We start from the raw sequence: 65,884 nt of genomic DNA on the forward strand, positions 1-65,884 counted from the left end.
ATATAAAAGTTTGTATTATTACTGTACAACACAGGCATGCGCAATAGAAATGGAGTGTTGCTCAAATTAAAGCGAGTTAAGAGTTGATGTAGATTAATTTGCCATTGAAGACAAGTCCCACTACACCTAGCTGTATGCAAGCAAGATATGCAACATCTCACTCATGTTATCTGAGAGCTGACGGAGACTGATTGATTGTGTTGCTCAAATTAAAGCGAGTTAAGAGTTGATGTAGATTAATTTGCCATTGAAGACAAGTCCCACTACACCTAGCTGTATGCAAGCAAGATATGCAACATCTCACTCATGTTATCTGAGAGCTGACAGAGACTGATTGATTATCCTATCTCACTGACTGACATTCTTTTCAGTGACCTTTATACAATGGACAACTGATTTTTGGTGAATCTGATTGATCATTGTAATGACTGTCACTATGCAATACAGATTCCTATACTTATAAACCATAGACACAGATAACATGATCCCTCCCACAACCTGGAATTAACCCCATTGACTGAGACCTGGCAAGATAAAAATGGTGCAGTTGTACTTAATGTAACTTCACCTACTAAATCAAGTTCATCCATATCACTACACCTGACAATATCTGTTGGATTCCTGTTGTCTCTTTTTAATATCTTGCTATATAATTACACTGTGACAATGTGGCTTTTTAAATACTTTCTGAGTTACTGTCAAGGGTTTCCAATGTGAATGTTTTGTTTCATTATTTTTTATATTCATGTTGACAGTCAAACAGACCATGTAAGAGCAGCATGTCATCTATAAAGAAGCAAAACACACTCATTTGTCTGTTATTCTACGCACGAAAAGTTTATTATTCCGCCGACTTATTTTGCCGCGCTTCTTCTCCCGCATTGAACATCGCAGAAACTCCGTTCAAACATCAAAACATTCAGCTCGGTCGGGAATCGATGGCTATTACTTTTATCATTCATAACTTTCATAATTCCAGAGATACATCCCATATCACATTTTTAACCATTGAAGTCAATGGAGAAAATCTTCAACAAATCTTCATGCGAATTCAACTGCTAACTGTTCATTCATACTTTCACTCAGAAACCTCATCCCAACTTTAAAATGTTACACATCTTTCTGACATTATTCGTGTAAAACTACTTTTAAATCTGATTCTTACTTTTAGAGATATTAAACATTGTTCTACTGAGGGTAGAAAATCTTGAGATTTGCCTTCATATTTTTTTTTTTAAAACTGCCATAATTCCCAAACCCTACATTCTTGAGACATAATTTTTTATGACAAACGTAGGGAAACATCTCGTAACTTGACAAATGACAAATAATTAAACAAAATGCCTCTTGAGGGCATGAAGTGACAACAACTTTCACCATGCCTCCATTAAAGCCCATTGTAATTTCAGGTTGATATTTCCTCACGGCAGCAGCCGCTAAAGCAAACAGATATTGTTCTGAACGGTATTAAAGTAAACAGGTATTATCTTGAACTGTATTGAAGTGAACATGTATTATTTGGGACTGTTTTTAAGTAATCCTATATATATATAAACCTTCTTACATACACTTTCCCAGACACCCTGACACACATACACTCCCTGACCAAGATACCAACACACACACACACACACATACACTTTCCCTGACATCCTGACACACATACACTCCCTGACCAAGGTACCAACACACACACACACATACACTTCCCCAGATACCCTGACACACATACACTCCCTGTCCAAGATATCAACACACACACACATACACTTCCTCTTTACCAAACACACCCACATGTCCTTTTCAAGGTTATTTTTGGGGCCAATGTTTGATACTAATATATCTGTGTACAATGTTTGATTGTTTGAGAAAGAATAGTTTGTGTGAAACCTTCCCTGGGAAATTAAAGGAGTGAAGTCCGGTGGAAGATAAGCAGTGACTCTCCGCCCAAAAAGGTCCATATATACTGTTGTGTATTCATGCACGGTGCCCCCTGTTGCTGACTGGCCGGTCCTGATACCTGTATCGCACGGCAGTAGAGCGGGGAGCCCGGAGTGCTCTGTTACAGGGCACTCTGTATTTTCGTATTGTGTCTTTTTACCATTAAAATCAGATTATTGTTATAACTTTTATGCCGGTTTTTTGAACTCCTTTTCGTATTAATCTGACCAGGCTCATCTAAACGGACGGCGCGGAGCAGAGCTGGGCTTTAAGCCACCACAACTGTGTCTGCTCCTACACCGCACACCTTTAGTTAAACTGCCAAAAAGGCCACATTATTAACCCAAAAGTACACAGAAAGCACGCTTCAGATACTCAACTTCCTTGACATGCTTCACATTTTGAAATTTCACAGATATCTGTTACGGTTCTTCCACAAAACGTTCACATGTAAGAGGTTCATCTCTCATTCAGAACAATGGAAACCTGTGATCTCTACAGAGCTCGTTAGCTCAACTATAAACACCTGTGTAATGGAACACGATGATGTCATCACTCCAACTAACATACTCTGGGGCCTCATTTATAAAGGGATATACGCTCAAAAGATGGCGTACGCCAGTTTCTATGCAATGTTTGCGATTTATAAAATACTAACTTGGCGGGAAAATGTGCGGCCCTCCACGCAAACTCTAACCCATGCGTACGCACTAAGCACAAAAACGGGAGAGACGAGAAACTGCGACACCGTTGGCAGAAGGAAGAATGGAGAGAAATATGTGGAAATAATACCATAAATAAAATGTTACCTCTCATTTATCATATATGAAGTATTCATTTTCGAACATTGATTAAAGCCAATCTTAAAATTATTTAACAAACGCCTGTTTGAGACTCCTTAGTGCACACAAAAACATAACTTGGAGAAATAAATAAATACGGATATGTTATTGAAAACCACCTCGAATATGTTGTGTTAATGTTATGAAATGTTTTCTCATAAATGACGCGGTAAGCAGGAGGACAGAATTACGTCTAAACTGACGCCGTTTTGCATTTCTATAGTTTGTAGATACGAGCATGGATTTATATACTATCACGTTTTATGCCGTTTGCCAAGACTTGATAAGTCATTCGTAAAACACAGGAGGTATGGAAACTAAGAACACCATATGTGGTCAATTGTACAGCTAATATAACACAATACATTAGTTGTATTTCCTTTAACTGGTGAATATAGGGCAAATATGGGCGTTACGTGAAGCCCGCAAAAGCTGCACCGCATTTCGAGTCGGTTGTGATTTATAAAGGGAAACCGGCGTAGGAAGTGCTGTACGCACTTTCCTCGCCGGTGCGCAATGTTTGGTGAATCGGAAAATGTCGGAACATTTCTGTTCCTATTTTTTGGATTTCTACTACGTAAGCAACCTTCCCACGTGAACCCTACGCATGGCGTTATAAATGAGGCCCCAGAGCAGCAGACTTCAGATAAAGGTTAATGGTCCTGCCCTCAACAGCTCTACGTCAATTATGGGGTGTCATCATCATATGCCGAAGAGAGAGATAGAGAAGAGAGAGAGGGCGATCAAGAGAAGAGAGAGAGTAATGTAATAAAACACGGTTTTCTCATAACTTCAGTGAAAATACTCCAAACAGCCCAAAACTTCACAGGTTTGGTAACGATGCAGCCATCAACGCATCCAAGCATATTATGGGGTGTCATCAAATGTCGTTGCCATGGCGACGAAACACGATGTGGCTGTAAATCCAATCTACACGGTCCAATCGTCCCCCAATCTTCACTTGTATATCACCGGTCCATGCCTCAACCACTCTACGCCAAATCTGAGATCTCACCATATGCCGTTTCCATGGAAACGCATCCCTCACCATAAAACATGATGTCGCTATAACTCCTATTAAAATGTTCAAAAAGTGCTCAAACTTCACATGTGTGCTAACAGTCCAGCCGTGAAGACATCTACGGGACAGTTTTGAGATTTCTTCAAATGCCGTTGCCATGGCAACACAATGCTCGCCATGAAACACGGCTTTCTCATAACTTCAGTGAAACTGCTCCAAACGCCCCAAAACTTCACAGGTTTGGTAACAATTGTTATGCTGTATTCGTTATTCTCGCGTCCAGGTAAGAAGCTTAAAAAGGAGACTAAATGGAGTCTCTGAGAAGGTTCAAAATTGGTACTTTAATTAATAAAAAGCGCAGTAATGTTACAAACAGGTATTGTTCAGTCAGGAGAGAAAGTCTGCAGCTTCCTCTCCCCTGGTGCTGGCCGTGCAGAAGAGAGCTTACAAGCATTCGTCCTTCCCGCTTGCTGGCTGTTCGCTCCTCCTCTCTGGGAGCTGTAGTGACGTAGGGGACTTCCCCCCTCATTCGTCTGTGTCCGATATCGCGTTAAACAGAGGATTTCGACATTTTACATTCATTGCTTACTTCCACATGCCTTTTCTCCTCCTTATCTCTTTCATAACTTTATAAGTAATACATGTTAACGGCGTCAATAGCCACTTTAATGATACTAATGGGCGGTAGTCCCGGATGTCGTCATGAAGGACTTTCAGAATAAAAGCTTGGTATTGAGAACTTCCGGTTTTTTCCAGAATAAAATAGCATTTAAACTGACGGTATGTTTAAGGTACATTATGCCATAAAACATTGATTTTAATTTCTAACACAATGCAGCCCTCAACGCATCTAAGCGTATTATGGGGTGTCATCAAATGCCGTTGCCATGGCGACAGACAGTGGTGTAGTGGGGATTTATTTACTGGGGGGGGCGCTATTTTAATTAGGTAATCCCAAACAATGCCACACAAGTGCGCACGCGCACAGTGCACTCACAAAACGGGCAGACAGGTCCACAGAAACTACCGGTATGCTTAGTCCTACTTTAGTTACTGTACTGCAAAAAGCAGACGGCACAGACAGACTCAAAACCATGGACACACTGGCACATAAGTTACATAAACAATTTATAGGCCTAAATTGCATAAACTACAGTATTGCAACTAAGCAGACCTCTCTCTCAATCTATTGTAACGATCACAAAGGGAGTCGGAAACAGGCTTCTAGTTATTAGGCTTTAATAACTATTCTTATTCACAGATGATCACAGGTTCATGTACAGCTTGTGGGTTCAATCTCACACTAACTCTAACTCCTACACATACCCAGGGTTGGGAGGGTTACTTTGTAAATGTAATCAGTTACTGATTACTGATTACATGGCTCTGAAAGTAATCCGAATACAGTTACAGTTACGTGTCTTTAAAAAGTCACGTAATCAGATTACTTTTAGATTACTTTCTTTTTCCATAACAGATGTTTTGGTGAACAGGAGACACAAAAAAGCAAAAGGAAACTGAATGTGTTTTTTACTGTTTTAATGGCGTATCACAACTGAAACATCACGTCTGAAACGATGTAACAACATAATAAACTTGTTGGGGATGCAGCTTGGGATGTGAGGAGAGTGAGGGACACGGCTTGGAACGGGCGTGTCGCCTTCTGTCCTGCCAGTGTTGGCAGGACATGAATTAAAATATTGAACTCGGACTTCATTTGAAGGACATTTCGGCCAGGGGTGTAGAGCTATATTTGTTTAAGCACCGGATTGGCAAAACAGGAGACTCTGTGCACCAGTCTGCCTTGATCTATGAATTCATGTCCGTGACACTCACAGTATCTGCTGCCCACAGCTGTTTTATAGAAGGAAAACCTCCTTCACTTCATGAAATCTCTGCAGCACCAGGAGGCAGCGGGAGGGTTAACTCAGCCTCTGAGAAGCCGAGCGCGCAGTGCCTTTCACGCACCGCCTTTCACTGTGTTTACCTTCAATCATAAGGCTAAAGAGAGACCGCAGGCTGATGTGTTTTAACCACACACACCTCTACACGTACACGACTTAAACGCAGACTTTTGTTCCTCCATGTTTCGTTGTTATTGTTTCACTGAGCGGACCCGCCCCTTTTTTTCAAACGCTCCCTTTTTTGGCCCATCTGCGGCGGTAAAGGTTTTTGTGCGCTGTGATGATTCGGCTGTACCTTTAGTAATGAATATTAAATGTTGTGAGCAAATCTTTCCACCAATAATTCCAATAAGTAATCCAAAATGTATTCACTTCAGGTTTACGAAAGTAACTGTAATCAGATTACTCGTTTTTCAAATGTAACGCGAGCTGAATACAGTTACTTGATTTTTGTATTCTGATTACGTAACGCCGTTACATGTATTCCGTTACAACCCAACCCTGCACATACCCATATATATAACAGTGTCTACGTTACAACTTCCCGCTCTCCCCCGTCTGCTCCCCCAACCACAGGCCCGCACCTCAACCAGCATCACTATGCAGCTCTATGATTGGCAGAGAGACGGGGGATGCCTGAGTGACACCCTCAGCATCATATACAGGGTCGCTACACTATTTAAAACTCATAACAAACAAACACAATTCCCAAAGTTGTCCTAAAATTAACTTATAAATGATATAAAAAATGATATAAATGATAAATGATATAAACATGATATAAACAAAACGAAAAATATAGCCTACTTATGCAAACAACACTGAATCTGGACTTGAAATTATTCTGATTAGGCCTAGCCTACATTGCAAATAAGCAGACAGCGCTGCTTTTCACACACACACACACACACACACACACACACACACACACACACACACACACACACACACACACACACACACACACACACACACACACACACACACACACACACACACACATTGCGTTTTGAACACTAATAAATCCGAAATGGATGAACAAACTTCGCAGCCCAGTTTCCCAGCTTTGCAGTCTATCCACGGCCTCTTGTTTCCTCCGCCACATCTCCTCCGTCCACACCTCTGGGAAAGGTGAGCTTGAGCTAGCCAGGGGAACGTTGCTAGCGCAGCTACTGTAACATTGACGTTAGTGCTAGCATTATCCACATCTTTAGGCGGCTCTTGATGATGTAGTGCTAGTAGCAGCTTCACTTGTAGCTTCGGTGCTGCTAGCCTCTTTCTTCTTGTGAATTATATTCTTTTTAGAAAATAAGTCAAGTAAAAAATGTTTGCCTGCCATTATAGAGCCGCGGGGTCCCGAGCCTGATGACGAATCATAATTCATAAGGAAATCTTTTTTATTTCGTATTATAATTACTGTGAAATGTATTATGTTTTTGTCATTATTACAACAAATACACTCTTGCAACTGATAACACTGGCAATTATTTTATATTTATTAGACTATTAAAAAAAAGATCATGCTCCCAATAAGTGGGGGTACGGCGTACCCCCGCGTCCAACGTACCCCCGCGTCCAACGCCCACTACACCACTGGCGACAGATCATTCGCCATCAAGTTAGTTCAGAAGTTTGCAGTTTGAATATTCTGCTGGTTTTCCAAGCCTTTTTACTTTCTTTTCAAATCTCATCACACATTCAAGCCCCCAGTGTTCATGTATCATTTCAATCTAAATTCTTCACTTTCTTCTTACACATTACATTTCAGCGTTAGCTTTTCAGGATAAAGTATTCCCACTAGCAATTTCTTCAAGAATTGCATTCTCTAGTTATATATAACGTTATAATTTCCTATTTCTGAAAAGTTCCTAAAATGTACTTTTCTTTCACCGGACAAACAATTGGTGGACTGTTGTTTTTTTTGTACAATTAGGATATGTCTGAAGCATTGAAGAGTGATCAAAAGGTAACTTTTATTTTTGTATTGGTCTTTCTTTGTTTAGTTGTTCTTTTTTTTGTTTTTTGTGTGTGCAATGCTGACTGTTTTTGTGTGTGTGTGTGTGTGTGTGTGTGTGTGTGTGTGTGTGTGTGTGTGTGTGTGTGTGTGTGTGTGTGTGTGTTGTTATCTTTGCCTGGATAGACAGCATAGTGGCAAAGGTCACAGGTTATCTCTTGCAGCTATTGTGCATCATTCACTGTGACCCCTGCATGTGCATGTATTGTGAGGGCCCACAATCAAGGGAGTCAGCTAAAATGCCAACAGTCTGCTGGGGCCGGAGACATCTGGAGACGCAGTCATAACACAGCGGAGCCTGCCATTGTTTTTTCTTCCAAAACGGAACTGGTCAGCGGGGGAAAGACAAAGAACCCATAGCTGCAACTAAACATGGTTTCCGTCTTTAGTTTGTGTCCCAAACAGGATGCATGAGCATTAATGTTAGTCTCAGACCCTCACCACTTGTTTTTGGCTACGAATGGACCACCACATATGTGTCGCATTTCCCCAGAAAAGCTCCCCGGGACCTTCTGAATGTTACAGCTAATTTGTTTATCTGTATGGGGAGGATGTTCTGGATTTTTCTCCTGCAGCTCATCGGCAGCTTGGCTGGGCTTTCTGAAGCTGAACATGAGACGCTGTGCACCTCCAACGCCTGCTTCACCCTGCACATGAACGAGGTACTCTTTGACAAGGCCGTTCAGAACTGTGACCACAATGGAGGTTACGTGATGACAGTGAGAGACCGGGAAGAAGAGGATGTGCTCCGTTTGCTTCTCTCACGGATCCAAAGAAAAAGTCAGGACAGGGCATCTACATTTTGGATTGGATTAAAACTGCACAAAAAGGACTGCGTGCTGCCTGACAAGACTCTGAAGGGGTTTAAGTGGGTGTCTGGGGAGGAAGATTCCAACTACTCCAACTGGGTAAGAGAACCTGTCAAAACATGCAAAGAGAGATGCGTAAAAATTCCTTACACCGAATCAGGTCAGAACCAACTGAAATGGGTTGACGGAACATGCAAAAGCCCTGCTTTTTATGCGTGTAAGTTTTATTTCAAGGGGATGTGCAAACCGTTGGATTTGTTGGGGCCTGGAGAAATAACCTACACAGCTCCTTTCTCAGAAAAGCCACAAAGAAGTGAAATGGAATCATTTCCACTTGGAACATATGCTGTTTTTTCATGTAGTGAGCAACAGTCCCAATACTCTGTGTGCATGGGGACGGACGACACCTATAGTTGGACTGTTCCTGGTCCATTTTGCAAAACAGGAAAGGAACAGTGCGAAATAAACAACGGCGGATGTGAACATTTGTGCCACCAGGAAGCAGATGAGGTTAAATGCTTGTGCAAAGAAGGTTACGACCTGGATGACGATGGATTCACTTGCAGGCTGAAGGATGTGTGCGGCGTTGGCACCTGTGAGCATCAGTGCGTGACGACGGAGTCTGGGTATTTTTGCAAGTGTCCAGATGGGTTCAGATTGGATGCAAACCAGCGGAACTGCTCTGACGTAGATGAGTGCCAGTCACAGACCTGTGAAGATCATGTGTGCGTAAACACACACGGAAGTTACACTTGTACATGTCAAAGCGGCTACAAAATGGTTGTCGGTACTTGCGTTGATATGGATGAGTGTGTGCAAGGAAGATGCGAACACAGCTGCTTGAACAGTATTGGATCCTTCTTGTGTTACTGCAACGAAGGCTTCAGTTTATCCCAGGATGACCATTCGTGTGAGGACATTGATGAATGCGACAGTAGTCTCTGTCAGTTTGAATGCTTCAATACCATCGGAAGTTTCCGGTGCACCTGCCCGAAAGGCTTCTACCTGGAGATTGACGGATCAACCTGCGCTCAGGAAGTGACAGCAACATCAGCATCTTCAACAGAGGAGCCTAATGATGAGGAAACACAAGAAAACTTTACAGAGTCTTTAACCAGGACAACAGTGGAGCTCCAACACCAGTCTCTTCATACCAACGCGCCAATTCTGGACTTGGTGAACCTGCCGCCGGACGATCAGCAGAACAACGCATCATCAGTGACAGGTTTGGCTGAGTCTGTCAATTCCAGGGTGATCGTCTGCGTCCTTGGTTCAGTCCTTCCTCTGCTGCTTTTGGTCGTAGTGACAATGGCTATTGCAATTATTCGCTGCAATCGGTCCAAAAAAGAAGCCAAGAAAAATACAACTACCGATGGCTACTGTTGGGTGTCCTCCGGTTTGGATCCGCGTTTAGAGAAACTCTACGATTCGATCTCGACTGATGACCTATAGCATGATAGTGATGGAGAACACTGACTACATGGATTACCATGTTTGTTTATGTAATTTATGTTCTTGCAACCTCTCTTGGTTAGGCTAATGGTTGGAAAAGGTTACATATCAGATAACAGATCAGTAAAAACATAATTGCCCGCCAGAAGTTTTTCAATGTAGCTAATAGAGTAAAAATAGAGCAAAAATGTGGTGAATTTGGCAAGAAGTAGCAAAGTGTAAACATGTGTAGGTGTTGTTGATACAAAAAGGCTGTTCCAGTATGGAGGGGGGTTAGGGGCTGTATCTAAGAAGGACAACTGTGTGTAAAACTGATAGTTGGGTGGGTGCCAGATGTTCCCAGAAAGATTTGAGGGAATAAGTTGTAGCAGGATGTAGATTTAACTGGCTACATTTTATGCTTTATTACCATCGTATGTGTTTGAGTCATATGTCTACCACTGCCTGTTCAATTACTGATTTGTCATTTTACTAGCTGAATATAGTTTACACATACAGTTTGATGCTGGTGTAGATATACTGTACTGATGAAAACATGTACATCTGAGTATGTACTCAATAGGATTAGGCTATGAGACAAGAGAACAGTTCATTCTGAATTATGAGTAGGGTTTGTTTCCTGTTTTTGGCCTTCACCAACATTGGAGAGAAGCCAGTAGTCCAACTTTATCTCACTTCCTTCCTGTCGTTAACTCTCTCATTGTCCTGAGGGGTGTTGCTTCCCGAGTAGGAAGCCCCATGCTCTAAATTCTTCAGAATATTCAGCCAACATTACAAGATGATCTTCTGCAGAACATCATTGCCTGCTCACAAATGACTGCTTGTGTGCCAGTGAGGGTAGTGGCAATGTCTTTTTTGATGTCAGTGATTTTTATATTGTCTGTTAAGACAGGATTTAGCATTGATCAGGCTGGTTTCTGTAGACCTTTTTGTACAGGGAATGACTGCATAACTGTAAATCAAGACAGAGTGGATTTCCAGACAGCTGAGAAAACATGCCGCGACAGGAACGGGGCATTAATGACATTTCAGTCAGAGGCAGATGAGAGCATACTTGACATTTTCAGAGATGAACTGTACGGAGACTTCTGGATTGGACTGCATTTACCCGCTGCCGCCTGCAGCAACCTCTCAGCTCCACTGAGAGGCTATGAGTGGACCTCTGGTAGCATGCAAAGGACCTTTCTTCCATCCTTCAGCAGCTGGAAAGAGAGTGTTACAGTCTGCTCTCTGCACTGTGTGTCACTTTCAAAGGATGGGAAGTTGACAGAGAGGCTTTGCTCGGACAAAGCGGATGGGTTTCTGTGCCGAACAAAGCACAAAGATGCATGCCAGGCGGGACGACTGTCAGATCCGAATGTTATCCTGAGCTCTAATGGCTGTTCAGTTGGTCCTTGTGAGCATACATGCAAAGATGTAAAGGGAGGTTATATATGTTCCTGTTTTGTTGGATATATCCGAGACGACAAAGACCCCGGGCGGTGCAAAATGCACTGCGGGCAACAGAAATGCACCCCGATATGTGAGAGAGGACCTGATAGCGGGTGCTTCTGTCCTGAAGGCTTTGTACTAAGTGACCAACTGTGCGAGGACATCGATGAATGTGTTAATGCATGTGACCAAAAGTGTGTCAACAGTTTTGGGAGTTTTGTGTGTTCCTGCAAAGAAGGATATAAACTGAAAGATCACGGTCAATGTGTCAAAGCAGAAGGCGGGGAAAGTGTTGTTGTCACAAGTCCTGTCGTCATCGGTGTTGTGAAACCAGCCACCAATAATCACACACAGCAGGGTGCCGCTGCACCTGCTGGGGGTCTGGTCTGGATATGGATCACTGTTATCGTGGCCCTGGCAGTTTTTATCATTGTGATAAGGTTTTATGTTGTGAAGCGTCAGAAGCGCAGAGAAGAACACTCCATTCAGCAGTCCACTGTTCCTGTGGACAATATTGACTGTTAAATCCCAAAACGTAATAAATAAAGAACATTAACTCCATTGTCCCATCAGCATTATAATGAGACTCAATTGCATTTTTTCAGATGGTTGCAGTCGGTAAATTATCACAATAACCGTTTCTTTAGTCTTTAATCTTTGAATATGCATTTTAAAATAGAAACAATATTAATTAAAATGAATGTATTAACTATTCAAGGTCGTTTTGTCAGAAGGGGAAGGAATAGGCCATTCATTTCCTCATATACAAAAATAAAAGCTAATATTAGGTGAAAACAACTAGTTAAAAACCTCATTAGAAAAAGGAATTCAAAGTTTTACTTAAAGTACATTCATGTGTATAAATTCAAGCAGTATTGAAGTACCATATAGGACATATCTTCATGTTGTGATTGTAAGTGCTGGGAAGTCATATTGATAGGTGGAAACTCATTCTAGTTTAGCATATAGTGTTGATAAGAACAAATATTAGACTATGTAAGACATAAGAAATATTGCAGCCAACGTTGAAGTACAATGGAGTTGAACAGAGAAAAGCATGACAAAATAAATCCTCAAGAAAAGTTATTCTTAAAATGTAAAAGAGATGTAGTGTTCTTTTTAAACCCTGACTGAGAGTAAACATAAATGTGTGCATTTGCATTTACCTGTGAATTCATGTGTCACTGTGTTCATTTACATATCATGGAATTAAAATCTGAATTACTTTCTAACTTCCCTTGCTGTCGTCGTTCTTGTTGCCAGAGTGCCATCTACTGTTCGTTTGTACACATTGCTGGAAGGAGGGTGGAGGGTCACATGTGGCTAAGGTTTCTTACTTTAAGATCAGCTGCTGCTTTAATTACATTTGACTCGAGTGTTTCGGCAACTTAATGTGTTGCTTAAAATAATACTTCTGCAAAATGTGACACTAAGTGTTGCACGGCCAGATACGGGTCAGCTGACTCAGATAAGGAAATAAATGATACATTATGATGTGATATGAATGATAATGGTAGTGTACAGTTCTATAGGTTTGTTTTTTTGTATGTAAATGGTCTGCAAAGGCTCAAATCCCTGTGTTCCCCCCACACTCCCCCCCACCTGAAAAGCCTCCATTGGACTCCTTTGTTTACTTCCGGAACATAGGTTTCCTTTTTTTTCGTTTTCACTTACATTTTTATTGACATTTTTATAAACATACAAAACCACATATAGTTCAGTATACAATTGAATTAGAGACCCATTGAAGAACAAATAAAAAAAAAGAAAATACAAATAATAATAAAAACAAGCAAACAACAACAGTGACATGGAAACTTTCTATCCTATTTTAATGCAACATCATGGTCTGGTTCCAACTCTCAATTTGTGGTGTCGTTCATTTTTCTTTTATATTCAACCCATTTTTCCCATTTGGACTCAAATTTCCTTCCTGGACCCTCAATATGTGTGTGAATCTCTCCATATCAAATATTTCCTGTACTACTCCCAGCCATTGCTCCTTTGTAGGTGGATCTGCTCTGTACCATGCTCTGGTAATTGTTTTCTTGCTGGCAGCCAGCAGCACCTTAATCAGGTATCTGTCCCCACCCTGTGTGTTTTCCTGCACCAGATTCCCCAAGTATAACATCAGGCCGGTCTTAGGAACCTCATAGCCTAATATCCCCTTCAATACTCCCCACACTTCCTCCCAGTATCCCTTCATCTTTTGACATTTAAAAAAAATGTGTGTGTGGTCTGCCCCCACCTCGCCGCATTGCCTCCAACATGCGTTCTGTTCCGGGGCATACCTCCCTTTTATCTTTGGGGCTATGAAGTATCTGAATATGTTTTTCCACCCAAATTCCCTCCATACCCTTGACCCCGTAGTTGAGTGCTGCACTCTACATACATTATACCATTCTTCCTCTGTCATATCAATCCCGAGTTCTTTCTCCCACTTTTCTTTTATAGATAGAGTTGAATTCCCCCTACTCTCCAACAGAGCCTGATATAGAGCTGAAGTCACCCTGCCTTTCTTCCCTTCATATGCTTCAATCATGACCTTAATTACCCCATTTTGTTTAGTGTTTTTATCCATTTTTATTTCTTTTATATAATAGTCTCTCACCTGTAAGTATCTAAAATGGTCACCCCTTTCCAGATCGAACTTATCTCTTAGATATTGAAAACTCTGCATTTCCCCTTTTTCCACCATCCTCATTGCTGTGATGCCCCCTCGGGCCCATCGCTTAAAACCTGAATCTTCTTTTCCCGGCTGGAATTCATTATCATTTGTTATCCATCTCAAAATCTTTGTCTGTTTTCCTATTTTGTATCTCTTTATTACCATGTTTCAAGTGTTGAAAGTGAATTTTGTGATTGGGTCTAATACGTTTTCCTGTGTCCTGAATAATTCTTTATCCCCGAGTAGTTTTTGAATCTGGTAGTTTTCCCCATTTGTTTCAATGTCCTTCCATTTAGCTACGTATTCCATATTACACCAGCATGCCACTGTTCTGATTTGTGCTGCATAATAATAATCCTGGAAACTCGGCACTGCCAATCCTCCTCTCCCTTTGGGTAGCTGCAGTGTCGCAAGCCTAATCCTGGGCCCCCCCCCCCCCCCCAAATAAACCTTGAAATCCATTTATCCCATTCCATAAATTGACTTTGTGGAATAGATATAGGCAGTGATTGGTAGAGGTTCATCAGCCTAGGCAGTATACTCATTTTAACTATTTAAATCCTTGAACTAAGGTCTAAGGTCTGTATTGTCCACCTACATAAATCCCTCTTGATATTCTGATTGATCTGCGTATAATTTGCATTGTATAATTTGTCTAACCCTTTTGTGATGTTAACCCCTAAATATGTAATTGTATCCATGTCCCATCTAATTCTGTATTTCTCTTCTCCACCTCTATTAATAATATATGTTCTATCTTCCCTCTAATGTCCTTAACCTTCCTAAGTGTCTCTGGGTCATTTGTATTTTTGTGTTGTCTCTCTAATTCTTTTAGTTGCCCAGTTACATTTTGATAGAGTTCCAGTTTGGTTCTTTTAAGGTGTGCTGTTTGTGCTATTAGTTTCCCCCTTAATACTGCCTTTAGTGCATCCCACAGAATAGTTGGGTCTCCTTCCCCGTTATCATTTTCCTCCTTATATCTGATTATCTCTCTCTTTAGTTCTTCCACTAACCCCTTATGGTTTAATAGACCCACATTCAACCTCCAGACTGTGTTCTTCCTCCTACCATTTAGATTCAATGTTAGATATATTGCACTATGGTCAGACAGGTCTGTAACACCTATTCTACAGTCTTCTACCCTATATTTATCCCCCTTTGACATAAAAAAGTAATCTATCCTAGAATAGACTGCGTGTGGGTGTGAATAGTGTTGTGTAGTCTCTATCTAGTGTGTGCAGTGGCGGCCCAGAGTATTGTGTTGGGTAATCTATGGTAGGGGCTAACCCATACAGTGGTGGGGCTCAAGTCAGTATTTGCAATGTAATTACATACACGCTCCCCCTTGACAGTGAAACGCCACGCGTGAGGTTTAGATTATTTCCCTGTCTCAATCAAAATTGAACTGTATGAAATAAAAAGGCACATTTTCTTGTAGTAAATAAAAAGGGCCACCCACAAGTGAAAGAGTTGACATGCTGAAACCCAACCCCTGCAGGGAGGGTCTGGGGGATTCTCCCCAGGAGATTTTTTTTTAAATACTAACATAAAATACACATTCTGGTCCTCTCTTGGAAGAAAAATAAATACATATATTGCTACACATTTAAAAAAATGAATGCCATTTTAGTTTTTGGTTACTTTGTTCTGAAAGCTGAACCTGCTGCTCCTCACAGAGAGAAGAGGGAAGAGGCTGTGAATTACTTTACATTGTGGATAAGGGTGGATAGCCCCCATTGTTCTGTGTGTCAAAATGAAAGACAGCCCACACACCTATTAATCATCAAACCGTGGGGTCTTATTTCATTACGTGTTGATTTCTATCAACACGTAATGTTGTATCGATGTATATAGGCAAGGCAAGGCAAGTTTATTTATATATCACTTTTCAACACAAGGCAATTCAAAGTGCTTTACAAAAAATGAAAGACATTAAGAAAATGGCATTTAAAATCCGTCATTAAAAAGAAAAGCTAATAAAATAAACATTAAAAGAACAAATACATGGATAAAAGTTACAGTGCAGTCTAAGATATGAATAGTTCAATTAAAACCAGCGACAAAAAGAAAAGTCTTCAGCCTGGATTTAAAAGTAGTAAGAGTTGCAGCGGACCTGCAGGTTTCTGGGACTTTGTTCCAGATATTTGGAGCATACTGTACTCTGGGGACAGAAAGCTGACCAGTCCCTGAAGACCTGAGAGATCTGGATGGTTCATAATTTAGCAGGAGGTCAGAAAAGTATTTTGGGCCTAAACCATTCAGTGCTTTATAAACCAGCAGCAGTATTTTGAAATCTATTCTTTGACACACAGGAAGCCAGTGTAAAGACTTCAGAACAGGAGTGATGTGATCCACTTTCTTAGTGTTAGTGAGGACTCGAGCAGCGGCGTTCTGAATCAGCTGCAGCTTTCTAATAGATTTTTTAGTGAGACCTGTGAAGACACCATTGCAGTAGTCGAGTCTACTGAAGATAAAGGCATGGACAAGTTTTTCCAAATCCTGCTGTGACATTAGTCTTTTAATCCTAGATATATCTTTAGGTGATAGTAGGCTGATTTAGTAACTGTTTTAATGTGACTGTTGAAACTCAGGTCAGAGTCCATGACTACACCTAGATTTCTGGTTTTATCTGTTGTTTTGAACATTGCACACTGAAGCTCAGCGCTAACTTTTATACGTTCTGACTTGGCTCCAAAAACCATTACCTCAGTTTTATCTTTGTTTAATTGGAGAAAGTTCCGACACATCCAGTGTCTCAGTGTTTGAATTGGAGCATAGTCTCCTGGTGAAATTGTTACGTAAATGTGTGTGTCATCCGCATAGCTATGGTAACTTGTTCTTCATTATCTGAGCCAGTGGTAGCATGTAGATGTTAAAGAGAAGAGGCCCCAAGATGGAGCCTTGAGGTACCCCACATGTCATATTTGTCAACTCAGATGTGTATTTACTAGGGCTGTCAGTCGATTAAAATATTTAATCACGATTAATCGCATGATTGTCCATAGTTAATCGCGATTAATCGCCAATTTATCGCACATTTTTTATCTGTTCTAAATGTACCTTAGAGGAATATTTTCAAGTTTTTAATACTCTTATCAACATATGAGTGGACAAATATGCTTTATGCTAATGTTTATTATCATTTGAACAATGACAAATATTCTATGAATATTAAACACAACAACCTCTGAACATTACAAATATTCGCCTCAATTCAACCTGGAACCTCTCATACAATACAAATGGGGTGTGGTGTGTGTGTGTGTGTGTGTGTGTGTGTGTGTGTGTGTGTGTGTGTGTGTGGGTGTGTGTGGTGGTGTGTGTGTGTGTGTGTGTGTGTGTGTGGTGTGTGTGTGTGTGTGTGTGTGTGTTGTGGTGTGTTGTGTGTGTGTGTGTGTGTTGGTCGTTGGAGCTATGTGCAACTCAAGGCATATGCTCGAACGGGAGCTGCCTGGACGCTGCAATCATGTTGCTGCAATCATGAGTGTGCTGACTTCTCCTACAATGTCCCGCTGTCTGGCTTCCTGCATCAAGTCAAGTGCTCGGCGCAGTTGTGGCGAAATGTCGCTCCTCTGTTTTCATTTAAACAGCTCCTTATATCCGTTAGCGCAGCTAGCTAGCACCAGATGCTAACAACAACAATGCACGTAAGGTCTCTCTCTCTCGCTCGGGCCACACACACACACACACACACACACACACACCACACACACACACACACACACACCACACACACACACACACACACACCCACACACACACACACACACACACACACCCTCCCTCCTCCCGATGCCAGTCGGTGCCTGCCGGTGAGCGTGGAAGTGTGGTCTGCCACAAGCGGGCGGCAGGAGCGGCTGTCAGATGGTATTTTAAACTCGATGCGCTCTGAAACTACGGGGCGGCCGAGGAAAAAAAATACACATGCGTTAATCGCGTTAAAATAATTAGTGGCGTTAATTTTTTTTTGCGTTAACGCGTTAATAACTTGACAGCCCTAGTATTTACCTATAGAAACAAAGTTGTTTCTGTCCTTTAAGTAGGATTCAAACCAATTTAGAACTGTTTCCGAAAGTTGCCCGTGAATTGAATGTTCATTTCTCTACCATAAGCCGTCTCCAAAGGCGTTTCAGAGAATTTGGCAGTACATCCAACCGGCCTCACAACCGCAGACCACGTGTAACCACACCAGCCCAGGACCTCCACGTCCAGCATGTTCACCTCCAAGATCGTCTGAGACCAGCCACTCGGACAGCTGCTGCAACAATCGGTTTGCAAAACCAAATAATCTCTGCACAAACTGTCAGAACCGTCTCAGGGAAGCTCATCTGCATGCTCGTCGTCCTCATCGGGGTCTCGACCTGACTCCGGTTTGTCGTCGTAACCGACTTGAGTGGGCAAATGCTCACATTCTATGGTGTCTGGCACGTTGGAGAGGTGTTCTCTTCACGGATGAATCCCGGTTTTCACTGTTCAGGGCAGATGGCAGACAGCGTGTGTGGCGTCGTGTGGGTGAGCGGTTTTCTGATGTCAATGTTGTGAATCGAGTGGCCCATGATGGTGGTGGGGTTATGGTATGGGCAGGCGTATGTTATGGACGACGAACACAGGTGCATTTTATTGATGGCATTGTGAATGCACAGAGATACCGTGACGAGATCCTGAGGCCCATTGTTGTGCCATTCATCCACGACCATCACCTCATGTTGCAGCATGATAATGCACGGCCCCATGTTGCAAGGATCTGTACACAATTCCTGGAGGCTGCAAACAGCCCAGTTCTTGCATGGCCAGCATACTCACCGGACATGTCACCCATTGAGCATGTTTGGGATGCTCTGGATCGGCGTATACGACAGCGTGTTCCAATTCCTGCCAATATCCAGCAACTTCGCACAGCCATTGAAGAGGAGTGGACCAACATTCCACAGGCCACAATCAACAACCTGATCAACTCTATGCGAAGGAGATGTGTTGCACTGCGTGAGGCAAATGGTGGTCACACCAGATACTGACTGGTTTTCGGACCCCCCCAATAAAGCAAGACTGCACGTTTCAGAGTGGCCTTTTATTGTGGCCAGCCTAAGGCACACCTGTGCAATAATCATGCTGTCTAATCAGCATCTTGATATGCCACACCTGTGAGGTGGGATGGATTATCTCGGCAAAGGAGAAGTGCTCACTATCACAGATTTTTTCAGATTTGTGAACAATATTTGAGAGAAATGGTTATTTTGTGTATATAGAAAATGTTTTAGATCTTTGAGTTCATCTCATGAAAAATGGGAGCAAAAACAAAAGTGTTGCATTTCTATTTTTGTTCAGTGTATTTGGAGTACAAAAACAATCCTGATATCATTAGAAAGTTAGGAATCTCCTCGTTCCAACAGTATACAACTCAAAATGTGTCTTCGGGTCAATGCGACTGATTTCGATGGAGCAGGTCATATGTAGTAGTTTTTGTATACTTATTTAAGTTATATATGAGGAGAAATAAGAACTTTTTAAATAACCTTGATTGATTGAGTTAATTTTTACATTTATTTGATGAATTAAAAAGAGCACATAGAACAATAAGTTGCAGTCATTACATTATATTTATATATAATGTAATGACTGCAACTTATAGTTCTATGTGCTCTAATGGTCCTGCATTTTCCTGTACATCACTCACCATTATTCATAGTTGGGGCCTATTATATAAAAGTTTGTATTATTACTGTACAACACAGGCATGCGCAATAGAAATGGAGTGTTGCTCAAATTAAAGCGAGTTAAGAGTTGATGTAGATTAATTTGCCATTGAAGACAAGTCCCACTACACCTAGCTGTATGCAAGCAAGATATGCAACATCTCACTCATGTTATCTGAGAGCTGACGGAGACTGATTGATTGTGTTGCTCAAATTAAAGCGAGTTAAGAGTTGATGTAGATTAATTTGCCATTGAAGACAAGTCCCACTACACCTAGCTGTATGCAAGCAAGATATGCAACATCTCACTCATGTTATCTGAGAGCTGACAGAGACTGATTGATTATCCTATCTCACTGACTGACATTCTTTTCAGTGACCTTTATACAATGGACAACTGATTTTTGGTGAATCTGATTCATCATTGTAATGACTGTCACTATGCAATACAGATTCCTATACTTATAAACCATAGACACAGATAACATGATCCCTCCCACAACCTGGAATTAACCCCATTGACTGAGACCTGGCAAGATAAAAATGGTGCAGTTGTACTTAATGTAACTTCACCTACTAAATCAAGTTCATCCATATCACTACACCTGACAATATCTGTTGGATTCCTGTTGTCTCTTTTTAATATCTTGCTATATAATTACACTGTGACAGAGAATCTTAATCTATCGAAATGTCAATGTGGCTTTTTAAATACTTTCTGAGTTACTGTCAAGGGTTTCCAATGTGAATGTTTTGTTTCATTATTTTTTATATTCATGTTGACAGTCAAACAGACCATGTAAGAGCAGCATGTCATCTATAAAGAAGCAAAACACACTCATTTGTCTGTTATTCTACGCACGAAAAGTTTATTATTCCGCCGACTTATTTTGCCGCGCTTCTTCTCCCGCATTGAACATCGCAGAAACTCCGTTCAAACATCAAAACATTCAGCTCGGTCGGGAATCGATGGCTATTACTTTTATCATTCATAACTTTCATAATTCCAGAGATACATCCCATATCACATTTTTAACCATTGAAGTCAATGGAGAAAATCTTCAACAAATCTTCATGCGAATTCAACTGCTAACTGTTCATTCATACTTTCACTCAGAAACCTCATCCCAACTTTAAAATGTTACACATCTTTCTGACATTATTCGTGTAAAACTACTTTTAAATCTGATTCTTACTTTAGAGATATTAAACATTGTTCTACTGAGGGTAGAAAATCTTGAGATTTGCCTTCATATTTTTTTTTTAAAACTGCCATAATTCCCAAACCCTACATTCTTGAGACATAATTTTTTATGACAAACGTAGGGAAACATCTCGTAACTTGACAAATGACAAATAATTAAACAAAATGCCTCTTGAGGGCATGAAGTGACAACAACTTTCACCATGCCTCCATTAAAGCCCATTGTAATTTCAGGTTGATATTTCCTCACGGCAGCAGCCGCTAAAGCAAACAGATATTGTTCTGAACGGTATTAAAGTAAACAGGTATTATCTTGAACTGTATTGAAGTGAACATGTATTATTTGGGACTGTTTTTAAGTAATCCTATATATATATAAACCTTCTTACATACACTTTCCCAGACACCCTGACACACATACACTCCCTGACCAAGATACCAACACACACACACACATACACTTTCCCTGACATCCTGACACACATACACTCCCTGACCAAGGTACCACACACACACACATACACTTCCCCAGATACCCTGACACACATACACTCCCTGTCCAAGATATCAACACCACACACATACACTTCCTCTTTACCAAACACACCCACATGTCCTTTTCAAGGTTATTTTTGGGGCCAATGTTTGATACTAATATATCTGTGTACAATGTTTGATTGTTTGAGAAAGAATAGTTTGTGTGAAACCTTCCCTGGGAAATTAAAGGAGTGAAGTCCGGTGGAAGATAAGCAGTGACTCTCCGCCCAAAAAGGTCCATATATACTGTTGTGTATTCATGCACGGTGCCCCCTGTTGCTGACTGGCCGGTCCCTGATACCTGTATCGCACGGCAGTAGAGCGGGGAGCCGGAGTGCTCTGTTACAGGGCACTCTGTATTTTCGTATTGTGTCTTTTTACCATTAAAATCAGATATTGTTATAACTTTTATGCCGGTTTTTTGAACTCCTTTTCGTATTAATCTGACCAGGCTCATCTAAACGGACGGCGCGGAGCAGAGCTGGGCTTTAAGCCACCACAACTGTGTCTGCTCCTACACCGCACACCTTTAGTTAAACTGCCAAAAAGGCCACATTATTAACCCAAAAGTACACAGAAAGCACGCTTCAGATACTCAACTTCCTTGACATGCTTCACATTTTGAAATTTCACAGATATCTGTTACGGTTCTTCCACAAAACGTTCACATGTAAGAGGTTCATCTCTCATTCAGAACAATGGAAACCTGTGATCTCTACAGAGCTCGTTAGCTCAACTATAAACACCTGTGTAATGGAACACGATGATGTCATCACTCCAACTAACATACTCTGGGGCCTCATTATAAAGGGATATACGCTCAAAAGATGGCGTACGCCAGTTTCTACGCAATGTTTGCGATTTATAAAATACTAACTTGGCGGGAAATGTGCGGCCCTCCACGCAAACTCTAACCCATGCGTACGCACTAAGCACAAAAACGGAGAGACGAGAAACTGCGACACCGTTGGCAGAAGGAAGAATGGAGAGAAATATGTGGAAATAATACCATAATAAAATGTTACCTCTCATTTATCATATATGAAGTATTCATTTTCGAACATTGATTAAAGCCAATCTTAAAATTATTTAACAAACGCCTGTTTGAGACTCCTTAGTGCACACAAAACATAACTTGGAGAAATAAATAAATACGGATATGTTATTGAAAACCACCTCGAATATGTTGTGTTAATGTTATGAAATGTTTTCTCATAAATGATGCGGTAAGCAGGAGGACAGAATTACGTCTAAACTGACGCCGTTTTGCATTTCTATAGTTTGTAGATACGAGCATGGATTATATACTATCACGTTTTATGCCGTTTGCCAAGACTTGATAAGTCATTCGTAAAACACAGGAGGTATGGAAACTAAGAACACCATATGTGGTCAATTGTACAGCTAATATAACACAATACATTAGTTGTATTTCCTTTAACTGGTGAATATAGGGCAAATATGGGCGTTACGTGAAGCCCGCAAAAGCTGCACCGCATTTCGAGTCGGTTGTGATTTATAAAGGGAAACCGGCGTAGGAAGTGCTGTACGCACTTTCCTCGCCGGTGCGCAATGTTTGGTGAATCGGAAAATGTCGGAACATTTCTGTTCCTATTTTTTGGATTTCTACTACGTAAGCAACCTTCCCACGTGAACCCTACGCATGGCGTTATAAATGAGGCCCCAGAGCAGCAGACTTCAGATAAAGGTTAATGGTCCTGCCCTCAACAGCTCTACGTCAATTATGGGGTGTCATCATCATATGCCGAAGAGAGAGATAGAGAAGAGAGAGAGGGCGATCAAGAGAAGAGAGAGAGTAATGTAATAAAACACCGGTTTTCTCATAACTTCAGTGAAAATACTCCAAACAGCCCAAAACTTCACAGGTTTGGTAACGATGCAGCCATCAACGCATCCAAGCATATTATGGGGTGTCATCAAATGTCGTTGCCATGGCGACGAAACACGATGTGGCTGTAAATCCAATCTACACGGTCCAATCGTCCCCCAATCTTCACTTGTATATCACCGGTCCATGCCTCAACCACTCTACGCCAAATCTGAGATCTCACCATATGCCGTTTCCATGGAAACGCATCCCTCACCATAAAACATGATGTCGCTATAAACTCCTATTAAAATGTTCAAAAAGTGCTCAAACTTCACATGTGTGCTAACAGTCCAGCCGTGAAGACATCTACGGGACAGTTTTGAGATTTCTTCAAATGCCGTTGCCATGGCAACACAATGCTCGCCATGAAACACGGCTTTCTCATAACTTCAGTGAAACTGCTCCAAACGCCCCAAAACTTCACAGGTTTGGTAACAATTGTTATGCTGTATTCGTTATTCTCGCGTCCAGGTAAGAAGCTTAAAAAGGAGACTAAATGGAGTCTCTGAGAAGGTTCAAAATTGGTACTTTAATTAATAAAAAGCGCAGTAATGTTACAAACAGGTATTGTTCAGTCAGGAGAGAAAGTCTGCAGCTTCCTCTCCCCTGGTGCTGGCCGTGCAGAAGAGAGCTTACAAGCATTCGTCCTTCCCGCTTGCTGGCTGTTCGCTCCTCCTCTCTGGGAGCTGTAGTGACGTAGGGGACTTCCCCCCTCATTCGTCTGTGTCCGATATCGCGTTAAACAGAGGATTTCGACATTTTACATTCATTGCTTACTTCCACATGCCTTTTCTCCTCCTTATCTCTTTCATAACTTTATAAGTAATACATGTTAACGGCGTCAATAGCCACTTTAATGATACTAATGGGCGGTAGTCCCGGATGTCGTCATGAAGGACTTTCAGAATAAAAGCTTGGTATTGAGAACTTCCGGTTTTTTCCAGAATAAAATAGCATTTAAACTGACGGTATGTTTAAGGTACATTATGCCATAAAACATTGATTTTAATTTCTAACACAATGCAGCCCTCAACGCATCTAAGCGTATTATGGGGTGTCATCAAATGCCGTTGCCATGGCGACAGACAGTGGTGTAGTGGGGATTTATTTACTGGGGGGGGCGCTATTTTAATTAGGTAATCCCAAACAATGCCACACAAGTGCGCACGCGCACAGTGCACTCACAAAACGGGCAGACAGGTCCACAGAAACTACCGGTATGCTTAGTCCTACTTTAGTTACTGTACTGCAAAAAGCAGACGGCACAGACAGACTCAAAACCATGGACACACTGGCACATAAGTTACATAAACAATTTATAGGCCTAAATTGCATAAACTACAGTATTGCAACTAAGCAGACCTCTCTCTCAATCTATTGTAACGATCACAAAGGGAGTCGGAAACAGGCTTCTAGTTATTAGGCTTTAATAACTATTCTTATTCACAGATGATCACAGGTTCATGTACAGCTTGTGGGTTCAATCTCACACTAACTCTAACTCCTACACATACCCAGGGTTGGGAGGGTTACTTTGTAAATGTAATCAGTTACTGATTACTGATTACATGGCTCTGAAAGTAATCCGAATACAGTTACAGTTACGTGTCTTTAAAAAGTCACGTAATCAGATTACTTTTAGATTACTTTCTTTTTCCATAACAGATGTTTTGGTGAACAGGAGACACAAAAAAGCAAAAGGAAACTGAATGTGTTTTTACTGTTTTAATGGCGTATCACAACTGAAACATCACGTCTGAAACGATGTAACAACATAATAAACTTGTTGGGGATGCAGCTTGGGATGTGAGGAGAGTGAGGGACACGGCTTGGAACGGGCGTGTCGCCTTCTGTCCTGCCAGTGTTGGCAGGACATGAATTAAAATATTGAACTCGGACTTCATTTGAAGGACATTTCGGCCAGGGGTGTAGAGCTATATTTGTTTAAGCACCGGATTGGCAAAACAGGAGACTCTGTGCACCAGTCTGCCTTGATCTATGAATTCATGTCCGTGACACTCACAGTATCTGCTGCCCACAGCTGTTTTATAGAAGGAAAACCTCCTTCACTTCATGAAATCTCTGCAGCCCAGGAGGCAGCGGGAGGGTTAACTCAGCCTCTGAGAAGCCGAGCGCGCAGTGCCTTTCACGCACCGCCTTTCACTGTGTTTACCTTCAATCATAAGGCTAAAGAGAGACCGCAGGCTGATGTGTTTTAACCACACACACCTCTACACGTACACGACTTAAACGCAGACTTTTGTTCCTCCATGTTTCGTTGTTATTGTTTCACTGAGCGGACCCGCCCCTTTTTTTCAAACGCTCCCTTTTTTGGCCCATCTGCGGCGGTAAACGTTTTTGTGCGCTGTGATGATTCGGCTGTACCTTTAGTAATGAATATTAAATGTTGTGAGCAAATCTTTCCACCAATAATTCCAATAAGTAATCCAAAATGTATTCACTTCAGGTTTACGAAAGTAACTGTAATCAGATACTCGTTTTTCAAATGTAACGCGAGCTGAATACAGTTACTTGATTTTTGTATTCTGATTACGTAACGCCGTTACATGTATTCCGTTACAACCCAACCCTGCACATACCCATATATATAACAGTGTCTACGTTACAACTTCCCGCTCTCCCCCGTCTGCTCCCCCAACCACAGGCCCGCACCTCAACCAGCATCACTATGCAGCTCTATGATTGGCAGAGAGACGGGGGATGCCTGAGTGACACCCTCAGCATCATATACAGGGTCGCTACACTATTTAAAACTCATAACAAACAAACACAATTCCCAAAGTTGTCCTAAAATTAACTTATAAATGATATAAAAATGATATAAATGATAAATGATATAAACATGATATAAACAAAACGAAAAATATAGCCTACTTATGCAAACAACACTGAATCTGGACTTGAAATTATTCTGATTAGGCCTAGCCTACATTGCAAATAAGCAGACAGCGCTGCTTTTCACACACACACACACACACACACACACACCACACACACACACACACACACACACACACACACACACACACACACACACACACACACACACACATTGCGTTTTGAACACTAATAAATCCGAAATGGATGAACAAACTTCGCAGCCCAGTTTCCCAGCTTTGCAGTCTATCCACGGCCTCTTGTTTCCTCTGCCACATCTCCTCCGTCCACACCTCTGGGAAAGGTGAGCTTGAGCTAGCCAGGGGAACGTTGCTAGCGCAGCTACTGTAACATTGACGTTAGTGCTAGCATTATCCACATCTTTAGGCGGCTCTTGATGATGTAGTGCTAGTAGCAGCTTCACTTGTAGCTTCGGTGCTGCTAGCCTCTTTCTTCTTGTGAATTATATTCTTTTAGAAAATAAGTCAAGTAAAAAATGTTTGCCTGCCATTATAGAGCCGCGGGGTCCCGAGCCTGATGACGAATCATAATTCATAAGGAAATCTTTTTATTTCGTATTATAATTACTGTGAAATGTATTATGTTTTTGTCATTATTACAACAAATACACTCTTGCAACTGATAACACTGGCAATTATTTTATATTTATTAGACTATTAAAAAAAAGATCATGCTCCCAATAAGTGGGGGTACGGCGTACCCCCGCGTCCAACGTACCCCCGCGTCCAACGCCCACTACACCACTGGCGACAGATCATTCGCCATCAAGTTAGTTCAGAAGTTTGCAGTTTGAATATTCTGCTGGTTTTCCAAGCCTTTTTACTTTCTTTTCAAATCTCATCACACATTCAAGCCCCCAGTGTTCATGTATCATTTCAATCTAAATTCTTCACTTTCTTCTTACACATTACATTTCAGCGTTAGCTTTTCAGGATAAAGTATTCCCACTAGCAATTTCTTCAAGAATTGCATTCTCTAGTTATATATAACGTTATAATTTCCTATTTCTGAAAAGTTCCTAAAATGTACTTTTCTTTCACCGGACAAACAATTGGTGGACTGTTGGTTTTTTTGTACAATTAGGATATGTCTGAAGCATTGAAGAGTGATCAAAAGGTAACTTTTATTTTTGTATTGGTCTTTCTTTGTTTAGTTGTTCTTTTTTTTGTTTTTTGTGTGTGCAATGCTGACTGTTTTTGTGTGTGTGTGTGTGTGTGTGTGTGTGTGTGTGTGTGTGTGTGTGTGTGTGTGTGTGTGTGTGTGTGTGTGTGTGTGTGTGTGTGTGTGTTGTTATCTTTGCCTGGATAGACAGCATAGTGGCAAAGGTCACAGGTTATCTCTTGCAGCTATTGTGCATCATTCACTGTGACCCCTGCATGTGCATGTATTGTGAGGGCCCACAATCAAGGGAGTCAGCTAAAATGCCAACAGTCTGCTGGGGCCGGAGACATCTGGAGACGCAGTCATAACACAGCGGAGCCTGCCATTGTTTTTTCTTCCAAAACGGAACTGGTCAGCGGGGGAAAGACAAAGAACCCATAGCTGCAACTAAACATGGTTTCCGTCTTTAGTTTGTGTCCCAAACAGGATGCATGAGCATTAATGTTAGTCTCAGACCCTCACCACTTGTTTTTGGCTACGAATGGACCACCACATATGTGTCGCATTTCCCCAGAAAAGCTCCCCGGGACCTTCTGAATGTTACAGCTAATTTGTTTATCTGTATGGGGAGGATGTTCTGGATTTTTCTCCTGCAGCTCATCGGCAGCTTGGCTGGGCTTTCTGAAGCTGAACATGAGACGCTGTGCACCTCCAACGCCTGCTTCACCCTGCACATGAACGAGGTACTCTTTGACAAGGCCGTTCAGAACTGTGACCACAATGGAGGTTACGTGATGACAGTGAGAGACCGGGAAGAAGAGGATGTGCTCCGTTTGCTTCTCTCACGGATCCAAAGAAAAAGTCAGGACAGGGCATCTACATTTTGGATTGGATTAAAACTGCACAAAAAGGACTGCGTGCTGCCTGACAAGACTCTGAAGGGGTTTAAGTGGGTGTCTGGGGAGGAAGATTCCAACTACTCCAACTGGGTAAGAGAACCTGTCAAAACATGCAAAGAGAGATGCGTAAAAATTCCTTACACCGAATCAGGTCAGAACCAACTGAAATGGGTTGACGGAACATGCAAAAGCCCTGCTTTTTATGCGTGTAAGTTTTATTTCAAGGGGATGTGCAAACCGTTGGATTTGTTGGGGCCTGGAGAAATAACCTACACAGCTCCTTTCTCAGAAAAGCCACAAAGAAGTGAAATGGAATCATTTCCACTTGGAACATATGCTGTTTTTTCATGTAGTGAGCAACAGTCCCAATACTCTGTGTGCATGGGGACGGACGACACCTATAGTTGGACTGTTCCTGGTCCATTTTGCAAAACAGGAAAGGAACAGTGCGAAATAAACAACGGCGGATGTGAACATTTGTGCCACCAGGAAGCAGATGAGGTTAAATGCTTGTGCAAAGAAGGTTACGACCTGGATGACGATGGATTCACTTGCAGGCTGAAGGATGTGTGCGGCGTTGGCACCTGTGAGCATCAGTGCGTGACGACGGAGTCTGGGTATTTTTGCAAGTGTCCAGATGGGTTCAGATTGGATGCAAACCAGCGGAACTGCTCTGACGTAGATGAGTGCCAGTCACAGACCTGTGAAGATCATGTGTGCGTAAACACACACGGAAGTTACACTTGTACATGTCAAAGCGGCTACAAAATGGTTGTCGGTACTTGCGTTGATATGGATGAGTGTGTGCAAGGAAGATGCGAACACAGCTGCTTGAACAGTATTGGATCCTTCTTGTGTTACTGCAACGAAGGCTTCAGTTTATCCCAGGATGACCATTCGTGTGAGGACATTGATGAATGCGACAGTAGTCTCTGTCAGTTTGAATGCTTCAATACCATCGGAAGTTTCCGGTGCACCTGCCCGAAAGGCTTCTACCTGGAGATTGACGGATCAACCTGCGCTCAGGAAGTGACAGCAACATCAGCATCTTCAACAGAGGAGCCTAATGATGAGGAAACACAAGAAAACTTTACAGAGTCTTTAACCAGGACAACAGTGGAGCTCCAACACCAGTCTCTTCATACCAACGCGCCAATTCTGGACTTGGTGAACCTGCCGCCGGACGATCAGCAGAACAACGCATCATCAGTGACAGGTTTGGCTGAGTCTGTCAATTCCAGGGTGATCGTCTGCGTCCTTGGTTCAGTCCTTCCTCTGCTGCTTTTGGTCGTAGTGACAATGGCTATTGCAATTATTCGCTGCAATCGGTCCAAAAAAGAAGCCAAGAAAAATACAACTACCGATGGCTACTGTTGGGTGTCCTCCGGTTTGGATCCGCGTTTAGAGAAACTCTACGATTCGATCTCGACTGATGACCTATAGCATGATAGTGATGGAGAACACTGACTACATGGATTACCATGTTTGTTTATGTAATTTATGTTCTTGCAACCTCTCTTGGTTAGGCTAATGGTTGGAAAAGGTTACATATCAGATAACAGATCAGTAAAAACATAATTGCCCGCCAGAAGTTTTTCAATGTAGCTAATAGAGTAAAAATAGAGCAAAAATGTGGTGAATTTGGCAAGAAGTAGCAAAGTGTAAACATGTGTAGGTGTTGTTGATACAAAAAGGCTGTTCCAGTATGGAGGGGGGTTAGGGGCTGTATCTAAGAAGGACAACTGTGTGTAAAACTGATAGTTGGGTGGGTGCCAGATGTTCCCAGAAAGATTTGAGGGAATAAGTTGTAGCAGGATGTAGTTTTAACTGGCTACATTTTATGCTTTATTACCATCGTATGTGTTTGAGTCATATGTCTACCACTGCCTGTTCAATTACTGATTTGTCATTTTAACTAGCTGAATATAGTTTACACATACAGTTTGATGCTGGTGTAGATATACTGTACTGATGAAACATGTACATCTGAGTATGTACTCAATAGGATTAGGCTATGAGACAAGAGAGAACAGTTCATTCTGAATTATGAGTAGGGTTTGTTTCCTGTTTTTGGCCTTCACCAACATTGGAGAGAAGCCAGTAGTCCAACTTTATCTCACTTCCTTCCTGTCGTTAACTCTCTCATTGTCCTGAGGGGTGTTGCTTCCCGAGTAGGAAGCCCCATGCTCTAAATTCTTCAGAATATTCAGCCAACATTACAAGATGATCTTCTGCAGAACATCATTGCCTGCTCACAAATGACTGCTTGTGTGCCAGTGAGGGTAGTGGCAATGTCTTTTTTGATGTCAGTGATTTTTATATTGTCTGTTAGACAGGATTTAGCATTGATCAGGCTGGTTTCTGTAGACCTTTTTGTACAGGGAATGACTGCATAACTGTAAATCAAGACAGAGTGGATTTCCAGACAGCTGAGAAAACATGCCGCGACAGGAACGGGGCATTAATGACATTTCAGTCAGAGGCAGATGAGAGCATACTTGACATTTTCAGAGATGAACTGTACGGAGACTTCTGGATTGGACTGCATTTACCCGCTGCCGCCTGCAGCAACCTCTCAGCTCCACTGAGAGGCTATGAGTGGACCTCTGGTAGCATGCAAAGGACCTTTCTTCCATCCTTCAGCAGCTGGAAGAGAGTGTTACAGTCTGCTCTCTGCACTGTGTGTCATTTTCAAAGGATGGGAAGTTGACAGAGAGGCTTTGCTCGGACAAAGCGGATGGGTTTCTGTGCCGAACAAAGCACAAAGATGCATGCCAGGCGGGACGACTGTCAGATCCGAATGTTATCCTGAGCTCTAATGGCTGTTCAGTTGGTCCTTGTGAGCATACATGCAAAGATGTAAAGGGAGGTTATATATGTTCCTGTTTTGTTGGATATATCCGAGACGACAAAGAACCCGGGCGGTGCAAAATGCACTGCGGGCAACAGAAATGCACCCCGATATGTGAGAGAGGACCTGATAGCGGGTGCTTCTGTCCTGAAGGCTTTGTACTAAGTGACCAACTGTGCGAGGACATCGATGAATGTGTTAATGCATGTGACCAAAAGTGTGTCAACAGTTTTGGGAGTTTTGTGTGTTCCTGCAAAGAAGGATATAAACTGAAAGATCACGGTCAATGTGTCAAAGCAGAAGGCGGGGAAAGTGTTGTTGTCACAAGTCCTGTCGTCATCGGTGTTGTGAAACCAGCCACCAATAATCACACACAGCAGGGTGCCGCTGCACCTGCTGGGGGTCTGGTCTGGATATGGATCACTGTTATCGTGGCCCTGGCAGTTTTTATCATTGTGATAAGGTTTTATGTTGTGAAGCGTCAGAAGCGCAGAGAAGAACACTCCATTCAGCAGTCCACTGTTCCTGTGGACAATATGACTGTTAAATCCCAAACGTAATAAATAAAGAACATTAACTCCATTGTCCCATCAGCATTATAATGAGACTCAATTGCATTTTTTCAGATGGTTGCAGTCGGTAAATTATCACAATAACCGTTTCTTTAGTCTTTAATCTTTGAATATGCATTTTAAAATAGAAACAATATTAATTAAAATGAATGTATTAACTATTCAAGGTCGTTTGTCAGAAGGGGAAGGAATAGGCCATTCATTTCCTCATATACAAAAATAAAGCTAATATTAGGTGAAAACAACTAGTTAAAAACCTCATTAGAAAAAAGGAATTCAAAGTTTTACTTAAAGTACATTCATGTGTATAAATTCAAGCAGTATTGAAGTACCATATAGGACATATCTTCATGTTGTGATTGTAAGTGCTGGGAAGTCATATTGATAGGTGGAAACTCATTCTAGTTTAGCATATAGTGTTGATAAGAACAAATATTAGACTATGTAAGACATAAGAAATTTGCAGCCAACGTTGAAGTACAATGGAGTTGAACAGAGAAAAGCATGACAAAATAAATCCTCAAGAAAAGTTATTCTTAAATGTAAAAGAGATGTAGTGTTCTTTTTAAACCCTGACTGAGAGTAAACATAAATGTGTGCATTTGCATTTACCTGTGAATTCATGTGTCACTGTGTTCATTTACATATCATGGAATTAAAATCTGAATTACTTTCTAACTTCCCTTGCTGTCGTCGTTCTTGTTGCCAGAGTGCCATCTACTGTTCGTTTGTACATTGCTGGAAGGAGGGTGGAGGGTCACATGTGGCTAAGGTTTCTTACTTTAAGATCAGCTGCTGCTTTAATTACATTTGACTCGAGTGTTTCGGCAACTTAATGTGTTGCTTAAAATAATACTTCTGCAAAATGTGACACTAAGTGTTGCACGGCCAGATACGGGTCAGCTGACTCAGATAAGGAAATAAATGATACATTATGATGTGATATGAATGATAATGGTAGTGTACAGTTCTATAGGTTTGTTTTTTTGTATGTAAATGGTCTGCAAAGGCTCAAATCCCTGTGTTCCCCCCACACTCCCCCCCACCTGAAAAGCCTCCATTGGACTCCTTTGTTTACTTCCGGAACATAGGTTTCCTTTTTTTTTTTTCACTTACATTTTTATTGACATTTTTATAAACATACAAAACACATATAGTTCAGTATACACTTGAATTAGAGACCCATTGAAGAAGAAAAAAAAAAATACAAATAATAATAAAAACAAGCAAACAGTGACATGGAAGCTTTCTATCCTATTTTAATGCAACATCATGGTCTGGTTCCAACTCTCAATTTGTGGTGTCATTCATTTTTCTTTTATATTCAACCCATTTTTCCCATTTGACTCAAATTTCCCTTCCTGGATCCTCAATATGTGTGTGAATCTCTCCATATCAAATATTTCCTGTACTACTCCCAGCCATTGCTCCTTTGTAGGTGGATCTGCTTGTACCATGCTCTGGTAATTGTTTTCTTGCTGGCAGCCAGCAGCACCTTAATCAGGTATCTGTCCCCACCCTGTGAGTTTTCCTGCACCAGATTCCCCAAGTATAATCAGGCCGGTCTTAGGAACCTCATAACCTAAGATCCCCTTCAATACTCCCCACACTTCCTCCCAGTATCCCTTCATCTTTTGGCATTTAAAAAAAATGTGTGTGTGGTCTGCCCCCACCTCGCCGCATTGCCTCGAACATGCGTTCTGTTCCGGGGCATACCTCCCTTTTATCTTTGGGGTTATGAAGTATCTGATTATGTTTTTCCACCCAAATTCCCTCCATACCCTTGACCCAGTAGTTGAATGCTGCACTCTACATATATTATACCATTCTTCCTCTGTCATATCAATCCCGAGTTCTTTCTCCCCACTTTTCTTTTATATATAGAGTTCCCCCTACTCTCCAACAGAGCCTGATATAGAGCTGAAGTCACCCTGCCTTTCTTCCCTTCATATGCTTCAATCATGACCTTAATTACCCCATTTTGTTTAGTGTTTTTATCCATTTTTATTTCTTTTATATAATAGTCTCTCACTTGTAAGTATCTAAAATGGTCACCCCTTTCCAGATCAACTTATCTCTTAGATATTGAAAACTCTGCATTTCCCCTTTTTCCACCATCCTCATTGCTGTGATGCCCCCTCGGGCCCATCGCTTAAAACCTGAATCTTCTTTTCCCGGCTGGAATTCATTATCATTTGTTATCCATCTCAAAATCTTTGTCTGTTTTCCTATTTGTATCTCTTTATTACCATGTTTCAAGTGTTGAAAGTGAATTTTGTGATTGGGTCTAATACGTTTTCCTGTGTCCTGAATAATTCTTTATCCCCGAGTAGTTTTTGAATCTGGTAGTTTTCCCCATTTGTTTCAATGTCCTTCCATTTAGCTACGTATTCCATATTACACCAGCATGCCACTGTTCTGATTTGTGCTGCATAATAATAATCCTGGAAACTCGGCACTGCCAATCCTCCTCTCCCTTTGGGTAGCTGCAGTGTCGCAAGCCTAATCCTGGGCCCCCCCCCCCCCCCAAATAAACCTTGAAATCCATTTATCCCATTCCATAAATTGACTTTGTGGAATAGATATAGGCAGTGATTGGTAGAGGTTCATCAGCCTAGGCAGTATACTCATTTTAACTATTTAAATCCTTGAACTAAGGTCTAAGGTCTGTATTGTCCACCTACATAAATCCCTCTTGATATTCTGATTGATCTGCGTATAATTTGCATTGTATAATTTGTCTAACCCTTTTGTGATGTTAACCCCTAAATATGTAATTGTATCCATGTCCCATCTAATTCTGTATTTCTCTTCTCCACCTCTATTAATAATATATGTTCTATCTTCCCTCTAATGTCCTTAACCTTCCTAAGTGTCTCTGGGTCATTTGTATTTTTGTGTTTGTCTCTCTAATTCTTTTAGTTGCCCAGTTACATTTTGATAGAGTTCCAGTTTGGTTCTTTTAAGGTGTGCTGTTTGTGCTATTAGTTTCCCCCTTAATACTGCCTTTAGTGCATCCCACAGAATAGTTGGGTCTCCTTCCCCGTTATCATTTTCCTCCTTATATCTGATTATCTCTCTCTTTAGTTCTTCCACTAACCCCTTATGGTTTAATAGACCCACATTCAACCTCCAGACTGTGTTCTTCCTCCTACCATTTAGATTCAATGTTAGATATATTGCACTATGGTCAGACAGGTCTGTAACACCTATTCTACAGTCTTCTACCCTATATTTATCCCCCTTTGACATAAAAAAGTAATCTATCCTAGAATAGACTGCGTGTGGGTGTGAATAGTGTTGTGTAGTCTCTATCTAGTGTGTGCAGTGGCGGCCCCAGAGTATTTGTGTTGGGTAATCTATGGTAGGGCTAACCCATACAGTGGTGGGGCTCAAGTCAGTATTTGCAATGTAATTACATACACGCTCCCCTTGACAGTGAAACGCCACGCGTGAGGTTTAGATTATTTCCCTGTCTCAATCAAAATTGAACTGTATGAAATAAAAAGGCACATTTTCTTGTAGTAAATAAAAAGGGCCACCCACAAGTGAAAGAGTTGACATGCTGAAAACCCAACCCCTGCAGGAGGGTCTGGGGGGATTCTCCCCCAGGAGATTTTTTTTAAATACTAACATAAAATACACATTCTGGTCCTCTCTTGGGAAGAAAAATAAATACATATATTGCTACACATTTAAAAAAATGAATGCCATTTTAGTTTTTGGTTACTTTGTTCTGAAAGCTGAACCTGCTGCTCCTCACAGAGAGAAGAGGGAAGAGGCTGTGAATTACTTTACATTGTGGATAAGGGTGGATAGCCCCCATTGTTCTGTGTGTCAAAATGAAAGACAGCCCACACACCTATTAATCATCAACCGTGGGGTCTATTTCATTACGTGTTGATTTCTATCAACACGTAATGTTGTATCGATGTATATAGGCAAGGCAAGGCAAGTTTATTTATATATCACTTTTCAACACAAGGCAATTCAAAGTGCTTTACAAAAAATGAAAGACATTAAGAAAATGGCATTTAAAATCCGTCATTAAAAAGAAAAGCTAATAAAATAAACATTAAAAGAACAAATACATGGATAAAAGTTACAGTGCAGTCTAAGATATGAATAGTTCAATTAAAACCAGCGACAAAAAGAAAAGTCTTCAGCCTGGATTTAAAAGTAGTAAGAGTTGCAGCGACCTGCAGGTTTCTGGGACTTTGTTCCAGATATTTGGAGCATACTGTACTCTGGGGACAGAAAGCTGACCAGTCCCTGAAGACCTGAGAGATCTGGATGGTTCATATTTAGCAGGAGGTCAGAAAAGTATTTTGGGCCTAAACCATTCAGTGCTTTATAAACCAGCAGCAGTATTTTGAAATCTATTCTTTGACACACAGGAAGCCAGTGTAAAGACTTCAGAACAGGAGTGATGTGATCCACTTTCTTAGTGTTAGTGAGGACTCGAGCAGCGGCGTTCTGAATCAGCTGCAGCTTTCTAATAGATTTTTAGTGAGACCTGTGAAGACACCATTGCAGTAGTCGAGTCTACTGAAGATAAAGGCATGGACAAGTTTTTCCAAATCCTGCTGTGACATTAGTCTTTTAATCCTAGATATATTCTTTAGGTGATAGTAGGCTGATTTAGTAACTGTTTTAATGTGACTGTTGAAACTCAGGTCAGAGTCCATGACTACACCTAGATTTCTGGTTTTATCTGTTGTTTTGAACATTGCACACTGAAGCTCAGCGCTAACTTTTATACGTTCTGACTTGGCTCCAAAAACCATTACCTCAGTTTTATCTTTGTTTAATTGGAGAAAGTTCCGACACATCCAGTGTCTCAGTGTTTGAATTGGAGCATAGTCTCCTGGTGAAATTGTTACGTAAATGTGTGTGTCATCCGCATAGCTATGGTAACTTGTTCTTCATTATCTGAGCCAGTGGTAGGATGTAGACCTTAAAGAGAAGAGGCCCCAAGATGGAGCCTTGAGGTACCCCACATGTCATATTTGTCAACTCAGATGTGTATTTACTAGGGCTGTCAGTCGATTAAAATATTTAATCACGATTAATCGCATGATTGTCCATAGTTAATCGCGATTAATCGCCAATTAATCGCACATTTTTTATCTGTTCTAAATGTACCTTAGAGGAATATTTGTCAAGTTTTTAATACTCTTATCAACATATGAGTGGACAAATATGCTTTATGCTAATGTTTATTATCATTTGAACAATGACAAATATTCTATATTAAACACATAACCTCTGAACATTACAAATATTCGCCTCAATTCAACCTGGAACCTCTCTCATACAATACAAATGGGGTGTGTGTGTGTGTGTGTGTGTGTGTGTGTGTGTGTGTGTGTGTGTGTGTGTGTGTGTGTGTGTGTGTGTGTGTGTGTGTGTGTGTGTGTGTGTGTGTGTGTGTGTGTGTGTGTGTGTGTGCGTGTATATGTGTGTGTGTGTGTGTGTTGGATCGTTGGAGCTATGTGCAACTCAAGGCATATGCTCGAACGGGAGCTGCCTGGACGCTGCAATCATGTTGCTGCAATCATGAGTGTGCTGACTTCTCCTACAATGTCCCGCTGTCTGGCTTCCTGCATCAAGTCAAGTGCTCGGTGCAGTTGTGGCGAAATGTCGCGACTCTGTTTTCATTTAAACAGCTCCTTATATCCGTTAGCGCAGCTAGCTAGCACCAGATGCTAACAACAACAATGCACGTAAGGTCTCTCTCTCTCTCGCTCGGGCCACACACACACACACACACACACACACACACACACACACACACACCACACACACACACACACACACACACACACACACACACACACACACACACACACACCCTCCCGGTCCTCCCGATGGCCAGTCGGTGCCTGCCGGTGAGCGTGGAAGTGTGGTCTGCCACAAGCGGGCGGCAGGAGCGGGACTGTCAGCAGATGGTATTTTAAACTCGATGCGCTCTGAAACTACGGGGCGGCCGAGGAAAAAAAATACACATGCGTTAATCGCGTTAAAATAATTAGTGGCGTTAATTTTTTTTTGCGTTAGCGCGTTAATAACTTGACAGCCCTAGTATTTACCTATAGAAACAAAGTTGTTTCTGTCCTTTAAGTAGGATTCAAACCAATTTAGAACTGTTTCCGAAAGTCCCACCCAGTTTTCCAGTCGGTCTAGTAATATGCTGTGGTCAACAGTGTCAAACGCAGCACTGAGATCTAATAATACGAACAATGAAGTTCTGCCACTGTCTGTGTTTAAGTGGATGTCATTAAAGACCTTTACAAGAGCAGTCTCAGTGCTGTGGTTTGGACAAAAGCCTGACTGGAACACATCGAAACAGTTATTTAAATGCAAGAAATTACTCAACTGTTGAAAAACAACTTTTTCAATGATTTTACCTAGAAATGGGAGGTGTTTGAATTGATGTTAAGTGGACACAGAGACAACACATTTGCTGTTCCTGATGCAGAGGCACTGACTGCTTGTCTGATTTTCTGAATTTTGTCAGTGAAAAAGGAGGCAAAATCATTGCACGCCCTGGTGGATAGAAATGCAGAGGCTACTGACACTGGGGGGTTAGTTAGTCTGTCGACGGTAGCAAACAAGGCACGTGCGTTGTTTTTGTTTTTGGTAATGATGTCAGAGAAGAACGATTGTCGTGCGTTTTTCAATTCCAAATTATAAAGGCCAAGTCTCTCTTTGTAAATGTCAAAGTGAACCTGGAGATTTGTTTTTCGCCACCTGCGTTCAGCTTTTCGACATTCTCTTTTTTCTGTTTTCACGGTCATGGCCTTTCCCTATGGAGATATTTTCTTGCCAGAAACTTCCTTTACCTTAGTTGGAGCAATGGCATCTATACCATTTTTAATTTTTGAATTAAAATGATCTACTAGCTCATTTACTGAGATGTTAGCAGGGGCAAGTGTGGAGTAAACATCAACAACATTTCAGTTAAATATCGCTTTGTGGTTATCTCTTTTTGAACATTTTTGTGGAACAGACATAGAGCTCTCAAAGAAACACAGGAATGGTCAGAGTGCAACATCAGTCACCACAACCTTAGAGATATTCAGACCCTTTGAGATAATTAAGTCCAGAGTGTGCCCCTTATTGTGCGGTTTAGGAGGATTTTTTGTAGTTCTCCCTTTAGCAGCTGTCCACGGCTGTTTAGGGGTTGAAGAGGTGCTCTTCCTGGGTGATAACAATGCAGGCCAGCCGGTCGCATTACATATTTCAGAGCGCTGGGCTCTGCCTGTTATCCGTCCTCCCAAATCCCATGGAATGATTTACTCTTAGGCTTTGCACCCAGAGAGTTCCAGGGAGGACTACCACTTGTAGATTTATTACCCAGTACACAGCCCTCCTGTTCCTTGGAATCCTTGTAGCTGCTAACTAGCTGTGAGTTAGCATACCCTTTTCCATTATTTTGCAACACTGATATAGAGATGTACATAACGCAAAAGTATTCTCCTTCGGGACTTCCTGCAACAACACCACGCCGTTATCTTGATTCTGATTGGCCAGAAGACATTATCAAAGATGTTCTATCGAGAAGACGATCACTACGTGACAAAAGTGTTCAAAACCGTTTCTAGTCTTCGGTATTTCCAGACAAGTGCAGGGCCGGCCCTTGGCATAGGCAGTATAGGTGAATGCTAAGGGCGCATCAAGCCAGGGGGGCGCCGAAAATTGGGGGACATTTTTTTTTTTTAATTGTAATTTTTTTTCTTCAAAATAAAACAATTTCCCAATTTTGGATCAACAAAGTACATCTTATTATCTTATCTTAACAGAACTACGCCTATATTGCGTACAGCGCCCATACACTATGGCGCCCCACCCCCCCCTAAATCAGTTAAGTTGAACTGCCGCAGGCTGTTTATGTCCTCAAGGAGCGAGGGGGGGCGGGTTATGGAGCTAATTTCCTGCCATAACTCCACAAACAAACTAAACAGGTTTTACAAATGCCTCATGATTCACTAACAAACACAATGTGGTTTGCAAATACAAAACACCATCTACAAACTAATGCATTTAGTTTTGCAAAGAAAAAACGTATCTATCAAACAAACACATAACATTTTTCTAATGAATCATGTTTCAAAGACAAATTCAACATAGGTTTTACAAGTACACACATTTTTTTTACAAATACAACACTTTTTTTTACAAGTACAAAACTTGTGTTTACAAAAAAAAGTCACGTGACTTTTGGCAGTAATATTCCGCCGTGGCTGGCACATGCTCCACGGCAGCAGGGGGCGCTACTGAGTCCATTGGAGAAGGCGGGAGCCTCCCGCCGGGAGGTTGAGCAGAGCATGGAATAGCCCTTGCCAGCCTGATGACAGCGGTGTTTCTAGCGATCAATCAAGCGACTCGCTGGCTGTGTATTTGTTGTTAGATATCAGATAAACTACTACGCATACGTGACTGTCGAGGCAGTGTGTGTGGTGGGGGGGCCAGTGGGGTGGCCAACAAATATATCAGGGTGGCCATGGACCCCCCTGGCTCCCCCTGCTGGCGCCACTGAGGAAGAGACAGGACAGGCAGAGAGAAAGAGAGAGAGAGAAAGTGATGGAAGTCAGGGAGGAACTGCAGGTACAGTCACACAAAATAATAACTAATAATAATAATAAATAAATAATAACCCTATCTATTTATCTATCTATCTATCCATCCATCCATCCATCTATCTATATATCTATAACAATAGTCTTCATTTACAATATAGACAATAGGCATAATTGTAAAACAACATACATCTATTGCAGTTATGATGTCATAATAACATACAATTTGCTTACATCTTTGTTCTCTTTTGAGAATCAAACAAAACTGATTTAAAGTAAAAAAAAAAGGATGCAAACAAACAAGTGAAATTAACTAAATGGCTGAATTGCTTTTAATTCACTGGCAGGAGCGACAAGTGAGGAGGAGCAAAAAGTAAACAACGAGGGAGAGATTGAACAAAGAGAAAGAGTAGAGGACAGAGAGAGTAATGAACAGGAAGAAGACAGAGAAAGAAGATGGAAGAGAGGCTGCAGGTTATGGAAAGGAGAGAGACATGGAAAATGAATGTTGACAATGTTTTGTGATCATGTTAGCCTCTTCTGCATGTCCAGATCATTAATAGTAACAATCAACTGATTCTTATGCATTACACTTTCAAAAATAATTTATGCTGACATTGTCAGCCCACTGACATGGTTTGAAATCAATATATTATCCAATTTGTGACCCCCCACAGGACTTAAAAAGCACCTAATTAGATCATGAAAATCCCAAAAATCTCGGGGGGTATCCCCCGAACCCCCCTAACATATTTGGACCTCGGTATTTAGGAAATCCTGGATACGGCCCTGGTTCTATCGATTAGATTTATGATTAGAAAATTATAAAAGTAGGGTAGACATGTGGATATTATCCGACTGAAGAAAACGTGCATTTATCTAACAGGTTCGTTTTCCACTGACCTTATTTCGAGCTATTTTCCAAAATCCTATGGAGAAATCCTATTGCTTTTTTGTCGAGGGAAACCGAGCGCAGCTTACTTCCGGGTTTTTAGACGCGTCACTGCAACACTAAGTTGATGCGATTTGATTGGATTGTGAGGCAAGGGAAGCCAGCTGCCTCTGGCTTCCCTTGGCATGGCCCTGACTAATCACAGGTTGGCAGGGGCATGACGTGAGCCTTGTCTGATTGATCAATCCCTCCATTTTTTTTCACCAACGGAAGCCAATTTCGGCTGGCCTCCTCTCTCAATGAGTGCAATCTACCGTTTCACCATAACATCTACAGGGGCGCTGTTTCACTCTTTGTAAAATACTCAATAATAATAATAATAATGATGCATTTTATTTATATAGCGCTTTTCACAACTCAAAGACGCTTATTATTAGTTATTATTTATTTATTAAAATTATAACTACAATCCAAAAACACAGGGGATGCCTGGCTTCCCTTGGCCTCCAGGAGAAAACGCCACTGGTGCGCACGAGAAAGTTACCGGTGCGCCAATTAGGAAGAGGAGCGCACAGGAGACAACCGTTTGATTGCAGACTGTTATGTTTATGTGGGGAAATGGCAGTGCATACATTATTTGAGATATATTTCAAACTCGGACTTCATTTTAAGGACATGTCGACCAGGGGTGTAGAGCTATATGTTTATTTTATTAGCTTTTCTTTTTAATGACTGATTTTAAATGCCATTTTCTTAATGTCTTTCATTTTTTTGTAAAGCACTTTGAATTGCCTTGTGTTGAAAAGTGCTATATAAATAAACTTGCCTTGCCTTGCCTTTGTTTAAGCACCGGATTGGCAAAACAGGAGAGTAAACCAGTCTGCCTTGATCTATGAATTCATGTCCGAGACTCTCACGGTATCTGCTGCCCGCAGCTGTTTTATAGAAGGAAAACCTCCTTCACTTCATGAAATGTCTGCAGCATCAGGAGGCAGCGGGACGTGTAATATTGGAAAGTGTAAATATTCTAGATTCTTGTGTAGCTTCAGATCTGAGTTGTCTTATTAGTAAGCCTAATTTATACTTTTGTAGCAACACTATTTTTATATAGTGGCAAAGAAAGGGTTCAGAGTCTTTTCTTTTTTCCTGTGTCATATGTGGCAGCACTGTTCAATGTTTCTTGAAAACATTACCCACTGTACTATGTGACGTGTGAATAAACTCCAACTCTGTATCAACAACACTGTTGTGTAACTTCAGTTAAATACTTGTATGTGTGTAGATTAGAAAGAGGTGAGATGAACAAAGCAGTATTTTATGAAGTATTAATCGTACAAAGGTCAGTTTTATACAAGTAGAAGTGTGTATTTACCTGGCAGTAGGCTGTCAGTAATGGCCACGCCTCTCTATTTGGACTGGTAGTTCAAACCGGAGAGACGTGATGTAAGAATTACATATTTATTGTTTACACGTCATATGAATGAAATGATTGCCATGATAATACAACAGGAGAATGTAATGGTGTTTGGCGATTAGGCCCCGGTTTGCAGGATAATCATTCAGGAGGGAAAGCACCGCTCCGATGAAATCCCCGGGGTCTAGACACTGGTGGTGGTGCTGAGTAGGTGAGACCGGTCTGAAGAAGGAAGGTTTAGCTTTGTCCTGGAGGAGACTGGAGGCGAGAGGGGTGGAGGCGGGTTGCGGTCATCTGCAAATGACAACTGACAGGGAGGAAGAGCAGGCATTTAAGAAATTTAGCATGTGCAGCTATTGGCTGCTGAAGGGTGACGCCCTCATATTTAATGAGGGGGGAAGGGAGCCATCGAGTGACGTGTAAGTGACTCGTGTTAGGTCTTCCTTATTGAACTTGCGCTAAGCTTCATATCTCGGCAGACTGGCAACTTTAAAGGTAGCTCTTGGTTCAAAAAAGGTTGGGCACCCCTGGTATAATACATGCTGACTCACTGCACTGGGACTCGTAGTAACCTATTAGAAACACATTTGTATTCATGATAATCAAGAAAAAAGCATATTGCATCATTTATTTTGTCTGCCAGAAGTCTCAAACTATGCAAAATACAGTCTGAAGCCAAGTCATGATGAGCCTTAAAAGTAATACACAAAATTAAAAAATCCTCCAGAAAAGAGAATATGCTGTTATAATGATAAAGGCGTGAGGAGATCAAAGCATCATGGAGTCAATTATGCCTTTAATATTTTCAATGTAATCAATCCCTGTGAGGTTGTACAATCTATAGTATAACCACGTTTTAAGCAGATTGCTACAGTTTATCATTCATTTCTATTTTTTGTTCATTTAATTATCTGCCTGAACTGTTAAAATGTGTTGCTACTTATTTTGCACCCAAAGCACTACTCTCTACTATTATGCATAGTTCAGTTTCAATGCTTGAAATCTTATGATAGTGTTGCATTTATCGCTGTCCTACAGGATTTATGGTAAATGGTTTACCATAAACACACTGTTCTTAGATCTTCAAAACTGTTCTCAATAGTTTTTCATTTTGGTGTTTCGTATAAACATTTTCTTTTTCAAAATGACCTCCAACACAGTTGCCACTCCCTTTAGTTCCTGAGACAAAGAGTGAGTAGGCGTATGGCACTTTTTGGCACCAAGGACCTCACAAAAAGATTAACGTGATTTAACGCAAATTAAATGGTCATCCATATCCACTCTGAGAAGACCTAACATCCTGTTTGTACATTTCTACTAAACAACCAGAAGGAGAAACGTTGCCCATCATTGACTGCAGCCCTGCCTTTATCTCATTGGGTCTTTAAGTGTGTGTTTTCTGTTTTTATCGCAGAAAAGAAGCTAACCGGATAAGATTGTTGTTAAACAGCGAGTAACCAGCAAGAAAACAACAAGGCACTAAATGAACAAACATGATTAAAAACATGTTGACGAAGATCAGTGGTGAAGGACAGCTGTGGAAGCCCATTTCAGCCAATGCAATGAGGAAAATATATATATATATATATATATATATCTGTTTTTCATATAATGTGATTCATAACCATTATTTTGAGATGCTTACTCTTTGTTTACAGATATATATTTTTAAGACGTTATTCCAAAAAGTTGAGAGGTCTTTTATTATCCAATCCAACTTTATTTCTGTAGCACATTTAAAAACAACAGAGTTGGTCATCACTACATATATATATATATATATTAAAAAAGCAAACAAAAAGATAGGACATAAAACAAATGTAAAACACAGGACAGTTAAACCATACTTTCAGACTGAAAACTCTCATATGTGACGTAAAAACAATATAAAACCCCAATTTAAAAGCACAGACTGACATGTCTTATAGATGGTCTGCAAACGCACGGGAGAATAAGTGGGTCTTCAAAGAGGATTTAAAAACAGGCTCCCCGCTGTTTCAACCTCGACCTCAGGACCACAAGGAGGAATCTGTCAGCAGACCTCAGTGACAGTGAGGACCTATACGTTTGTTCTGTTCTGCTGTCATTACAACGAAGTGAGAATTGCAAGGTTTTTTGTTTTTCAGAATAATAAATGGAAGAAATTTGTTTCAATGGAAATGTCATGCGCTCATGTGAAATTGGAACACAATTATACCCATTAATGATACATCATAAACCTGGTACAATAGCAACAAATGTATAAATTCATAGTTTTAACAATTCTGAATAAGTTCCAATCGCAGTCAGGAAGTACAAGGACATTGACACATTTGTATTATATTGATGGAGTTCTCCGTTAAGTTTACTTTAAAATAAAACATTGACTAAGAGGTTGAAGTACTCACTGAGCTTGTTGAGGCAATGGAGAAAAAGTCAGATTTAAAAGTGAAGAAAAGTAAAAATACAAGTGTCACTGTAATATTATTATTTCATATGTAATAATAAACGTGTATTTGTTTTACAAGCCCTCAAAACACACAGAGCAGAATTGCCTATAACTACATGTATGTACATAAGAAAAAGGTCTCTACAATCACACATTACTAAGACTTAGGTTCCCAGTTAAACCTGTAGGACAAAGATATTCAGTGTGCACAAAAGGCAAACCACTTCTGCCCTGGTTTGAGTTCTCTTGAGAAATAATTTGCAGGCGTGTGTGACTAACAGGACTGGTTGTAGGAGGATCAGGTGTGTGTATAAGACTGGGTGGAACAAACCTAACCTGGATCACACTGGTTGTGACTGACACCACTGTCAGTAAATACTCCGCCTTTTGTGAGCATAATCAGCCAATCACAGCAGGAGGAGTTCCCTTGTGAGCAAAAACAAATATTTGGTTGTCTTGTATGTGTGGAAGACGGAGTGTATTATTTTGTCTGGAATCATGTTCATAACTTGGGTTTATGGATTGTAATTATTAAAAAAATGTCATGAATTGCACCGTAATATATGTACTATCCATTTAATTAAATACTGGTTAATATAGTTAATCATTATGTTTGTGGCATAAGCTTTCAAATAAACCCTATATTTATTTAATAACAACGTTATTATTATAATTTGGTAAAACGTCTACATTGGTGTCATTTGTCCAAGCTGCATGATGAAATAATAGGCGCTTTCACACCGGAGTACTTTTCCCTATACGTTTCCAGTTTAGTTCCTATAGTTCCTGGGATTTTGCATTCACACCAAAAAGATAACTTAGTTCATGAGAACTTTTACCCCCTTTTTAGTGCCTGCTAGAGAGGCGGTACTTGCCTGGGGAGAAAACAGTTCCAATTTCTGATTGGCTGGGCGAATTGCAAACCACGCTCCGTGAAACTCTGAAAGGTTTTTTGAAGCCGCCATTGTATTTGCTGGCATTAGCATTATTAGCATTAGCCCCCACGCACCAACGGAGAGAGAATAAGCGGTTGGAGCGGTGGAGTGATGAGGAGGTGTCAGCGTTCTGGCAATTTACTCGGAACTCTACTCCGGGGACTTCCGGCCGGGGACTTCGGGTGGCAGTATACGCCGTGAAGTTGTTTTTGGCCTGCCAGTAAAGCCAAAGCAGAAGAAGAAGTGACGTCAGCGACTTCATTTCATGGATGTATAATAAGAACTGGATACATCGTGGGAGGCGGGGCCTCGTTCATTCCTATGAGAGTTGCTCATTGGCGCATGAAGACAAAATGGCCCAACTTTTGAGAGAGCGAAACATCACGAAAGTATTCATATATAATCATATAATCCGTTATTATTGTGCATCCATGGGTAAAGGTAAAACGCATGTAGTACTGAACACGTCACATGAACGTGCTGGGCGGCACGGACCCGTGGGTTGAATGCGCGTTCATAAGGCAGAGGAAAATAACTCTCAGAATAACGTTATTAGCACATTTTACAACTTGAGGAACAAATGTTTGTAATAAGGGCTATACAAATGTTCAAACTGGGTAGTTTAAAAAAAATTATCCAACGATTTACAGACGTCTCTTTCCCAATGTTAGTCAATGGGAAAAAGTCTTCCCGGGCCCAGCGACTGATACGAAAGTGTAGTACCGCCGTTTGGCCACAACAAATATTTTCCTCAGAGTCCGGCGCACTTCCTGGGGGCTTGCTTCATTTGCGTAATCTTCCCTCAGGGAACTTATTCCGGTGTGAACGTGATCGGCTCTTATGCCCCTTTCACACCAACGCAATTCCCGTTCTAGCTCCGTGCTAGAGCTTTTCTGGTTCGGAACCGGTTCTTCTTTTCAGCCCCCGTTTTGTTCACACCGTCCAGAGCCCGACTGGTGCTGCCGCTGCTGCGTCATGACGTCACCGTTTACGTCGCTGATTTTCTCCCCAATGGCACTCACCACAACAACGATGGGGGACTGTGTCGGGTCGATGAGTATGTTGCTTTTAATCATATGAAGCCAGATTAAATTAAATAACAACTTCTCCAACCTTATACTTTTCTCCAGAGTGCCGTGGTTCATTGTTTATTAATGTGTTTCAGCAGCATTTACCGACCGCTGCAGTGCTGCTCGTCCACCGGAGTTTACTCTACCGTTAGCTCCGGGCAGGGCCGGCCCAAGACTTTTGGGGGCCCTAAGCGAGCTTTGGCTTGGGGGCCCCCCTCACTCTAGCGCGTTCTCAATACACACAACACGGAACCAACTTTTGTCTTATCATGTTAGCATAAGCACATATATTGTATAAATAAGCATATAAACACCGTGGACCTAACCTCCTCTAAGGGGGTCCTCACGAGGCATGCTCCCCCGTGAAGATTTTTTTTAAAATATTGAAGTATGGATGGATGGATACATCTCTCAACACCCATATGAAACAGAACAGTAAGCAGATTTTTCTTTATGGATATTTTACAAATCACTTATTCACATAGAAACTAGCTGTCAATAGGAATATCATTCAGAAGAATTATAATTTCTTGCAAAAATCTGTCACAAAAAGAGGTTGCACATTTAAATTCAGGTGTTGTTATGGCAACGTCAGTGGCCAAACAGCCATATTTACTGCTGGAAATACATTCAAACATGCTGTTGACACGTGAAGCAGTGGCAACTATGCCACCATTTCAGCTGACTTTTTCTCAGAAATACTGTCCCATAACATCCAAATATTTCAGTGCTAGGTTTATGCTTAGCTAAGCTAACTATGAAACACTTTAACTGACAGGACTCAGGATCAACTGTGTACTGTAAGGTAGCTTCTAGCTTCATGTCGAACAGTAAGTCAACATTTCCCAGAGAGCTTTCTTTGACATCACCAGGTAACGCTAAAAAACATTACATTTAGATTGTATGACAAACTGTATATTTAATATATCTGGCTAGCTATAGCTACTTGCTAACGGTTTAGCTTACCCCCGTGATTCAAAGTAACGTAGCTGTAATTTATGATTTGCTTACATGTTCGCATAACTTGGAAGTTTACTGACATTTACATACCTTGTTTACCTGTGGCTCTGGGGTTGTTGTGTGAGCCACCACTTGAGAATTTTCGTATTTTTTAAGAAAAAATGTTCTTATGTCCATCTTCAAAAACTGAATACGACTGACAGTATATTTTAAACATTGTCACAGCTCACAGGATAGGTACCTGTCAGCCAATAAGACAGATGTTTATTTCCATTCAACTCTCAGGTTGGTCTGGTGTCTTGCCTCTGTTGCATTCACTGAACACGGTAAATTACAATCCTGCCATCCTCTCTAGTGTCATGATGAGGTTCAGGTAAAGCACGGTTAATGTATTACCTTATTGACTCAATAATATAATACATGACATTGAGAGTAGAAAAGGCATATTAACAAAATTAATTAAACATACTTATCACGGCGACGGTGTACTGAGATCTTTTTTTTGCTAGAGGGCCCCTAAGTGGCTGCAGGGCCCTAAGCGTTTAATGGGTCGGGCCGGCTCTGGCTTACGCGGCAGCGGCTGCTGTAAAGTATTCACTGTCTGACGGTCACACAAGCAGCTGATACATATCCCCAATTCCCCATAAGTGAATGTGTGTCAGTCTGAATTGACGCTGTTTGGCATCACAACGCTGATATGAAAGTTTCTCTGGTATAAAATGGGTGATGTTAGCATAGCAACCGAAGCTAAACCGACAATCTTGACTACTTGTTGTTGATATCCTTTTGTGGCATAAGCCGTTTTCTACAGGCACATTTTACCGGCGTATTTTTCATTATGATACTACGTGTGATAGTCGGACATGACAACCTGTACAGCTCATGTATTGATTCCATCCGATAACTACTATAATACAAAACGTCTGCCTGCTCTCCACAATGATCAATAAAATCGAACGGATGGTCAAAGTAAGGTACAAATAAACAGAATCACACGAAGCCTTGTTAGTGTTTCCTGACTTTATAAAATCTGTTTTTTTATAAGTGTGTGGTTGCGTTTTAGTCACTTTGCTCAGAGCTACTGCTTGTTACAACTTTTACTTGCCGTAGCCTACTCGCCTTTAACTGTTAGCTCAGGTTAATCTCGCCCCTGCCCCCCCCGCTCCGACGTAAGCGTGACGTATGCGGTTCTTGCTTCTAGACCAGGGGTGCCCAACCTTTTTTGAACCGAGAGCTACTTTTAAAGTTGTCAGTCTGCCGAGATCTACCAGTCCAAATAGAGAGGCGTAGCCATTACTGACAGCCTACTGCCAGGTAAATACACACTTCTTCACTTCTTTCTCTTTGATATTATACCTTATATATTTATATGTAGGCTTTACTGATGTGCCACAATAATATCACCTAATATTATTTAGTTAAAATATCTATTATTTAGTTAAAATAATATGACTGCGATTAAATCAGCATACTTCTGCCAGCGGATGCCACCCCTAAAAATCTCCTGCCACCCTCTTGCCACCCCATGAATATTTTTTCTATATCCGCCCCTGCTTCAAATATAATCCTAACCTTCAAGTCCATTATCTATAGTTTCTCATTTTTGTCATTGAAAGTTACTTTTAATGCAGCACAATCTTTAAAGGATCATAGGAGGCTATTTCGGGACGTCTGCTTACGTAAACACGGAAATGGGAAGCGTCTCCCCTTCCTTCGCCCTATCAGAAAGTAGGCGTAAATCCATAGCATAGTACCATTGGGTTGAAGTTTGCCCCTCCCTTGTTATATATAAATAATAACAACCGGGAGCTGTGCTAGCATGTGGAACGAAAACCTGTGGGACAAGTAGCACGTGTTCCTACAGCACTTAAAGCAGTCAGGTTCCTGAATACCTCATTCGTTTGCCGTGTTATCTAAGCGGAAACACCGGAGAAAGCAGCAGCATGTCGGTGGACAGCGTGTTCAGGACCCGCTCTCTCGGTGTGGCCGCCGAAGGTCTTCCTGACCAGTATGCCGACGGCAAGGCAGCCAAAGTCTGGGAGCTGTACATCGGAGACACGCAGAGTAGGACGCAGGAATACAAAAGCTGGGTGGTCGCTTTGCTAAGAGAGCAAGGGGTGAAGAAAGTGCTGGATGTAGCCTGCGGAACAGGGTAATGTCAGACACAAGCTTTGCATTGGTCACTAGTATAGCAGTTAACGTCCCACCAAACTTCATTAAAAATGTGTTCAATTTGTATGGATATCCTTCGAAATGTGCTAAAGTAACACCCGAGTCAAAACTTGTACACAGTTTCCATAGTTGCTCAACCCAACCTTTAATTCGGCATTCATTCTATACATCAAGTCAACAACATTAAAAAGAAATGTCACTTGTTGTCATTTGTATCCAGATGCAGCAATACTATTAGCAACCGTGGTACAATAAGTGATATTGAAAAGATGCAATGTCAAACGATGCGCAGATTTAAACAAAACAAATGTCGTTGGCCGAAGTGTAGGCTGCACCCAGTAATGTAAGTTTTAGTATTAGTCATATGGCAGTCATTACAACGTGCTGATAACAATTGGGCTGTAACAAAAACCTTCCATGTTTGTGAATGGGTGTGACTGAGTGATCATTCTAATTTTGTAAAATGGTTATTATGGCCACGTGTACGGTTTTTCTATGTTGTTGTTTTTTTAAAGACTTTTAACGTTCTTGAGAGTGAGAGTGACATAGATACATAAGAACACGTAAACCTGTGTAAAGTAGTTTATTTGAGAAAATATCTTTCCTACTGTAAACGTATTATAAATGCCCTATGTTCTACAATACATCTGTAAGTGTATCTGAATCGACAGATGTCAAAACATTAAAATATAAAACATAAGTACAGCATATATTAGGACTGGGCAACATATCAATATTTTATGATCATGATATTATCAAATTAGATGTTGCATATCGTATTATGGCCTAAGTGTTGTCTTTTCCTTGCTGTAAAGGCCACATTATAGTAACATTATGCAATTTCACAGTTTTTACGATCTGCCTATGCCTACTTAGTCATGATATCCAGAATGCTGATGTTTATTTATCAAAAATCTCATTTTGTAAACATTTTATGTATACCCCAACCCTACAATATGTCGCAATATTGATATAAAGGTGCTTGATCAAAATTACTATTATTTGATATAATCCGAATCGCCCAGCTTCTCTGGAATTTGGACCCGCTGACTCTTTAAACTCTGGACAATAACCGGATTAGGCCGGAGAGTAATGAATGAAAGTGCAGAGTTGCACCAGACACTGTGCCAGCTGTCCGGAGCTGAGACCATGCTGACCCATACTGGCTAAAATAACAATACAACTAAGACGGATTATATGGTCTAACAAAGTTTAGTTGAGCATATCTGTAAATATGTTCTGCTTTCACATTTACACCAGTTACCCTCATTCAAAGCACATTCTAACCAGGGCTGTGAGATAGCAGATGTCGGGTTCAGTGGCCTTTGACCAGGTTCTATGTTGTTGCAAGGAGTTTTGACTGGTTCTGTGCAGTCTGTTTAGTCTGCTGATAGTGTGGAACCACAGCAAGGCCATTGGCTGAACACAAACAGGAGGACAACATACTTTAACCTTTAACTTTAATCTCAACCTCAATTTGTCTGAGAGAAGTTGTTCAAGAGATACAACATTTAATGTCATGTCCACCAGGATTTTACACTAGACAGACATGTTTTATCCTGATACTTCTTAATCAATATGTGACATAAGGCTGCAGGTACCCAGTATAACGGCCCACAGGCTCTGACAATTTGTATAGTAGTTCCAGTCAAGCACCACCATGTGAGGCGGCGCAAACGCGCTCACAGTGGAATGAGTTTACAACTGGCCTCACTATTCTTGGCTGTCTAAATGTGCTCTCCAGTTGTTCTGCAGTCATTTTTAGCAACAACTTATACAAGCGCAGCAGAAGCTGCAGATCATGCTTTGAAATTGGAAAATAATAATCACAAATTGCAGATTAAATACCTTGATTTGATCCATTTGGGATTTGTTTTTCCTGTTGGTTGGATTTTTTCTACATTTATATATTTACAGTCTATATATTTAGAGTTCTTTTAGGTAGAACCCCTGCAACCAAGTTGTTGTGTTTTGGTGTGTATCTGTTGTATATTGTATATATATCTTGTTACTAAGTTGTTGTTAATGATTGCAGTATTTTAGGTCATTGTGCAATGAATCTGCTCCTGTGTTGCTTTTGAACTTAGAATACACATTCATTTGGATTCTTGGTGTCGCATCTTTCCGTAGCTCTTGCATATTGTTCAACATTAACTCACAATTTGTTATTTTTTGGGAAAGATTTGTTATTCCCAAAGAGACTTCAGTGCAAGGAGGGTGCAAACTAAATGCAACAGCCCAAAGCCAGACTGGGCTTGGCATGTGTTCATGTGGTTCTGCCCGAAGCATAACGAGCTGTCAAATAGAATGCATCTCTTCAAGCCTGTACATCATTCGTGCGTATTAAGAAATTCATCTATAAACTTCTCTTTCTTGAACAAAAGGAACTAGATTCTTTGTTGTCTTGGAGCACACGGAACCTTACTACTTACAACATATCACTCCTGACACATGATGAAGCCAATACAGTGTCAACAGCAAAGGGTGTGAGCGATGCTTTTGTTCAGTCCAGAACTTGTATATTTACAGAGCAAATCTGTTGTGTTTTGTAGAGTTGACTCCATCATGTTGGTGGAGGAGGGCTTTAATATGACGAGCGTGGATGCCAGCGACAAAATGCTCAAGTACGCACTGAAGTCACGGTGGGAGAGAAGAAAAGAACAAGCTTTTGACCAGTGGGGTACGCCAGTTCGCATTATTTCTTATTTCATCAGGTGATATCTTCATGTTTTCTTTATGTTTTACTGTACGGTCGTTGTTTTCCCTCAGTGATTGAAGAGGCCAATTGGTTGACGTTATCAGAGGATCTTCCAAAACCAGGCTGTGGCTTTGATGCTGTCATCTGCCTCGGCAACTCATTCGCCCATTTGCCAGACTTTAAAGGTATGTTACATTTAAAGGAAGAACGATTCAACGATCCTTTTTCCCAAAGACATTTCACATTGATTTAACATTTCCCCTGGATTTGGGATTACACAAGTAACCAATGGTATATGGATTACAGACCAGCTCCTACCAAGACAGGTCGAGCCTTGAGTTGAACACCAATGATCACCCAATGTGTATTGCTCTCAGGGGACCAGAGCGACCAAAGGCTGGCCCTGCAGAACATTGCCAGTATGGTGAGACCTGGCGGGATCCTCATCATTGACCACCGGAACTACGACTACATCCTGGAGACCGGCCAGGCGCCACAAGGCAAAAATATCTACTATAAGGTACTAAACTTAAAAGTCCAATCACAATGTATATAATGGAGATATGTGAAATGAAACCAAACCAGTAAGCTATCGGAAGCTTTAAAAGGGGGTCCCGACACACTAAACAAAAAGTGTTTACAATATATTATACCGACACATTATCAGTCTAACCAAATGCCCTGAAAACCATAACTTATAAATGGTCCCAAAACATGAATTTCCTCAGTGTAAACATTGGTATTAAAAAAGGCAAGGTATAATAAACACTGATAAATGACAAAGTGAACATAGTGGTACAAATGAAAGGCATTTACAGCCTACATGTAGTGAGGGAAGGTTTATTAGAGGGAAGACGATTCATTTCCTCACCCATCCAGTAGTGGCAGTTCAGTTCTGAATTTGACACCAAGGCCACTAACCCAACACACCTGCAGTCAATCAACCATTTACCATCCTTCATCTGCGTCTATTAATGTTGAGCATTTTCCGTTCCAAACACAACCGCTGTAGTTCTGACGTAAAACTGAAGACTTAAAGGTGGGGTAGGTAGGTTTGAGAAACCGGCTCGAGATCGCTACAATTTGAAAATACACAACCGGAGAAAATCTGCCACTTCCTCACAGAGCCCGCCTCCTCCAACACACACGAACGCGCACATGACCAATGAGGGCACGAGATCAGTTTGTGCCCCGATGGAAGGCTGACAGGCAGGTAGGCCATCCAGTCCGTTGGTTGTACTTTTTACAGTATCACGGCTTCTACAGATGACGTTTTTTCATGGATTTTTTGTCAAAGCACTTCAGATATTCATTGCTATCGGGATGTTAAGAGCATTCCATGGAATATAACAACAAGTGTATCTCGAGCCGGTTTCTCAAACTTACCTACCCCACCTTTAAGTGTAAAAATGCTTTTTTTACACTTAAGTCTTCAGTTTGAACCTTTACCTTCTTTAAAGTCCAGTGCAATGGGAGCGGCTAAGCACTCTTTGTAGATTCAAATGGAAACACATCTGTTCTGTGAGGCAGGCCGCTTGTTATTGTGTGTTGAAGATCACAGTTGGTATGTGGATTATCGACCCTTCATGTTCATGCATGCGCTTTCTCATTTCCTGTTCTGGTCTGAACTGTCACCTTCTTCTGAGCACGAAACCTCTTCTTCACTGAACTGGTTCTATTCAGTCTGATCCCTGAGGGCTTAGGTGTCTGTACTTCTGTCACAGTACTCATCAAGCTGAGGATTCTTATGTTGATGGGAAGCCAGATGGGGATCACACAACCTGTGTATCCAAGCTCCAAATGGAAATCACTGTGTGGGGTCCATGTGTTTCAGAGATGCTGTCTGTGTGACTACATCTTCCTCAGGCCAACAGTGTGTGTTAGCATGGAGGAACTGAAACTGAAGAACAGTGCCAGGGCATGTGTTACTTTCAGTGTACTGCATATCACGTAAAGAACTGGTTCATTTACGTGTTTAAGTTTAAATAATGCCTTTGTTTTTGTGTGTGTCTGTGAGGTTGTTCTGATTCGTCAACATATACTAATGACTGTTGCCAAAACCGTTTTCTCTCAACAATGTATCACCATGCTGTTCTAGTTGTATTTACTTATATTAGAAATAGACTGTCCTTCTTGCAGAGGATTGGAAAGACTCATATTGTTTAGGAATGTTTTATTTACATCCAGCCCGAGCAGCAGCCGACTTTAAGACCTGCATCTCTACCCAGAGCCTGCCGGATATTGTCAGATTTTCATCGAAAGTGGCCCCAGAGAAACGGAAGGAAATGTGGATGAAACTGTCAGGTTTACGACTTTTTGTTGCCAATGGGGAGACAAACGGATCATGCCAGGAGTACTGAGAGTACAAATGTATTTGGGATGATGACAAAATGGTGCTTTCATATGTGGTTTAAAAGGACGTGTTGCTAAAATGCAAATGTATTTGCATTAGCAGCACATGTTTGTTTTCATATATCTAGGGCTAAGTTACCAATCCTGCAATTTATTATAATTTATCTTTCAAAATATATAATATGCAATTATAAAGACACAACAGCGGGAACCAACAGAAAGGAGCCTTATTTTATTTATTACCCACAAAACAAGTTCAATATTCCTTAATCCACACAAAGAATGAAGTAACCAGCTGGAAGGCTAAGTAGAAACTAAGTCAACAGTCATGTGCTGGAGAAAGATCCAGTCCTGATCTCCTGATCCTCTGTAATCCCAGTCTGCTCCTATAGTCTCCATATATAAGAGCCACTGCGTGCCTGGTGGTTCAGTGCTACTGGTTCTCGGTGCCTTGCACTCAGCAGCGTCTCATCATTGTGTCTGTTTGTGTTGCAGAGCGATCTCACTCAGGACATCTCTACCTCTGTGCTGTGGGTCAACAATAAGCCCCATATGATCACTCTGGACTACACCATCCATGTGCCCAAGGCCGCTCTGCGAAATCTACCTGAAGTCAGGTACGTTCCACTCACAGAACACTGTGTTTACAGAAGCCACGCCCACCGCTAGGGGCGGGACAATACGGGACAAAAAGCCTCTGGTATCTGGGTGAAATGTATTTAATTAATTATTATCATATTTTTAGCCAAATACTTCAATAATGATATTGCAACGATATTTTACATTTTACTTTTGTTGTTTCATAAAATATTTAAACTATAAGAGTTTTGAAAACAAATGTATTAGTAATGTTGATATCATGACTTAGTGGTTAAAGACTGATAATAACCAGTGCTTGAATTGGAATGAAAAAGGTTCCTGTACTCTAAATCATCAACTGTTTCAAGTCAATTTATTTATACAGCCCAAAAACAAGAACTTGGCTCAAAGTCAGAGTATATCCTATAATGCTGGTGGGTTTGTCTCTTTACTGTATATTTTAGAAAGGCTCACTGTACGGAAACAAAATGACTCAAGGTGCATCTGAGATTAGAGGGGGTGCAGGGGTAAAGTGGGGAGTGGATCTAACACAAGATATATTTTTTTTAAATATTGAAGTTAAAAGCATCAATCTGGCGCACTTTGAGAGCAACATTAAGAGATCTGTGGATACATCTCTCAACACCCATATGAAACAGAACTGGAAACAGATTTTCTATTTCTTTTTGGATATTTTACAAATCACTCCCCTTGTAAACTCTATTCTTGTTTTACTGTCATATAGTATTTAATTTGGAGTGAGTTACTCAGATAAGTACCAGGAGACAGCGTTTGGTACTCTGGTACAATTGTGGTGAAGGCATCTGAGTTAGATGTATTTGAACCGAAATGTCTACAGGCTTAGCAGAAGATGGCATCTTTTTTACATGAATATTCCAGCCAATCTCTGTTTTGAAACCATGAGCTGCAAAATGAGCGCCTTACCCCACTGTACAGGCGAGGTTGGGAACTTGTTTAAATATACCTGGGCTGGCTCTGTTTTGCCGAGGTCCTCTGGCACTTGCGGGCCGCCGAGGGGTGGCGGTGTTTGGGGCGACGAAGACGGCTACTCCGGGGGCGAGGCGGGCAAAGCAGTGGCGGCACCCCATGACACATCTACTGAGTACCGCCGTACCGGCACCCCATGACACATCTACTGAGTACCGCCGTACCGGCACCCCATGACACATCTACTGAGTACCGCCGTACCGGCACCCCATGACACATCTACTGAGTACCTCCGTACCGGCACCCCATGACACATCTACTGAGTACCGCCGTACCGGCACCCCATGACACATCTACTGAGTACCGCCGTACCGGCACCCCATGACACATCTACTGAGTACCGCCGTACCGGCACCCCATGACACATCTACTGAGTACCGCCGTACCGGCACCTCATGACACATCTACTGAGTACCGCCGTACCGGCACCCCATGACACATCTACTGAGTACCGCCGTACCGGCACCCCATGACACATCTACTGAGTACCGCCGTACCGGCACCCCATGACACATCTACTGAGTACCGCCGTACCGGCACCCCATGACACATCTACTGAGTACCGCCGTACCGGCACCCCATGACACATCTACTGAGTACCGCCGTACCGGCACCCCATGACACATCTACTGAGTACCGCCGTACCGGCACCCCATGACACATCTACTGAGTACCGCCGTACCGGCACCCCATGACACATCTACTGAGTACCGCCGTACCGGCACCCCATGACACATCTACTGAGTACCGCCGTACTGGCACCATGCCGGTGCTCAGTAAGAAGTAACGGTACCAAATGGGTAAACATCAGAAGTCCCGGTACTGCGTACCGGTGAGTAGGCTACCGGCCCAATTCAAGCACTGATAATAACTACATTATTTTACTATAGTGCAACATTCAAGAAAGGAAAAATACTTGTGCCATATTAGGATAAGACAATGTCCCAAATATAACACCATATCTACTGTGGTATCACAACATTGACATCATATGAATACATTGCCCAGCCCTAGTATGTGGTTAATTTAAGTTGTGGTATATTTCATTTTTCAATATCTCAATATAATACATTATCTGGAGAATCAAGTGAGTGATCTAATGAATGAAATAAATAATAAAAACAGAGTTGGGGTAGCAAAAGTGCATTTGCGCCCACAATGCTTACAAAACATTCCATTTTAATTTCTGTCACGGCTTCCAAAAAAAAGGAGCAGATAAGAAAAACCTTGCAACAAAAAAAAAAATACAACCTTAAAATCACTGAGAATATCTGCGTCTTTGCATGCAAATTTGCACAAAATAAGTGTTGTCCTATATTTTTGGAGATATGAAAGGTAATTGCAGTGGGACTTTTACTTGACCAAATACGGACATGGCAGCATAACACAGGATAAGAATCACCGAGGATGTTGACATACTACACATTCATTCAGAGCCACACTATACATATGAGTATTTTCACATTTGATTGAATTGAATAGCCAAGGTCACCAGACATGTTAGACACAATAAAAGTGAAGATAGTTAGCAGGAATTCTAACGTTCTATTGTTTTCCCTCCGCAGTAAATTCCGTCTCTCCTACTACCCTCACTGTCTGGAGAGCTTCACTGGGTTACTGAAGGAGGCGTTCCACGGCAAAATGGAGCACAGCGTCTACGGAGACTTCAAGCCGTACGTCAATACCCAGGCCCAGGCCCCCTGCTACTTCATCCACATCTGCAAGAAGACCGCCTAGAAGCCACACACACACACACACACACACATACATACATACATACATACATACATACATACATACATACATACATACACACACACAGCTTAGAAAAATAATAGCTTCCTGTTCTCTTTAAGTCTGAACATGCTCCTCCAGATTTGGGCAACATTCTATTTGAATATGTTTTTAAAAAATATTTAATCTTAGATCTTGATAAAAAAATTAAAAAAGAAGCATATTTGCAACACTGTAGAGTGGTGCAGGAATGAGTCCGTTAATGAGTTAGCATTTTAGCACTTGCTGTTTCCTTAAGGTCAACGGGTATTACAAGCTGAAGAGATGTTTTAAATGTGATCTACGATAGGTTTTCTGGAGCTTCTATTTGTCTAACACGAGGCTGAATGAGACTACTAAATGTCATCATGGCGAACATTAGCCGCTTTTAGCTTAGCGGTGGTGACATTAAGTAATCTTTGAAGCCTAACATTAGCTATTTACGTATGTCGGTCCACTTAAAAAACAAATCATTAAGTGGTGTTAGTATCTGGATATTATCCTGCTGAACTACATGTGTAGTTATCAGTTACATGTGTTTGCCACAGATCTTAAATCAAGTGGAAAAATCCCATGGCTTTGTGGAGGGAGCCCTTTGCGATGCTAACTTCCGGGTCGGCCTACGTCATCACTGCACCACTCTGTCATCTTTTTACTTTGTGTCATGAACATACGAAAGCTTCTTTTTTTTTTTTTTAAATGATCATGGTCGGGTAATTCATGCATTACCCTGATTGTAAAAAGTGAGCTAAAATATTTGCCTTTACCTGATACAATTGGTTGATTCATATCTCACCTTTTTACTTAATCCACAGTGCGTTCCCAACATTCTCAAAAAAGAACAGTCTTAAAAGATCAAAACTGGTTTGAAAAATATATTCAAAATGTATCGGACCACTGTCTTGCCCATGTCGTTTTTTTCCCAATGTTCTTTATGTTGCTTTTCTTGTTTCCTCCCTGCTTACCGCCTTTCAGAACTTTAATATCCCACAATAATGTTTTGAAATGGTGCGGTACATCACTGATATTCCTCATGATGGAACACTTGATATTACCAGCATGTTATGTACGAAGTGCTTGGATATTTTCTTAAACAATTTAACTTTACCACAAGAGTCTTAAAACTAAAATTGTGAATACAACGTATGGTATGTAGGATTTCTTTGCTGGAAATACAAAAGTAACATAGCCCAGCCATTTAAGGCAAATCTGGCCCTGCACGATGGCCTTCCTTTCATTGCAGCCCCCAACCCATTTTACATTTGTTGTTTAATATTTATCTTGCAAACCTTGGTGGAGTCCCTAGAAATACATAAAACAGACAGTGAAGATTTGTAATCAACAATCCTCCACCTTTTAGTTTCCTTCTTCCTCGGGACCTCCATCTCCAGAGCTCCATCACTTCTGACCTCTCTGAAGCTCACAAGAGAACGGCTTCTGATATTGGAATTTAATTTACTACTTTTTTAGTAGAAATGAAGGTTTTGCATACCTGGTCTCTGGCTTCTTATTTGACGGTACCATTAAGTTTAATTTATTTGAGTCTTTATAATTCCTGGTGACTATTCTTTATTAGTCCAGGTTTTAATCTAAAACCACTGCTCCTTTGTCATGTAGCAACAAGCATCTTTGAAATTGTTGTCAACCAAAGTGCTATTTTCTTGGAATTAAATTGCGTTAAAAATGAGAAAAACTTGAATGTCAATCAACTGGAAGAATAATTTATTGTGCGGTATAATCCAGGTTCAAATACAATTTTGCTGGGACACCAAATGAAACGCCAGGGGAAACACATGTTATCATCACGTTGCTGTTTGCCTTAAGAAGGAGCGCATGGTGCATTCAAATGCCTCCTGTAAATGCAGGGTAAAGCAGTGTGTGACTGAGGTCAGTAGGTTCAGAGTGTGGTGAGATGCATGGATGTTTGTGTGGCTTTTAAAGTTTATGTTGTGATAAAACCATTTCACAACAGTCTTATGTTGCCAATTCTTAAAAAAACAAGTGTCAACATTTTATAATGAACAATGGTTGTTGGAAATAAAAAGATATATTAAATAAATCTGATTCTCACATTTTATTTTGTGTTTCATGTTGCTGTGATTGATGATCATAATGAGTGTATATGTATGTGAGCTCACGGGGCTGAAAGCATCACCTTGTGTCGTCTTTTGTTTTCAGAATCACCATTTTGTATGGCAACTGTTTAAAAGCTGCATTTTCTTCACAAATAATGACATGACGTTGTATTAGACAATTGCCACTTTATTCCATTAAAAACAGATTTCCATATCAGAAGACTTAATGTTCCTAATTCCTTTGAATTGCTCTAATGTGTAAGAATGTGCAATAAAAATATAAAATAAAGTAAAAATATGTATATAAACCTAAGAAGATAAAGTAAACTGTCGAATAAAATATTAAATGAATTGGAATTTAAATATTTATATAAACACAAGAAGTTAAATCAACATTATAAACAAAACATAATAAAAAAAAATACAAATAAAAAACCATAATAAGTTAAAGGAGCCTTTTAAATAAAACATAAGAAGGTAAAGAAATACATCAAATGAAATATAAATAAAATAAAAAGCATTTATATAAATATAATACAATTATTTATAGAAGTTTAAGAAGTAAAGGTAAAATGTGCACATTGCACTACAATATACAATATGTCCATTACAATATACACAGGCATGTCTTCTTTAAGTGCAGGACACATGTCAGACACAAGAGGGCGACGTTACGTCACATGACTATTGGATGAGGAGCAAACTCCTTTAGTTCACTTCTGCTTTTTGTCTTAGCATAACACATTTTTACCTTCATACCAATTCGGTCATTTATCGTAATATTTACGTTTTAAATGCTTTAGGAGTGCATACAAAAACATAGTAAGAGAAAATAAGATGTAAAATGAAGGCAAATTATAAAAAGCTATTGTCAAACAAAATATAATACTTTTTATAAAAATATAACATACAAAAAGGAATTACAATAATAATCTGGTGAAAAATATGTGCAGAATATATTTTCATTTAAAAGTGGAATAGCAGCACAGTTATAAAGAAGGAACAATGTGCAGACGTGCACAACATGTGCAAAAGCTTAAACTATAAGGAAGGAGTACAAGGAAGGACAAAGATGTCACAAGATGTGCATTAAACATTAAAGTAAAAATACTGTACGTTTATATCTGATAGTGTTAGCTCACATCAAAGACCCACGGCCCCCCATGTCCTGTAGCCTAAGTGACAGAACCTGTGATGTGGTTCTGTCTGGCTTTCTAACATATCTGAGTGTGCTAAAACTGTACTACTCTTCATAACTGTTTCTATTTTAAACTGAATAAGAATATAGATTAGGAACTTAAAACTGTTAGTAAAATGTACCTCTACCTACTTATGTGCATTTAGTTTAAGTTAAAATCAATTATACATGTATGTTTTATTTTTCACGTTTATTTTTGTTCATTAATCATTATTGTGTACTGCTATTTATTAAGTATTATTATATATCAAACATATTTTAATACATTTTTTAATTTTGTATTATTATTTATAATTTATATATTTATTTGAAAAATGTATGTGATAATTATACTGTATGCAGTTTTTTTTTTAAGGGGGTCGTAAAAAAATGTCACAGTCACACATCTGCATGCTTTATATTGCACTGAATGGATAACAAAGCTGCTACAGTATGTTGTTCATGAAAAAGAAAAGCAGGAATAAAAGACCCAATGCCTTCAAATTGTTATGTTTTCTTGGTAGATTAAATCCTAGCTTTGACCTCGTACCTCTCAGACACTGCTGCAAAACATCATACTTCAGAGAACGATCGAAAGTTCCTCCAATAAAACAGACTGCTGTCTCCGTCAGTGAGGGACATTTGCTGTCTCTCCCTGACCTCTGAACATCCCAGCAGACCTCTGAACATCCCAGCGGATCTCTGAACATCCCAGCGGACCTCTGAACATCCCAGCAGACCTCTGAACATCCGAGCAGACCTCTGAACATCCCAGCGGATCTCTGAACATCCCAGCGGACCTCTGAACATCCCAGCAGACCTCTGAACATCCGAGCAGACCTCTGGACATCCCAGCAGACCTCTGGACATCCCAGCGGACCTCTGAACATCCCAGCAGACCTCTGAACATCCGAGCAGACCTCTGGACATCCCAGCAGACCTCTGGACATCCCAGCGGACCTCTGAACATCCCAGCAGACCTCTGAACATCCCAGCGGACCTCTGGACATCCCAGCGGACCTCTGAACATCCCAGCGGACCTCTGAACATCCCAGCAGATCTCTGAACATCCCAGCAGACCTTTGAACATCCCAGCAGACCTCTGGACATCCCAGCGGACCTCTGGACATCCCAGCGGACCTCTGAACATCCCAGCAGACCTCTGAACATCCCAGCAGACCCAGCAGACCTCTGAACATCCCAGCGGACCTCTGAACATCCCAGCGGACCTCTGAACATCCCAGCGGACCTCTGGACATCCCAGCGGACCTCTGGACATCCCAGCGGACCTCTGAACATCCCAGCGGACCTCTGAACATCCCAGCAGATCTCTGAACATCCCAGCAGACCTTTGAACATCCCAGCAGACCTTTGAACATCCCAGCAGACCTCTGGACATCCCAGCGGACCTCTGGACATCCCAGCAGATCTCTGAACATCCCAGCAGACCTTTGAACATCCCAGCAGACCTCTGGACATCCCAGCGGACCTCTGGACATCCCAGCAGACCTCTGGACATCCCAGCGGACCTCTGGACATCCCAGCGGACCTCTGAACATCCCAGCAGACCTCTGAACATCCCAGCAGACCCAGCAGACCTCTGAACATCCCAGCAGACCTTTGAACATCCCAGCAGACCTCTGAACATCCCAGCGGACCTCGGAACATCCCAGCAGACCTCTGAACATCCCAGCAGACCTCTGAACATCCCAGCGGACCTCTGAACATCCCAGCGGACCTCTGAACATCCCAGCGGACCTCTGAACATCCCAGCGGACCTCTGAACATCCCAGCAGACCTCTGAACATCCCAGCGGACCTCTGAACATCCCAGCGGACCTCTGAACATCCCAGCAGACCTCTGAACATCCCAGCTCCTCTCCATCTCGTCTCAGAGGGAACGCCATCAGACTGTGGACGTCGAGGAGCTGATACACAAAGCAGATGTGAGGAGCGCTCGCCAGATGTGGCTGCTTTGCTGCTGTTAGGGAGTCAGAGTGGCTCTACTGGGGAGGATCACTTTCAAGGAACCTCATTGGCCGAATCAAACACAAACAGAGAGAGCTGAGAGAGCCGATAGGCTGGAAAGAGGGAGACGAGTAATTATGATTAATAATGTTTTTACTGAGGAGCCTTTAAAGGAGAGGAGATGTTGGATCGAATAATAATACTTGTTATGATATCCATCCTATTAACACATGAATATGTTGTCACAACGTCTCCGCAGCCTACGCATCTTTACTATGCTATACATTTTTCACACATTGTTCAAAATACCATACAATGTTTTTCTCAACCAAATGTTTCGACATACTATACTATTTGATTTTTAAATATCCGACTTGGTATAATATGTTTTTATTTAATTTGTGATATTTTCAACATACTTTGACGTTTTTTATGATTTTTTTCTAAATACTATACTGTGAACTTTTTAATATTTTGACATACTTTTTACTTATGACGTTTTTTGTCATATTTTCGACATACTATATTAGGAAATTGTTTGATATTTTCAACATACTATACTATGACGTTTATAATGTTTTTTTGTAATATTTTTGACGAACTATACTTTGAAGTTTTTATTTTCGACACACTATATTATGACGTTTTTATATTTTCGACATACTATACCATGACGTTTATGATGATATTTTTGACATACTATACTATGACGTTTTTTTATGATTTTCTCGAAATACTATGACTTTTTTTGTAATATTTTCGACGTATATGTAACCAGTCTGTCAGGTGTGTGAAAACTGGACCAGTATTCCAGGTTCTTAAAGGATGGGTAATAAATGAAGTCGAACACCAGAGTGAATTAAGTGAATACTGATATTTTCTAAAGAAATATATATATTGGCACAGGAATAAACAACATTATTCTAAATAATTCCGATTGTTTTTAAAGCGCTTGACACTTGGGGGCACCCCAAATAAAATAAAAATAAAGCCCCAAAAGAAAATAGTTCTTTGTTCAGTTCCTGTAAGGTCCTCTCAAAATCCTACCGCTGGTAGCGGAAAGATGAGGTGTTCAGGTTATCATTGGTAGCTCGCCACCCCCCTCGTCAGGGAGAAAATCCAGAGTCCACAATCCAGAATCCAGAAAATCCAGAATCTTCTTATCCAAGGGTATCATAAAAACCCAGCCGAGGAAAATAAAATAACAATCAAAACTCCCGCTTTTCAAGGCAGCTCCAACCTCCAACGACAGCCCCAGAGATTGGTCCACCGCCGTCCCGGTAAAACTCTTAATTTGCGCTGTTTTATGCATATAATGATCACAAGTGTCTCCGTTCTTCCAGCGTGGCGGTGCTCCCTCACACACTCTTCTTCTCATTAACCTGAGTGAGGAGGCGAGACTTGGCGGATTTTAGTCCAACAGCAATCAAGATTGCGTTATGAACCAATGAGCTTTGTTCTTAAAAGTTGACCATTAAACTAAAATATACTATAAAATAACTAAATAAATAATTATTAACAAACAAAATACAAGAATCTTGTAACCTTGGTTTATCCAGTTGGTTACACCCTCCCCCCTTAAATATAGGCACGCCCCTGTGCATGCTTAAAGGGCTGCTGGGTAACTGGTTCTGTAACCGCATTAGGAATGTCTGTAAACCAATCTGTACTGTTACGATCATTAAGAGAGTTAACAATGGCAGTACTCAATCCTTGAAACAAGGAAGCAACAACAGAAACTAGTGGATTTCCAAGCTCAGGATAATGGAACCGACGTGACGGCTCACGTTGTCTGAGTGATCTCTGACAGGAGTATTTGCTTCTGTCTGTTCCTCTGTAATTTCCTTGACTTGACTCCATCTCCTCATGAACAGTTGCCTCGTCTGGGTTTGTTACATCTTCCACTGAAGGGAAATCCGCAGCTTCCAGTTCAGCATGAATGACTTCTACAGGTTCTGAACTGGCTCCAGCTGAAGGAACATCAAGTAGGTCTCCAGTTAATTTTTGAATGTCCATTTCAGGAATAATTTTTGGATCCAAGTTTTCTGCTTCA

General features: G+C 41.0%; 3 protein-coding genes and 1 pseudogene across 3 annotated transcripts; all 4 read left to right on the forward strand.

The window, feature by feature from the left end:
• Positions 1 to 8,163: 8,163 nt before the first annotated feature.
• Positions 8,164 to 11,560, forward strand: LOC117467785 (complement component C1q receptor-like). The gene has a single exon (XM_034111640.2). It carries the CDS (start codon positions 8,265 to 8,267, stop codon positions 9,981 to 9,983), a length of 1,719 nt encoding a protein of 572 aa, XP_033967531.1. The 5' UTR covers positions 8,164 to 8,264; the 3' UTR covers positions 9,984 to 11,560.
• Positions 11,561 to 27,949: 16,389 nt separating this feature from the next.
• On the forward strand, positions 27,950 to 30,233 carry LOC117467796 (complement component C1q receptor-like). The gene has a single exon (XM_034111661.2). The coding sequence runs from the start codon at positions 28,051 to 28,053 to the stop codon at positions 29,767 to 29,769; it is 1,719 nt and encodes a 572-aa protein (XP_033967552.1). The 5' UTR covers positions 27,950 to 28,050; the 3' UTR covers positions 29,770 to 30,233.
• A 124-nt stretch (positions 30,234 to 30,357) lies between these two features.
• On the forward strand, positions 30,358 to 31,737 carry LOC117467473 (thrombomodulin-like; annotated as a pseudogene).
• An 18,060-nt stretch (positions 31,738 to 49,797) lies between these two features.
• gnmt (glycine N-methyltransferase) lies at positions 49,798 to 60,689 on the forward strand. Its single transcript, XM_034111683.2, has 6 exons — positions 49,798 to 50,182; positions 52,755 to 52,882; positions 52,972 to 53,085; positions 53,278 to 53,420; positions 55,748 to 55,869; positions 58,405 to 60,689. Exons 1-6 carry the CDS (start codon positions 49,974 to 49,976, stop codon positions 58,574 to 58,576), a joined length of 888 nt encoding a protein of 295 aa, XP_033967574.1. The 5' UTR covers positions 49,798 to 49,973; the 3' UTR covers positions 58,577 to 60,689.
• Positions 60,690 to 65,884: the final 5,195 nt, after the last annotated feature.

The sequence above is a fragment of the Pseudochaenichthys georgianus genome, chromosome 22 (genome assembly GCF_902827115.2).
Source record: "Pseudochaenichthys georgianus chromosome 22, fPseGeo1.2, whole genome shotgun sequence".
NCBI lineage: Eukaryota > Metazoa > Chordata > Actinopteri > Perciformes > Channichthyidae > Pseudochaenichthys > Pseudochaenichthys georgianus.

Coding starts and splice junctions, on each gene's coding strand:
- LOC117467785 (XM_034111640.2), top strand. CDS start 8,265: ATGGGGAGGATGTTCTGGATTTTTCTCCTGCAGCTCATCGGCAGCTTG.
- LOC117467796 (XM_034111661.2), top strand. CDS start 28,051: ATGGGGAGGATGTTCTGGATTTTTCTCCTGCAGCTCATCGGCAGCTTG.
- gnmt (XM_034111683.2), top strand. CDS start 49,974: ATGTCGGTGGACAGCGTGTTCAGGACCCGCTCTCTCGGTGTGGCCGCC. Junction 50,183..52,754: donor GATGTAGCCTGCGGAACAGG/GTAATGTCAGAC, acceptor TGTGTTTTGTAG/AGTTGACTCCATCATGTTGG. Junction 55,870..58,404: donor CGAAATCTACCTGAAGTCAG/GTACGTTCCACT, acceptor TTCCCTCCGCAG/TAAATTCCGTCTCTCCTACT.